We start from the raw sequence: 72089 nt of genomic DNA, 5'->3' as shown, positions 1-72089 counted from the left end.
GATGTGCGGGGCGACACGATTGAGGAGAGCAAAAATCAGAGGTTGTCTGTCACTACTGCAGTCATGGGCACAGTTTTGCTTTCCATTTCTACGTCCTCGAGTGGACCACCCATATACATTCCCACTCATAACGAGGTAAATTTTATATTAGATTTTACAATTATTATGTAGATATTTAAAAATAAAAGTATGCTAAAAGTTTATTTAATTAGGTGGAACCATCCGACAAGTCATACTCGATTACCTACCGAACTTGAAGATATACAGCTTCTATTAGACCAATAGTCGGAAGCACATGTAAGTATTAAATAAAATTGATATTTCCATCATTCGCTAGTCGATTGGTAAATAGTATTTAGTATTTAGTATTATGTATATAACTAATATTTCTATAATGTTTATATAGTTTCAATGGACACCATACGAGGATTTGGTAATTCGGGCAATAATTCCGGATGAGTTCTTACAAAATCGAAACGCTTGGCACGTGAAAGTCGTGTTGATCAACTACGCGACCGTGGAGCCGCACCAGTCAGACAAAATGCTACGATAGTTTGGATGTAGACAACCGATTCCCGTGGAACCTGAGGTGTTTGACGATCAACACAAAGTCGACCTTCGGTAATTGAATACGGATTAGCCGAGATATTGGTCCGAGTACATGGAAATGTGGGAAGATCAGTATGAATGTATACCTACTCTGGAACCAATCATCATTCTGGAGTTAGCGTACGTGCCGGAATACATGCCATGATTTAGGATTCATGGCAAGCCGTATTTATTGACGCCAGAGGAGAGGCAGTGGCAAATACGTGTCCAAAGGGAAAGGTGCGAGCCTCTAAATCCAAGACGACGATGCTGGCCCCTCAACGAGGCCCAGACATTCACCCGGCCCATCATCAGCGGCCATGCAATCACCAGGCCCAGCGAGAGCACCAACACAGTCACCCGACCTGGCAGTTCAACCGATGATACCCACGCAACCGCCTTTTCAGATGATGCAGGTGCGTTTCCTAGCCCTTTTATGTATCCTAACCCTTATATGTATCCTTTTCCGAGTCCTATGGCAGGTTGGAGCCAATGGCCAGGTTCAGCTCCATTCCCTGTTACACCGAGTGGACCGCCAATGTATAGGCTAGCGGCACACGAAGGATCGCAAGAGGGGCCGTCCATAAGCTCTTTTTTTTACCAATCCCCACCACCGTATGGGTTTCAAACACCGTCGCCGTTAGTGATGCAAACACCTCCACATTCACTATTCTTTGAAGGTGGATCATCGTCCCAACTCCGACAACCAGATACCCTACCGAAAGAACCAGAATTCCTGCCGCAGGAGCCACAACTGCCGCCGGAAGCTGGACAAATGAGGAATCTAGCGCGTAACCGTCGACGGCCGCCATGTGGCACTGAATCTGGCGGGCACAAACATTGATTTTTGTATTTAAATTTGTTTATATAAATATTTTGAATATTTTGATATTATTTGATGTAATAAAATAAAAATTTTTTGAGTTATTACTTAAAAACCCTAAACTAATTTATTAAAAATTTATAAATTTATAATTTACAATTAAATGCATAATTTAATTGACAAACCTTAAACCCCTAAACTAAAAACCCTAATCCTAATCCTAACTCTTAAATTAAAACTACTAAACCCTAAACTTAAAAACCATAAACCCTTAAGGTAAAAACCCTAACCCTAAACCCCAAACTTAAAAACCTTAAACCCTTAACCTAAAAACCCTAAAACCTTAAACCTAAAAATCTTAAACCCTAAACCCTAAACCCTAACTCTTAACCTAAAACCCTAAACCCTAAACCTAAAAACCTTAACCCTTAACCTAAAACCCTAAACTCTTAACCTAAAAGCACTAACCCTTAACCTCAAAACTCTAAACCCTTAACCTAAAAATTAGAAACCCTTAACCTAAAAACCCTAACCCTCAACCTAAAACCCTAACCCTAAACCCTAAACCATAAACCATAAACCTAAAAACCCTAACCCTTAACCTAAAAACCCTAAACCTTTAACCTAAAAACCCTAACCCTCAACATAAAAACCTTAACCTTAACCCTAAACCTAAAAACCTTAAACCCTTAACCTAAAAACCCTAACCCTCAACCTAAAAACCCTAAACCCTTAACCTAAAAACCCTTAACTTAAATATAATTTGATAATTTTACTAACCATTAATACAATTATCAGTTAATAATTTTACATTCACGTAATGTTAGATTTGGAAAAATGTTTTGACTGGTACTAACAATTAATAATTTGATATAATTTCATAATTTTACTAACAATTAATACAATTATCAATTAATAATTAAAAAAATATAATTAGCTGCAATTACATTCAACTATTGCGATTAGGGCATGATCGACTTGTATGGCCTGGATTCCTACACCATCCGCACAACTTTTGTTGACTGGCTGTTTCTCGGATATCCATATTGTTGTGTATTCTAGTCGAGCAAGGTCGGCCCTTTGGTTTGTGACGTAATTCTCTATCTGGTAACAACTTAAAAGGAGCAAGAGATACGGGCGGCCACTTACGTTCATCTGGGACCGGTGGGAAAACGTGTCTCCAGACGTTGTACATGTTTTCTAATTTGTATACTTCGTCCGCATATCTCATTAGATCTAGACGGAGATTCTGACAAGCTGCAATAACGTGAGCGCATGGATAACGAAGTACATCAAAACTCTCACAGCCGCAAGTCCTATTTCGCAAGTGTACGCGATATTGCCCGCCAACAACACCTTGGTGTAGTCTGTCAAACAATGTCACGCGAAACCATAAGTTGTCTCAATCATGACACACTGTATGCATGGTGTTTGCTCGCGCCTTGGCCTTGTTAATTTCTTGAACTACCTTACTGCACCATACATGGCCTCCCTACATCTGGCCTACATAACTTGCTGCCAGATTTGGAAATAGTGCCGCCAAAAGAAAATATGTCTCTCGCAGAACCGATGTTTTCGGTAGATGACGCGTTCCTTTAAGAACAGAATTTATGCATTCAGCCAGGTTTGACATCATATGGCCATATCGTAGGCCGCCGTCGTATGCTTGTGCCCACTGTTCGAAACGTATGTTACAAAGGTAGTCCGCCCCTTCTCCGTTAATTAAACGTAAAATTGCCAACATCTAGTGAAAACGGTCTTTATTTATTTCATACCCTGCCAATATAAGTTCATAGCAAATATTACATACCATTTATACCAATAAAACTAATTCAAATTGACAAACGAAATAACATAGATATAGACTAAATACCCATGTTGGTCACTTGTCGTCGTTCGCTCTTAGATGGATATTGCCTGTAGTAGTTGGAAGCAACGTGTCTTAGGCAATATCGATGGTGTGTGCGCTGCCATAAGCTTCCCTCTCGATTAAATACAGCTAGTATACCGGTGCCCCGATCTGAAATAACACAGATATCAGGTTAGGGGCACACATGCCTCCTTAACCTAGAGAGAAAGAAATCCTAGTCATCAGACGACTCCCCCGATGTTATTGCAAATGCAATTGGAAGAATTCTCCCACTGCCATCCTATGCCACTCCAAGCAATAACCGATGAGTATACCTACCAAACATAAAGGTACCATCAATTTGTACCAATGGCTTGCAGTATGGAAATGCGTCTCAGTATTGCTTAAAGGTCCAAAACAGGCTTTTGAACACTCGGCATCCACGTAGCAATCGGCCGTTGTAGTACGCATGTTCTGTTTGAAGGTTTGTGATGGCACCTAGGACGTACCTCTCTAGCACTTGACACCACTGCCGTCATAGGGAGTACATCATCCCTTCTTCCGGGCATTTCATAACGTCTCAAAGTGGATGTAGATTGCCACCCACTAGAACTTGATGCCGTTCCCCAGTACGTATTTCTAGCATCAAACATCGAGCCACCGACGTACATGTCGCATCCACTGACAGAGTGTCCTGCAGGGGATATGCATTCGACACCGCTACCAAATATGGGCTGTTCCGTGTTTTGTAACCCGCTAACTGAGTGTCGACTAGGGGTCGTGTATCATCTCAAACACCGGTCGCAAGTACATCATTTGGCGGTGTAAATTGTACATATAACTCAATATAAGGTGCTCCACTAGCAAGATGAGTCTGCACCATTGCCTCCAAGATACGAGCACCTTTTATGTCGAACGAGTCATATGTCACCGGATCAACAGAAGAACAAAATCGATATGTGATAGATAGAACTTTCATTGGCGTTGTTCCGAAAATTTTACGCCTAATTCTTTTACGAAGTTATGTCAAATCTATGTTCTAGTTAAAAACCAGTCGCACCGTATTCTCCGACAAAAAAATAATACCATTCTCGGTGTGGCAAACCTCACCATCGTAGTAAATAACAGCACTAATACGTTCACTCATATTTGAAACTCTAACCTTCTTAGCCTCTCTAAATTGTTTCTGCTGTGACTTATGCATTCTAAGAATATTTTTTGCCTTATTTATAGCCTCAGCCCAAACATGCTACTGTAGTAAAAGCGCGTCCACGTGGGCGCGATTTCATAAATTCTTCTCATAAAGCATCCTGCTAAAAGCGATTTTATACTATTTGCTCAGAAACGTCAACTCGAAATTATTTCTTTCAGGACCAACTGTAGCGAAACCCCGTCCACGAGGGCGCGATTTCAGAAATTCTTCTCAGATCGCATCCTGCTTGAAGCGTTTTTTTAAACTATTTGCTCAGAAACGTCAACTCGAAATAATTTTTTCAGGACCTACTGTAGCAAAACCACGTCCACGTGGGTACGATTTCACAAATTCTTCTCATAAAGCATCCTAGTAGAAGCGATTTTATACTATTTGCTCAGAAACTTCAACTCGAAATAATTTTTTCAGGACCCAAAAAATTCGGAAAACCATAAAAATCCTAACGTGGGAAAGACGGAGAAATCGCGTCCCCAGGGGTGCTCCACGTTGCAACAAATTGCGTCCAAGTCAGCGCGCTATGCTGACTTGGACACAAATCGCGTTCTGAAGGCCGCGCTTTGTTGCCACGTAAGTAAAGCACGCTGACGTGGATGCGATTTGCTGACACATCCCCTGACTTCGCGCTGACGTGGACGCAATTTAGGGGAAAGGGGCCCATTCCGGTAAATAATAAAATATCGGGCCCATTTTGGTAAATTTAAAAAAAATTAGGCTTTTTTTGGTAAATTGCCTGCGATCTTTTTCATTTTTGCATTTAATTAAAATATGTTAAACAAATTTAAATATTTATTTATAAATTTTATGAATAGTATAAAAAAGTTAAACATATTATTTCAAACTTAAAAAAATTTAAAAACTAATAAGTGATGGTGAAAATTAAAATAGATAGTGTAATTTAAAAATATTTAATATCCATTCATTATATATAAATAGATATTTTTAAATTTTTAAATTTGATAGTCTATTTTTTTATAAGAAAAAAGATTATTTTGAGATTTAAAATGAATTTGGTTGTGTATATTTTTATTTCTAAGATAAAAATATTTTATTTTTAAAAATTGTCATATGGTTTGCTAATTTTAAGATAGAATTTTAAATATATTGAAAATATTTAAAAGTTAAGTAAATAGTTTGACCAGCTTTAAAAATGAATTTAAACATGTTTTTTTTTAAAACATTAAAACTAATAAAAAATAATTTTAAAATTTTAAAAGCATATTAAAATAGTTAAAACATTGTCTGTAAATTTGTAGAGGAATAAAAAAAACGTAATTTAAAATATGTAATTAATATAAATAAAACATAATTAGATTTAAAAAACATATTTTAAAAATTATTTTAAAATATATCTAAATATATTATTAAAAATAAATGAATTTTAAAAATGAATTTTCAAATAATTTTGATTTTTTTAAAATAACATCATTTATAAACATTTATAAATATAAAATTAATTATATTTTAAAATAATTTAAATAGTGCGCTAGACTAATAATATTAAAAATAGATTAAATTTTTTTTAAAATTAATTACATATCAAAACAAAATATAAAAAAAAAACATATGAAGATACATATGAAGACAAGGATGACAATTGTAGGTATTGTTGTATAAATTTATACATACGATAGTAAAAATGTAATTTCATTATTTTAATAGTGTATATTTTTAAAATATTAAATTAAATTTTTATATTTTTAGGGGGCAAAATGCAATTATAATTTTACTAATTTAAAATTTTAAAAATTTTAAAAATTTTAAAGAATTTAAATAAAAAATTTTCCCTTAGGGATCGGGCCCTACCAAGCCCCTAATTTCGCCCTGGATAAATATAATAATTTTATTTATATTATTAATTGTAAATATTTAATTTATGAAAAGAATTCCCTTTCTAACTTTTTTAACCATCATTTATGAACTACTTTTATCTGTTAAGGTATCATATATGTATACATATTTATAATGATTTAATTTCATTTTTTTAAATTTCTTTACCATATTTTATGTATAATATATAAATAAATCTTAATTTTTACCAAAAATAAATAAATTCTAATACAAAATGATTTAATGTATTTTAATTAATATGTTGAGTATGCCTCATATTTCAGTCAAATTTGAGAGAATCTTCTAGTTAAACTCTGTTTATTTGTTTCAGTCGAATTCTGATAAGTCTAAATTATTTTATTATTATTTGACCTACGAATTTAGCTTATAAATAGACTCTTTTACAACCTTAAAAAATACACTAATTAAAATATTAAAACTCATAATACTTTTGGAGAAATTTGTGTTTACAGTTTGAGAGTTCTTTATTTTCGGGTTTCAAGGTATAGTTTTTATCTCTATCTTTTATACTCTTTGTTCTTTTGCCATTATAGCATAATTACATTTGTCTGTAGTTTTTTTATCCTTTTTAGAGGAGTTTTTTTCACATTAAACTTGTATGTTCAATTTCTTAATTTCTTCCACTATTTTACTTTTACTTATTCACTGCTTAAACGAGTTGATCCTCAACATAATACATACAATTAGCCCGTGCAACGAATGAGAATGAAAACTAGTTAAATATTATAATACTAAGTAAAACATTGTATGTTATAAAATTATATATGTATGAAAAATAATAAAATAGACCTTGTGGCGTGACCCACTTAAGGTTCTTTTATGCCTTAAAACGTTGAAATAGAATAGTAAAAATGACAGATAATGAAAAATGTTAAGTCATTTCAATACAACTATTCTAATACAATATATACTTGAAAAATATTAATTAAAATAAAATAACTGCAAATATGAAGCACAAGTGTCCATCTTTTGACATATAATATATAAAAACCGCAAAATATCCTTAACCTAATAAGCTTAGCACTTAGCTTATATCTTTATTCATAAAGATTAATTTTTTTTATATTATGCAGTTTGAGCTTCTTTAAGCAATGTGGGACTTAAATAAATCCATAATATTACAAATTACTAACATTATAGACTTCAATTAAACTAATATTTAAAAATATCTAAAGTTAAAAAAAATAATTCTGAAGAATCCATACATGATGAAATTAAACTTGAATAAATTTAGAGACAACCTACAGCAATGTGAAAATTAAACTTAGAGCATTCAAATTTCGGAGCATCTGCCTTTATCAATAATTCCAAAATTTTGTTTGCCCAAAAAGAATGCTCAAGGTTAAAGACAATGTTTGAGACAAAAGACAAGACAAATTTGATCAATGAATAAACACAAGAAGATTCAATAAACTCCAATAATGTACAAAAATGTATAGAATAACTTTGGGTTTATGCATGTGGAGCTCAAAAAGGTGAACAATCTGAATTTCTTCCCATTTTTGTAAGGTACTTTTACAAAAATAAGTTTGAGGTTTTTAATAAGCTTCACAATGAAGACGATGGATGAAGATTTTTGATTTCACGACGAGATGGTTTCACGTAGTGGATACTCTTTCAAGCATCAAATGATAAATAGTAAATGAATAGAATATTAGGAAGTTGTTTAAGCAATTTGATTTTCTTACGTTTGCGGAGTTTAATTCAATAAGAAATATTCACAAGTGATCCTAATCTATCACATATCCCGTGATAGTTTCCCTCACCTTTGTACTTTGAAGACTTGATACTCTCACCACTAAATTCTCCCCTTATGAATTTAGCAAGTAAAACGACAATGCAAAAGTTTTACTATTAATATGCGCTCATACAGTAAGTTTTCTCACTTAGAATAGATTAAATGTTCAATTCCATGCATACATAAATCTATACAAGTCTCTCAATCATATAGAATTTATTTACGTAAGAAGATCTATCATAGTCCTTATAGAACAACCACTATATAAGTCGAATAAAATATAATAATGAGCAAGATAAACAAGGATTCTTGGCGGCTAAGCCTTTAGTAATTCAATCCAATCCGACTTCCTTCATTCAAGGGATTAGATAGGGGTAATCTTATTCAATCCAGTCATCAATATATGGTTTCCCAAGTGACATGATCTTCCATAATGGGCTACATATCATTCATATAATCAACATAACCCAAATAATTAGTTCGATAAATTGCAACACCTGAAATATGAAAACTATCTCCATACAGATTTGATGGACAGGAAAGTGGGCACTCCCTCTAACACCAAACTGTCAATTTTATATTTTTCAACAAATATTAAAATATACCTTTTAAAAATAAAAATACAATGTTAAACATTAAATTAAAAATCAATATCATTTATGACATTAAAAATATATCCTTTTCCTTTCATTTATAAATTGGATCAACGTATCACTGAATTACTCGTTACATTATCAAGGTCATAAACCATAATATACTAAACACTTTTAGTATAAAGCTTACTACTTATTTTAACCTTTATTATACACAAATTCTCAGTTTTGTGCTTCTAACACTTTTTTTTTTGTTATCACTTTAGCTTTATCATTATGTCTATCTCATTACCACGTTTCACTTTTCCGTTATAAAAAGAAATTATTTGGCGAATCAAATAATGCCATGTATTAAAAAAACTAAATAAATATATAAAAAATCTAAAAATCATAAATTTTTCTACAAATACATGCAATTCCCAAAAAACACAAAAATTGAGTTTTTTATTAAAAAAATATTATTTTTAATTTTTTTTAAATTATAAAAAAATTTATTTAAAAATCATGTCCAGAATGAACCTAAACAAAAAGATATCCACATTCGACTGATTTTGAAATTCCATTTGTCTAGGTTAATTTAAAGTGCATTTTAATAGTTAACTCATAAAAAATCTAAAAACACACAACATTCCTTCAAAAAAAAACACTAAGGGTGTGTTTAGATAAAATATTTAGAGGAGAAATTTTATTTTTACCAAGAGTTTCAAAATTCTAAAATTGAAATTACATGTTTGGCAGATCAATTTCCTTTTTCAAATTCCCCTAAAGAGACAATTTTTAAAATTCCTTTTAACTTCATTTAATTTAAAATATGGCCCCACAATAAAAATAAAATAAAAAACTTAAACTCCAAAAATATTTTTACTTAATTCTAATATATTTTTCAAGATTTTATTTTTTTAAATATTTACAATTTTTTACAAATTCAATGATATCGATATTGAATTTTTTATATTATTTACTTTTAATATCAATAATTTTCTTTTATAATTATTTTTATAATTTAAATAACTTAATTTTTCCTAAAATAATTATTTATCCAAGGCAATTACAGTTGCTAGCTTTGAATTGATGAGTTATAAAATGCTAGCATTTTAAAATCTTCAAAATTTTAAAATTACTCAATTGAGTTTTTTTTAAATTGTTTTTTTAATTAGAAAAAAAATAAAATTATTTTAAATGCATATTAATGATCTTGGACAAATGCAAGTTCATTCCATCAAAATTCACAAGAAAATCTAAAAGTGAGAATTTATTTTGATTTTTTTGAAATTATAAAAAAAATGTTAAAAACAATGTTTAGAATGAACCTAGACAAATAATTATTCACTTTCAACTAAGCATAGACATTCATTTGTCTAGACTCATTTTGAACGTATTTTACAAAAAAAAATATTTTTATTTTTTTGGAATTTGTTTTTATATATATTTATAATTTTTAGTTTTTAAAATTTATATTTTTTTTTATTTTTAAAGAATTTTGACTGTTTTTCTGCTTGGCATTATTTTATTGGCTAAGATAATGTTTTTATAATGATAATGTGAAATGGGATAACAAGATGGAAAAAGATGATAGTATAGGGGCCAAAGTGACCAAAAAGATTCTTAAGTTTCCAAATTGAGAATTTATGTATAGTATGGAACCAAAATGGGTATTAATGTCATGCCCCGAAATATAGGGGGTTAATCGTAATGGTTAAATAAGAAATTGAATAGGCTTGATGGTTAAGTACCACTCTCTTATCCTAGAGGTCCTAGATTTGAGTTACCTTATTCTTATTTCTTTCCTTTTAATTTTTAGCATCCTAGACTAAAAGCGACACTAAAATAAATACGGTCAGGAGTAAAAACTAAGTAAAAATAGGCTTCAGGCCTAACAGTTAAAAAGTTATTATTTCCCCCCAATGACCCAAGTTCAAGCCACTCCTTCCCCTTTTTATTTCATAATTTCATCAAATACGCCCTAAAACACACATATATGACTAAATGTCTAAAATAAACAAGAAATGAGCAATATGCTCAATGGTTAAGGCGTCATCCTCCTTAAAAGGCAAGGTTTGAACCCCCTCTTTTCCACCATTCATTTTAATTTCACCAATTTCGGCAAGGCTAGAGGAAATTTGCAAATTGCAGCCACTTGCTCCTAATTTGGGTAAATTTCATGTGACGTCCCTAGGGTTTACAAACCCTAGGAATTTAACCAATTATTTTTAATTAGAATTTATATCTTGCCCTTCCTCAAAATTCCAATAAAATTAGAATTCCACCATCCTTTTCTCTTCTTTTCCTAATTAGATTTTCATATTATCCCTTTTCAAATCTTGATAGAATTTGCTCTCCATCTTTCTATTTATTCTATTTTTATCTTTCTTTCCCTCTTTTTTACATTATATTTTTCATCTTTCTTGCTATTGATTATTTTTGCTTTCCTGGATTAAAACATCCTCCATTCAATCATTCTTTCCATCAAGTTTATATTTGCCTTCAAAAGCATCCCATTTCTTGCCAAGAAATAGTAAGTACACCTCGTTCCTATGATTCGAGTTAGTAACTTTGTCGTACAAATCTCCAACTTTAATATTTAATTCGTTCAATTGATCTATTTGCAATCTTGACAACTCTTTTGCAAATCTTGTCAATCTTGACATCAATCGCTAATTGTGTACATATGTCGATTGAAGAATTAGATTTAGGCGTGTCAGATTAGAACTGAGCGTAAGGAACGTCAATTGGACTCCCGACGAAAGGTGTGTTCTTTACCAAGTGAATCGAGGCAAACTGTGTCTAGGATTAGGGTCACACGATTTCCTACACGGGTATGTGGACTACACAACCCTCCACACGGCCATGTGCCCTACAAACCCTAGGCTAGTTCGTGAACTACATAGTCGTATCTCTCCTGTAGGTTAATTTTTACATTTTCTACACGACTACAGTCTGTTACATGCCTTGGCCACACAACCGTGTAACCCCTCAACAGAACCTATAGTATCTCACACGGTCGTGTGACATTTGTTTTATAGTTTTGTCTAGAAATTTATGTTATGTTCAATTTAGTCCTTGTATATTCACTGAATTGTTTTTAGAGTTTTTATTTTCTCAATTAAGTCCTTAATATTGTGTTAATTCTGGAATCTATGATTTAATTCCTAATGTGCTATTGTTACATCGCATGATATGTAAATGTTATATGCTTTCTGTTAAAGTAAAACTGATAAACTGTTAATGATAATATTATTACCGCCCCATAGAGAACATGATAAGTATGTCTACTGTTAATGATGAACTGAGTACATGTTAAACATGTCTACTGTTAATGATGAATTGAGTACATGTTAAACATTTCTACTGTTAGTGCTAAATTGAGTATATGCTATACATATCTGCTACTAGTGTTGAATTGTTCTATTATAAAGCATGACATATTGCATTGTATAGGGTGGGATGATATGCACGGAGGAAGAATTGACAGTCTATCTAAAAATTTTCTTTACACTCATAGCTAAGTGGCAGTTTTCATCTACAAAATTTTGTTGTGTATCCATAGCCCAGTGGCAGACTTATCTGCGAATTTTGCTATATACCCACAGATCAGTGGCAGATTTATCTGCAAATTTTACTGTGTACCCATAGCTTAGTGGAAAATTTTATCTACGAATTTTGTTATGTATCCACATATTAATGGCAAATTTTATATGCGAATTTGTTGTGTATCCACAGCCTAGTGATAGATTTATCTGCAAATTTTGTTGTGTATCCACTGTCCAGTGGTAGATTTTATCTGCAAATCTTGCTGTGCATCTACAGCCTAATGGCAATTTATCTAAAAACAAGTGGTGGTTAAACCACAACCTAGTGTATAAGGATGTTTGAGTTCAGGGGAACTCTCCATGAGGTGTGTAACAGAGTTGGGTAGGATCTTTTTTGTTAAAATAAAATTGCATTGCATTCATAAGCATGTGCTTACAAAATTGTGAATTTTGAGATGATATTGTGTTGAGTTGATATGAAATAACGATATTCTAAGATCACGTTTGGTTCGCTGTATTGGATTAGAGATGTATTGGATTAGAGGTATAATGGAATAGAGGTGTAATGGAATAGAGGTGTAATAGCAAATCAACTGTTTGGTTAAATGTAATGGAATAGAGGCGTAATAGTAATCTTGTGTTTGGTTGAATGGAATAGAGGTGTAATAGCATAATGGAAAAAACTAAAATGACTAGAATACCCTTAGCATAAATTTGTTTTGGTAAATGATTATTGTTATTGTTATTTAAATTTTAATAAGATTATTATTATCAATAATAAATAATTTAATCATATTTAAATATAATTATTATTAAATATATTTTAATTAAAATATATAATTTAATAAAATTCTTAATAATTAATATTCTGATATGAATTTACTCAAATAATAATATATGATACTATAAAATATAAATTAACATAATTATTATTAAATATATTATAATTAAAATATATAATTTAATAAAACTCTTAATAATTAATATTCTTATATGAATTTACTCAAATCATAATATATGATACTATAAAAGATAATTTAACATAATTATTATTAAATATATCTTAATTAAAATATATAATTTAATAAAATTCTTAATAATTAATAATCTTATATGAATTTACTCAAATCATAATATATTATACTATAAAAGATAATTTGAAATAATTAATATTAAATATATTTTAATTAAAATATATGATTTAATAAAATTTAAAATAATTATAACTAATAAAATTTAATAAGTGAGTAAGAATTGAACTCTAAAAATAAAAAAAAAAACATAACCATATAGAATTGAACTCTAAAAAAAAAACATAACCATATTGAATTATCATCAACAACTCGATTGAATTTACAACAATTCTGAATTAAATGGAAGTACTGCCTCAATATCTCACTTCAACTAAAAATATAAAGTAAGAATTCAATAAAAGAAATTCAAGCCGATACAATATCTCTTTCACCCTGCTCTCAACTCCAATTGGCCTTCCATGAAACCAATTCTTCACTTCAAACAAAATAGCTCATCAATCTAGCAGGAAAACGAATACTGTCCAAAGTTGCCATTGAAAATAACCTCCAACTTCATGTGTCCATTCCACAAGTTAAGGGAAAAAGCAATCTCTGCCAATTCTGGATTTATATGATGCATTGATAAATCAGGAAAAACAATCTTTCTGACTCCTAATCACACCAAAAGGAGAAGGGGAGAGTAGCTACTTGAAATGGTACATTTTAAAGTTGCAGTAACAAGGAAATAAGATTTGTCACTTTAACTTACAAGGAAATTAACAAGTATGACAGATAATATTCCCAAGTAAACACATATAAAAGTGAACATGCTAGTGTGGCATAGGCAAACACGAAAAACCAGAGAGGAAGTCAATGATTATATACTTACAGTAGATAAAGATTGATTCAATCAATTCAGGAGAGAAAAAGAGTGCAGTGGCTTATGTATTAAGAGTTTTTCAAGCAACCAGATGAACCTGAAATTAGCATTTCTTTCAGGATACAGAGTGAAAAAATGAAGAGATGGTTAAGAAAATGTCAACCACATAGATTTGCATAAGCAAGCCGCAGTGTGCAATCCTCCCAATGGAGGCCTGAGCTCCCCTTTGAAATTTCTTCCCTTGGGTTCTGATTGCAATTTAAAATGACAACAAAATCATCATCAATCACTATCCTAAATATCCTGGGACACAAAAATAAACCTTTGCAATTACCATCAGAGTCAATGTATGTAATTGCGGTACGTTTGTCGACTGGGTTGAATGGAAGAAAGTGAACCTCTTTGATGTTTGCACGAGCCTGAATATGCAAGGTTTCTTTCATTATTTGACATGAACATCTAAAAGAATCAAATGAAAAAGAGAACCTTGAAATTGAACATTTTTTTGTTGTATTACCTCCTTCGGGTCTGCAAGCATGTTAATGATGGCTGCATCAATAGCATCCTGATTTTCCAGTCTGGAGGCTCTTGCTGCTAGCAGAACAACCAAGTCTTTGTCCATATTTTTGCTAAAAACCTTAAGAAAAAGGTGAACATGGCTATTTAACCTTTATCTGAAAATTGAGTCATTGCAAGAACTAGGAGTTTCAAATTTTTGAAGTCCAGCTATTGTACCTCAACAAGGTTCCGATCAACGGTTAGACGATTCAAGGTCAGAGTTCCAGTTTTGTCACTGCATAGAACATCCATTCCAGCCATTTCTTCAATTGCAGTCATCCTTTTAGTAATGGCACCCTAAAAAAACAAACCAAACAATAGATTTGTAAACAACGTAGAATAAGTATTTCAGTTTGTCATTGTGCTGTTTTGGATGTTTTAGCTTATTTTTACTGGAAAATGATGTGCATTGAATAAGAGTTGTACCTGTTGAGACAGTCGATGAGAACCGATTGCAAGAGTAACAGATAATACAGGAATTTTTACATGATATATCTTCAGTTATTTAATTGACTTTTATCACTATCAAGTAGAGCACTTGCCTGATCAATTTTAAGTGGATCGCCTTCAAGAAGGCGAGCATCTGCAGGGATGATATCTCTAAGTTTTATGCTAATTATATCTCCTGGTACTAAAATAGCAGCATCTGTCTCTTGCCACTGACCATCTCTGAGAACCTGCATAAAAGAAAAATGATTATGAAAATTTAGACATTATTGTATTTGCAAAGGCATTAAAGAAACTTGAAGAGAGTTGCAGACCTTTGTTTTAGGAGCCAGACGAGCCATGAGTGCGGCTGCAGCATTTCTAGCATTGTTTTCCTCAATGAAACTGACTATTGAATTGATAATCAGAAGGCATATAATCCCTACAAAGTCCTGCCAATCAGGACCCTCACCCTGAAACAAAACAAACCGCAGAAAGCTATCAGGGTGACCATTCAAGCTTTGAAAAGTATATGGGGAAAGATATATAACTTACTCCACCATTGGCAAGGACAATGGCCATCACTGCTGCAGCTTCCATAACCCATGATAATGGGTTCCACATAAAACTTAGAAACTTCAAAAACTTGTTTTCCTGGAGTATGATAAAAAAGCTAGCATTGTCACAGTGCTTCAAACCAAACCAGATAAACTACAGCTAGCTTAGCTAATAGGCTGCAAGGTCTTACTCTATTGCAATTTTATAACTAGAACTACAGATAAATAATGATGATTTAACTAAAAATTTGAAACTCTCTATATATATATCCGAAATTACGGGTGCTTACGGGCTTCTCCTCGAGCTTATTCTGACCAAAAATATGGACTCGAACTTCAGCATCTTCAGATGTAAGTCCTGCACGGGATGTTCTCAGTAAAATAAATGATCGTAAAACTGAATTTAAATCACCAAAAACGTTAAATAAAATAATCGACATTTCTTTTACCTTCTGAATTTCCATTGAGCAGCAGAAGGAACTTCAACAGGAGGCAAACCTTCATGCTTCCAATCGAAAAAAGCATCTAATGCATTGAAACGAATATCGTTGCCGCTTGCGACGTCTTTAAGAGAATCAAACAACTTTCACCGAATATCATTTCTGGTAAAGTGGCGAAGTTTGGAGTCTTTGTTCCCATTGTTGGAGAGCCAATAAGTTGAGAATCAAGCGGTTACCACCATGAAACATCAACAGGGTCGAGCGGATGAAGAAGAAGAAGCAGTCTGCTAATGAGTGATGAAGAAGAAGCAGATGTGGCGGCAGAAAGGAAGGAAAAAGTTATGGAATCAGAAAAATCAGAAGAAGCAATTAGGAGGGTAAAACAGGGTAGAAAAATGGGGAGAACTTAATACGCAGCAAAACAGAGCTTTTCATCCGGAATAGAAATCGGTGGATTTTGGGGATTAGGTCTGTAATGGATTAGACCTGTAATAACAATACACTGAACCAAACAATGGATTAAAGGAGTATTAAGTGGGGCCCACTGATTAGGGGTGTATTGGCTATGCCAATACACCCAACCAAACATGCTCTAAATTGTTATTCGATTGCGATTATTCTATGCATTGTTATTCAATATGTTTTATCTACTATTTGCACTGATTTTCTTATGATTGAACTCAAACTGAGCTTTATAAGCTCACTCCCTATTATTTCTATATTTACAAATAACCCACCAGGTTAGGACACAGACTCGACATCCGGAGGGTCTCAGCTCGAAATGTTTTTATTTATTTAAAGTACTTTAGGTTTATTATCTGTATTTTTTTGTTATTCAAGAGACTTTATTGCTTTATGATTAAACTGTGGCATGAGACTTAGGTTTTGGTTTTATATAGCATGCATGATATTTAATTTGATTTTAAAATGATGAAATATGGATTTTAATTATTTATGCATGAAATATAGTCTTTATTAAAACTAAGTTAAATATCACTTTTTCATTGTTAGACTATAAACAAATTTTAGGTAATTAATAAATTAGAAATTAACTAAGTTTTCAAAAGTAGTCACGGTTGCAAGGAAAATGTTTACTTAATTAAGTTTTTGTTAACTCGTGAGTTTTTCTGAAAATAGGCTAAGTTTTCTTCTAAGATAAACAAGTGTTTTAAAATGACTGTTTTATAAACTTCGATAGCTTATTGAACCATTTTGGTGGCCGATGTAATTTTTTGAATTCGGATCTAACATCTAGGCCGGGTTTGGGGGTTACAGTTAAGCCTTAATATAAATATTGAATACTTTATTCCCATTTTAAGATTGTTGAATTTATATTAACAAATGTAAAATTTTAACATATGCATAACTAAAATTAGAATTAATAAAAAAAATAGAATCTTTAGAAATGATGGGGTACTTGCTTCGCAAAATAGAAACTATGGTTGCATAGTGCTTGGAACTATGGCTACAGTTTCAACCACGAAACTAAAAGTGCATGAAAGATGAAGATGAAGATGAACATTGAGATTTTTTATGTAGTTCGACCTTAGTCTACGTATGTGGGGTCTTGCCCATAGCAATGATCTACTATCTTTCTCACAGTACAACCAATGATTTAAGTCCTAAAACTGGTCTAACACTCACCAATTTAGCAACCTCACCATTGTACAAAGACTAGATTACTCTCCCACTAAGTTTCCCCATCGAAAGCTTAGGTTTGCAACTCAAGAAACTCTATTGATTGTTTACAAAAATAATGCACACGTAACACATTTCTCACTTGAACATATTTTTGCTCTATCAAACTCTCAATCTCTCGATTACTTTTAACCTAGAAAAAACCAAAGTTTATATACTACTTAAGTTTTTCTTACATCAGAGTTATAATAAAATCACTTTTCTATAAAGTAATGTTAAAAATCAACATAGGATAATAATTCCATAAGAGTCCTGATGTAATCCAATGTCTTCAATTGTAGAAAGTGACTTTACTTGTTCCTCAAGTAACTAGACTTGATCTGAAAGAACCAATCTTCAAGTATTCAATTTCAACTCAATTGATCTTCATGTTTTGGGCTTTAACTCTTCCAACTATTATCAAAATAGATAACTCAATACTTTTATTCTAAAATTGCCAACTCTGAAAATATGCAAGTAAGGCAATAAAATAGTGTTTGAAGTTATGGTCACTGTTTCAACCATAGAAATTTTCCTTGCCTTCAAATGTGTCAACAGAATCAATCAATCAATGCAAAAACAAATTTACAATTATAATAAATATATTTGAAGTTATGGTCACTGTTTCAACCATAGAAATTTTCCTTTGCCTTCAAATGTGTCAACAGAATCAATCAATCAATGCAAAAACAAATTTACAATTATAATAAATATATTTGAATAAATATGACTAGAATCAAACTATTACAATACAAAAACGAACAAATTGATAACCAAAACTTATCCGAACTTAAACAAGAATAAATCTAGCTAGGCTAACATGTGGTGGGACTTAAACCAAAAGAAAATTTGGACTGAGAATCCACAAATGGTATTTATTCATAGTGGGACTCGAACTTGAGCATTCAAAGATATAGGGCCTCAACCTTTGCCAACATTACCAAGTGCTTGTTAGCAACGGGCAACATGACGTATTATAGAGGAACAATGGCAGGGATTTTTTTGAAGGCACATCTACAGATGTAGATACCTTCATTGAAGGAGCAAGATTTCTCGAAGTGTGAGAGTCTTTTGCCCCACCAGTAGAAATAGTCTTTCGTTTTTAGGGGAGAGATTGGGAAGAAGAAGTACATTTTCTCTTTTTCATGAATTCTTTGATAAGATATCCAATATCTATCTCATTGTTAGATAAAGTCTCTTCAAATGAAGTCTTTAGAAAAAAAAACCCAAAGAAACATTAACTTCAACACAAATCCAAAATAAACACATAACAAAAACTTCAAAATCCACAAGAATCCTTTAAACCTAATGCTTCCATGATATCTTGTTCAAGAATAAGATTAGGAATCGTGACATTAACTCATTGCTTTGTTCTAACAAAGGGGATTATATCCTTCTCATCTTCAGAAGATGAGAGACCTACTATTGAAATAGTGAGACTTGTCTAAATAACATTAAAAGCCTCACCTTCCACAATATCTCTACTTTCGCGGATAGGTTCACTGCAACATCCGCAAATCATCATCTAAATTTTCATCATCATTGGCCTTAACAAGCCCCCTTACCACAACTAATGATGAGCCTTAGACAGTTACGGTGAGTGGTATTTTTTCATACTCCGTGTCGAAACCACTTTTTTGAAAAAACAAAAAAAAGTTTAGTTGTCGACTTAAAAATAAAAATTGGGAGTCGCCACCGATCCTTTATTGAGGTGTGATCGGATCACCTTGAAAATAACTTTAGGTCTGCGAATTTTGAGAAAACAGGTTCGGGAGTCAGTTACGCACGAGGAAGGGTTAGTACTCTCGTGACGCTCAAAATTGGTACCGAATTGATTGTTTAATGTCTTAATGTCGAAATTTTGAAAAGATTTTAAAATACGATCCTTTAAAAAAAATTCGAATAAAATGAATTGGATGATAAGACTCACTTATTTCTAGGAGATAAATTGCCACACTCAGTAAGTTAGAGTGCGACAGTTCAATCTTCGAAATTAGGTTCGTTCTTTTTTAAATTTTAAAAATTCATGCGTTTTGAAAAGGATATCTGACTATTTGGGTCAAACGAGAAAATCAAGACCTAGTAAGTTAGGGCTCGATTTCACAAAATTCCTAAATATCGAATATTGCCTTTATTTTCATTTATTAGAAAGGTCCTCATCTCGAGAAAACAACATGTCATATCCAATGTGTTAGGACACAACGTGTCGAATTTCTGAGAATGAGCTTTTTATTTGTGTTTTAATTAAAAGGGATATTCTCGATTATTTAGATTCGACGAGAAAAATTAGAACCCAATACGTTAGGGCTCAATTCTTTCGAAGACTCCAAATACTGAACTTTGCGTTATTTCGAAAGTTTTTGAATAAATTGGTTTTGATACTTAAACCATATTAAACACGACTTTTTGAACGAATAAAGCGCGATGGAATTTCAATGTACAATGCGAAGCGATAATTTACAAACGACATGTATCAATGAATAAATAAGCCATAGACAAATACTAACAAACAAAGCAACGATAATCTTAATCATTCAACATTCAAAAATTAAATGAATTGCTAATCAATTTTAACGATACACTAAAAAAGAAGAAATTATAATCGATAAATTATGCCTATAAAAGTTTTAAAATAGACAGTACACATATTTGTATGAAGTGTATTCAGAATAGAGTAAAATAACACTCCACAATAATATTTCGATGAATTTTGAAGCAAATACTATATAAGAAAAAAAGTATAAATTAATGTACATATAACAATATATAAAAATCGAAAATAGCAAAATATACAAAGTAGATTTTCCCAAAGAAATAAATTATATATGCATGTAAAGGAAAACGTTGGTTTAAAAACATATACATATATATTTAAAAACAACTTTAAGGTAAATAACTATAATTACAGGAAATAAATTGTGTGTGTGTGTGAGGTAAAAATAATTTTAATGAAATTGTATATGTATAATATATATATAGTTTAAAATTAAATAATATATACATTACGTACATATAGAAACGTAATCAAATATACTAATGAAAACAATAATAAATATTAATAAAAATAATAATAGTAAATTAATTAATAGCATAAAATATCAATCAAGACTAAATTGGAATGACAATAGAAATTCTGGGGAGAAATCCAAAAATAAATAAGAGGAAAGGTCCAAATTACAAAGCGCGAGTAACATCGGGGACTGAAATGGGAATATTCCCAACCCTCCTCAAAACGCAGCGTTGCATATGGACCTAGATGAACTTCGCAACAAATTATGCTACCGAAAATTAAAGAAACCTAAAGATCGAATTGAAATATAGTGCAAAATAAGAAGGACTCGGCGCGCAATTACCCCTCTCCCTACCAAACACGCGGATCTAGCCACAGTTGGACCGGGTCATCGGGTATAGCTCTATACGGCACCGTTTGAACATAGATCCATATGGAATCAGACCCAAATATGCGGTATAAATTAAAATATTGAGGAAAATCAAATTGAAACAATACAAAACAAAGGAGGACTTGTCGCGCAAATAGTCTATTGAGACAAAACGCTCGGATCCTGCCCTTGGGTTGGGTCACCGCGTGGGTCAGGCCTATTCGCTGCCGTTTTGAAGCCATGGAAGAAGACTTTAAACGGCACCGTTTAAATAATCTGCATAAACTCTAAAAAAACCTAAATGATATTAATCAATCATTTGACATAAAACCTAAAGAAAAACCTAATCACTCCCCTTTCTCTCTTGCGCCATTTCGGGCCTCTATCCTCCATCCGACTCCGATTGCGACGGAGCAGAAAGAAGATCGGCCACCAGGTATGTTCCTCACTCTTCTCTCTCCCTTTTCTATATTTCTCTTCTTCGTATAAAAAAGAACAAAAGAAAACAGTAAGAAATGCAGAAAAAAAATGGTGAATCACCTTTTCGAATCTGCTTTTGTTTTCTCCGAATATTTTTTTCTTTTGTATTCAATCTGTGTATGTAACCCCAAATTCAGTGTTACAATTGGCTTTTTATAGCCAAAAATAAAAGAAATAACAATAAAAAAGAAAAATACAGAAAAATCCCGAAAAGTTTCTCTTTTCTGCTGTGTTTTCTGTTATTCTTTGCTGCTGTGTGTTTGTTTTAGTTTGCTGCAGGTACGGCCGTACGGAGTCCAGCTGGAGGCTCGTGGTGGCGCTACGTGCGTGAGGAGGCAGACACTCGTGGGAGAAGCGAACATCACGTGTGGAGGCTTGGTTGTGGCGCTGGAGGCTTGCGGCGGTTTAGTTTCTAGAACCCTTTAGGGTTTCTGAAAATGTAAAAAAATGGGTTGTTTGGGCTTGTAACGCGATTGGGCTAAGGATTGTATTTGGGTCTGGTGAATTTTTGTAATTTGGACTGTTTATTGGACTGTTTAATTTTGTTTTTTCATTTGGTTTATTTTACTAACGGGCCGGGCAAATTGGGCCTATTACACTCCGCATACTTATAAATGATCATTTTACCTAATTCATCTTTTTCCCCTACAAGTAATATATTCTCACCTTGAGATCGAACCTCTGCCAGAAGGCTTCACTTGGAAATTGTAAAAAGGAAGCATCTTACTAAGACTAGTACACTAAAGGCAATGTTCCCATATGTTATTTAGTGTTAGTTGCTTCTTGAGTACCACATTACTACTTGCAAAATAGCAATCAAATTGTTATATGTAATCACCTCGCCAAATCAATAACTTTAGCTAAAGGAGAACAAGAAGGAGCTTGCCTACATAGAACACCTCATCAAATACTACATGTTCACAATAACTTAGTCGTGTATTCTTCACCAAGACTTAGCTTTTTGCATGCTCACGGTTTAGCCATCACCAAGTCATGTAAAAACTCATTTGGAATTCTTTAGTAGAATGACAAGACCTTCATTACATCTAAGTACAAATGTATGAGATTTATTGTAAGTCTACCACTAAGCAAGGCTCTACTAAGACTACACTTTATCTAAAAGAAACTTTTGCAAAACTTACTATAAAACCTTCCTCTCCTCTCCAAACACATCAAAACCAGTACAAGCAACTGTCAGCACCACTAAATAAACCACCATAAGCCACTGCCACTCAATCTTTTATTAACATAAACTAATCACGTTGAGATCCTCAAGTTGAATGTTATAAATATAAATTTTAAACCCCAATACTTATAAATAGTGGAGACAATAAACTTCGTCCTATCAGGTGTTGGTCACTTAATTACTTTAAAAAGAAAACTGACCGAAAACAAATATTTTCAAAGGTACACACAACTCTTTAATATCTGCACATCTTTAATATCAAAGGTGAATCCTAGGTAGATGCATTCTTATTCTCTCTTGAAATTATAACAAATTACAATTATTGTCTATTTGTAAGTTCAATGCAAGGAAAAAAATTTCTTCTCGTAGTTTTTATATTCTTTAATAAAGATTATTCTTTTAAGATTTATTGTTAAAGTTTCAAGGCATAATAATATTTTTGGCCTACCAATTTTATAAAAAAAGAAGTTATTTTAGCATTTCATTTTATTTTTCGTTTTTGTTAGCTTTTGAACTTGTATTATTTGTCAAATCACCTAAAATGAATAGAAAAATTAATATTTGTTAACTTTTCCGGCGTGACATACATGTAAATTGTCACATGTATGCCACGTTAGCAATTAATTAATTTTTTTGAAAATTAAAAAAATATTTTTACAATTTTATAATAATTTTTAATTTTTCAAAATAAATTATTTAATTTTTTAAATTTTTTTAAAATTTTAAAAATTAATTAATTACTAACGTGGCATCACGTGTATACCACATCAGCAAAATTAATAAACGCTAAAATTTTCATTCATTTTAAGATGATTTCTTAAATAACACAAATTCATAAATTAAAAAATGATAAATTAAATAAAAAGTTAAAATTGTTATAAAATAAAGAGAGTTGTGAAGAATAAAGAACAAAGAAAATATGAAAGCAATAGAGAATGTACTTTATTGATCAAATGGATGATTACAATGCTTTATCAGAGTCTCTATTTATAGGCATAAGAAGTATAAAAGAAGTAAAGATCTAATTCTAATAACTATTAGAATTTAAAGCACATCAAAACTTCATCTTGATCATGATGGACATCCACTTAATAAGATATTCATAACCCTCCCCCTTGGATGTCCATTGGTAGATAATGTGCCTCGTTAAAATCTTATTAGGAAAAACCCTGTGGGATAAAAAAACCTAATGAAGAAAAAAAATACATAATCTTCTATTACAAGCTGCCTTGTTAAAAACCTTTATCAGGAAAACCCAATGGGATAAAACCTTGGTTAAAGGAAAAGAGTACAACTTGTTTTTAGACTCCCCCTGATGGCAACATTACATTACATCTTTGAGTCAACACATTCCAATCTTGTGTAGTAGTCTTTCAAATGTTGAAGTTGGCAATGACTTAGTAAAAAGATCTACTAAATTATCACTAGAACGAATTTGTTGAACATTTATATCACCTTTTTCTCTCAAGATCATGGGTGGATAATAATTTTCGTGAAATATGTTTCGTTCTATCACCTTTGATGTAACCACCCTTCAATTGAGCTATACATGCTGCATTATCTTTATATAAGATAGTTGATATCTTTTCCTGTAAAGGCAAATTACATATCTCCTGGATATGTTGGGTCAATAACCTTAGCCAAACACACTCTCGAGTTGCCTCATACATTGCAATTATTTCTGCATGATTGAAGAAGTGGCAAGTAATGTTTGCTTTGTTGACGCCATGATATGGTAATACCCCCACATGTAAATAAATATCCTGTTTGAGATCAACCTCTATGTGGATCTAATAAGTATCCAGCATCAACATAGCTAACTAATAGGGATTTTGAATCATTTGAATAAATAACCCCATATCAATGGTCCCTCTAAAATATCTAAATACATGTTTAATTTCATTCTAATGTCTACATGTTGGAGAAGAACTAAATCTTGCTAACAAGTTTACAATGAAAGCTATAACAGGTCTTGTGTTGTTTGCAAGATACATCAATGCCCCTATGGCACTTAGATACGACACTTCAGGACCAAGAAACTCTTCATCATTCTCGCAATGACGAAATTGATCTTTATTCACATCTAACGATCATACAACCATTGAAGTACTTAATGAGTGTGTTTTATCCATGTAAAATTTGTTTAATATCTTTTCCATATAAGTTGATTAATGAACATGAATTCCATCTTTTGAATGCTCGATTTGTAATCCAAGATAAAACTTTGCTTTCCCAAGATCTTTCATCTCAAATTCTTTCTTTAAACAATTTATTGTATTTTGAAACTCTTCAGGAGTTCCAATAATATTTAGATCATCAACATAAACAACAATTATCGCTGATCCAAACATTTTTATAAAGACACATGGACAAATTGGGTCGTTTTTGTAACCTTCTTTTAACAAGTATTCATTAAGAAGATTGCACCACATACGTCTAGATTGTTTTATTCTATATAAACTTTTCTTTAATCTGATCAAGCAATTTACTCAAGAAACTTTATATCTTTTTAGGATTTTAAATCCTTCAGGGATTTTCATATAAATTTCACTATCAAGTGTACCAATAAATAGGATGTAACAACATCCATTAGATGCATGTCAAGTTTTTCACGTACTGCCAGACTAATAAGATATCTAAATGCGATTGCATCCACCACAGGAGAATATGTCTCTTCATAATCAATGTCGGGCCTTTGTGAAAATCCTTGTGCTACAAAGCAAGCTTTATATCTTACAACTTCATCAATTTCATTTCGTTTTCACACAAATACCCATTTATATCCTACTGGCTTTTACACCTTTAGGTCTTTGGACTACAGGTCGAAAAACTTCACGTTTAGAAAGTGAACTCAATTCTGCTTGAATTGCATCTTTCCATTTTGGCCAATCTTTTCAATTTTTACATTCCTTAGTATATTAGGCTCAAGATCCTCATTTTCTTTTATTATTTTAATAGCAATATTATAAGCAAAATTGTTGTCGACAACTACTTTTTTTCTATTTTTTTACTCGTATTGACATAACTTATCGAGACCTCTTTATTTTCATCATTTCCATTTTCACTTTTAGGTACCTGAATCTCTTCTTGAGTTTTATAATTAGTTATGTCATGGGTCTCTTCAGGAATCCCCGCTTCCACTACATGACCATCTTGAATGTTTGCTCATTTACTTTTATGAGGATTTTTATCTTTGGAACCAACCGGTCTTCCACGCTTCATGCATGGATTACTTTCTTTTGCATTAATAGTTTGCCCAATTAGGACATCAATTCGTACTAGAGCATTTTCAGTTGGTATGTGAGATTTAATGAATCTAGCAGTTGATTTGTAAAATGAATTATCTGTTGAACTTATAGTTCACATTGCTTTGTATGAGGATCTTAGACATTGATAATTCATTTCAAGTACTTTATTAATCCGGCTTTTTATTCTCTCCCCCTAATGTTGGGAAAACTGACAACTCTTGTCATAACTAAATATCGAATTAATGGCTCAAAAATATTATAAGGAGACTCATATAAATATAGATTCCCAATCTCTTATAATGACCCATCTTTGTGATTTGTGGTGGAGTAGTTGGAACATATACCGCATATCCAAAAAATTGTAAGATGGGAAATATTTGGCTCTTGACCAAAAATCAATTGTAATGATGAGTATTTATAATTTATTAGCTTGATACGTACAACATGTAAATAAATACAATCTCATAATGAAATAGAAAGTTTTGTTCTCATAAGTAATGATTTAGCTATTAGTTGGAGGCATTTGATAAACAATTCAACTAAGTCATTTTGTGTGTGAACATAAGCTACAGGATGTTCAACTTTTATCCTAATTGACATGCAATAATCATTGAAAACTTGGGATGTAAACTCACCAACATTAACAAGATGAATTGTTTTAGTTGCATAATTTGAAATTAATCATTTAAGCAAGCAATATCGCAAACGACATGTTGCGAGTTGATAACGCATGTGATTATTTTGTAGATGCATTTACCAAAATAATAAAAAATCAAAACCATCCACATGGTGGATGAATGGACCCATATTCATTTCAGAAATGCAAGGCATTAAATCTCAACTTTAGCTAGTGAGTTTCTAAGAACCAATTTTTATTGAGAACAAGAAACAAATGAGAATTCTTTAAATTAAAGAATCTTCTGGTTCTTCAATAGATGTCCATATGAATTCTCAATTAATTTTCACATCATATACAATCCAGGATGGTCTAACTGGTCACGCCTAGTAGTAAACACATTTGTATTAGTAAACTTCTAGTTTACTTTAACATGTATTTCAATTGTACTAAATTGTAACAAATTGATAATTTTATTATCATTCCTTTTAATTTGTATCCACATATAAGTATTATTGTGACATTTACTACTGGAAATGTCTAAATCAATCTAAAGTCTATAATCTCACCAAGTTAATAAATATAATTTCCAAATAATTATATGCAGTATCTGTTTTAGGGAATATGCCAAAATCTTCAAATGCCTAGAAATCTATTAATAGTAAACTTTGAGAGTGGATCTTATTTGCTAGATGTACAACAAGTACATAACCAATGACTTTTCATACATAAGCTTTCTCTCTTGCAAGTTATCATCAATAATATTTTACCATGTAATTTTAATTGAGAACTTATTTTGAATATTGTAGAGTTATACTCACAGTTTTTTTTTAAAAAAAAAACTTGCAACTTTAGGTGCATCCAACCATAATAAGCTTTAGATAGAATTATCATATTCTATTGCTCATAAGTATATCTTTCACAGTCAAATATTTTGCTTCCAACCTCTTAACGGGGATGATGACAAAAGAAGATCACATAGATAGTCACAATCAATTCAATTTAATAACAAGACTAATCAATAACTCAATCCTCCCTTTTTTTTTAATCCTTTCAGAATAGATATTTATCTTCATTTACAATCTCAATATGACATCCATTACAAATATCTTTTAAAACCAATGGATTAACCATCAAAAGATATTAATATATTAGCTCTTCTAGAGCTTTCAACTAATTTTGTACTATCAAATATTGGAATAATATTTGTTTGTTTCAGTACCAAATAAGATAATATTTTCTATTTATAATGATATAATTCATTACTACATTCTCATATCCTTCCTCAAATAATATTAATAGAAACAAAATATTTGGGCAAACACCACATAAATGGCCAATAATATTTCATATCATATTGATAACATAAGTTATCTTTATTCTTTGAAGAGTTATCTTAAAAACTCACATTTTTCTCTTATATATTAGTATGTTCCCACTTTTAGTAGTCCATTATTATATATGTTATTTTCTTTATATTTGCATTCACTTTAGGGAATGCAATAAATCTGGTAGGACAGATTTCTAAACGCTTCTATTGATTTTTTATTTCATAATTACCATAGTAAACATTCGTGGATTTTAAATCAAAATCTATCCATTCATATTGTCATGATTATTCTCCAATTATAATAAACATGATATAATAAATAAAATATAGTAAAATATACCTGAAGATCTTTAACATCAACGTCATCACCTTGACATAATCCATTCTTAAGAACAAAAAGTAAAATAAGTTAATCAAAACAATGGTAACGTATAATGAAAGAAGAATGAAAAATAATAATCAAATATAAAACATTAAATAAAAGAAACTTCTTGTAAAAACTTTGCATCTTGCCATCAAAGATATTGAAAATCATGAAGGATAAATTTGATCGTCGATAAAAGTAACTATCACTTTGAGCAAGATCGTGCTGCTAACGTGTTATAAACTAAATAGAGATGTGGAGAATAAAGAACAAATAAAATATGAAAGCAATAGAGAATGTACTTTATTGATCAAATGGATGATTACAATGCTTCATCAGAGTCTCTATTTATAGGCATAAGAAGTATAAAAGAAGTAGAGATCTAATTTTAATAACTATTAGAATTTAAAGTAAATCAAAACTTTATCTTAATCATTATGAACATCCACTTAATAAGATATTCATATCAAAAATAATTTTTTTATAAAAAATTCTCTGAAAATGTAACGTTATTTACCGTCCTTGTTTTATGTTCGGTGATATCCAAAAACATCACTACTGTAAAAGGTAGACCTATTTTCGATGAATATCTTGCACCAACTCCAAATGATTCCTATGCGAAGATTATACCTATGAATTATAGTATTTAAAAAGTAAAATTTAAGTATATCAAAGAAAAAAAAATTATTTCTCAATGTATCTATCGAAACGAACCTAATAATTAATTTTTTGAATTTTGTAAGTCTATTGAAGGAGTAAATACTAATTACGAGTTTTAAAGTTGCTCTACACTCATAATAAGAATCGAGCCCTCAATCACTAGTTAAAATAAGAAAAACTCTTATCATCTCACCTAACTCTCGTAATTTATTGCATCCAAACTTTTAATTCATCACCTTTGAAACATATTTAAAAGAAACTAATAAGTTTGAAGAGTTGAAATCCAAAAGTTCCTTTCTAGAATAAAGTATAAACAAGTGATTTCCATACTTCTTTATTTCTTAGTCAAACTGAAATTGATTAATCTCTATTAAATTAATTTTTTTTACATATATTTAGTATATGGGTTAGAAATAAATTAATTTAATTAGTAATATTTAGTCAGTTTTATGATTTATTTTTAGTAAAGAGAAGGAAAATTTTTTATTTATTTTTAAGATGTCTTGTTTTTTCTGAGAATCATCACTCATTAGTCTAATTTCAACTTTAAATTTGTACTAATTATTCTTTATTTTATGTCTAACTATTGTAATACATATGTATTAAATAAGTTTTATTCTCATGGTATTACACTAACAACCAAACGCAATAGTATTAAATTATTGAGGGTAAACTCTATAAAGTGGTCTAGTTATTAATGTGTTTCTGTTTTAGTTACTCAAGTTTATTTTTATTTTAGTTACCAACATTATCGAAATTTAATATTTTGATCATTCTTTCGTTAAATCACTAATAAAATGTTGGTGTGGCCATTTTTATTAGCATAATAACAAATTTAACCTTCCAATGTTTACAGATTCTATCAATTTGGTCCTATTTTAAAAAAATCAATAAATTCAGCCCTCAATTTTAAACATTCTATCAATTTAGTCTTGATTCATAAAAAATTAAAAAAAACTTTAAAAATAAAAATAAATTTAAAAGTTTATTTTTGGATAAAACACATAAGATTTTATAAAAATACATACAAAATTATAAATAAATTACAAATAAATGAATATAAAATTTTCTCCTATTTACTTATTAAAGTAATAATTTTATAAATAAAACAATTTAAAGGGAAAAAATCATGAAGAAGACTTAAGCAAATTTTAAAAAAAAATTCAATATTAATGACCACTGTGTATAGGTTGGATAAAAAACTACAGCTTGAGATTGAAAATTGTAAGAATCGATGTCTTTAGGTTGTTCCTAGAACAAGTTTAGTGCGTTTGATGTTGTGCTTGAGGGCGACCATGATTGGGGGTATACAGGTGAAGATGTGATCACGAAGACCTAATAGGTGGAAAGCCATGCCGATAGCTCCACGATTGATTCCTAGTTCGATAGCACGGCAACGAAGGATATGGAAATCTAAGAATTTGGAGTAAGGTTATTGGTGTTGATGATTGTTAGCAAAGGTCGTGCCTAACGCTCGACAAATTTAACTAGGAATAAAAAATAAGGCTAGACGTATAATAAATAAACTATTATTTATAGAATAAAACTAAAAAAGAGAGCTAAAAGTATGAATTCGGTTAAGTTTTGTAGTTTTTTTTAAATAAAAAGTATTTTGTTGATAAAATTATTATTTTAATAAATAAACGTGATGTTAGAAAAAGAAAAAATGCATATTAATTTATTTATAATTTTTATGTATTTTATTAAAAAAGTTTTTTTTAATTTTTGGACAAAATAAGTAAAATTAAAATTGAGGATTAAATTTATTTGTAAATTATATTTATAATATTTATAATGAGAATACAATCTAGTAATTAGTGAACCAAGATTGTAGAAAATAAATGATTTAAAAGTCATATTTACACACATAGCATTCACATTTTATGCCCATATGATTGATGTGCTTTTATCCTTATCCAATGATTTCAACCATACCATATAAAATAATTAATTTATTTGTTACATCAAACCAGGCATAATTAGAAGATGATGACCAAAGTCTCTCAACTTAGTTTATCGAGTACGACACTTGTCGACTATCATATCATGTTGAAAAGATGAATCATAAAACAAAAATTTCATAAGAGTGGAATGGGACCATTTTGTAATTTCCATTATTTGAGATACTAAACCCATTTCAATTTAGGGGTGAAGTTTAATTAGTAGGGGTCTCTCTTCAATTTTTCTGAAAAATCCATCCTTTATTATCACTATTACAATTTTCTTTGTTAACCATTTTTGTTTAAATGAATGTTTATATTTGTTATACACCTAAATTATCTCTTAACCTTTTTTGACTTTATATATTCTTTTGCAGAAAAATCAATTTCATTAAATCATGAATTAATAGAATCTGAAATGAGATTTTGATAGAGAAAACATGAATATTCTTCCATCCAGATTACATCTTTTGAACATTAATTACTGTGTTAGGCTAATTGATTTGATGTTTTTCTAGGCTCTTGATTCAGTGGCAATAATTTAGATATTTATATTAGTTTAACATTTTTAAAAGTTGAAAGTTACAAGATTGAAAGCCAAGTGTCAATGCACGACATCTTGCTACCATAAGTCTCATATTCTTATACGAGTTTAAGTAATAATTTAGATATTTATAATAGTTTAACATTTTTATTAAGCTAAATTAGTTAAATATGTCAAAAAAATATTTTTAAAAATACGTTTGAAAAATTAGGGAAATATGACTATTTTGGAGAGAGTGTACGAAAACACGTCAATTGGCAAGAAAACGTGCCTAGCTAGACGCGTTTTCCTCTTAGTTGGCAGGAAATGCGTCCAGCTGGACACGCTTTTTTTCTCTCTCCTTAGTCAATTTTTTCTTTAAGGTTTTTTAAGGTTTGGATAGTTTTAAAGTTTAGATTTAAGGTTTAAGGATTTTTATGGGTTAGGGTTTTTTACTGTTTTGAGATTTGAGGTAGACACTATGAAAGCTTAAAGGTAGATTTGAGTTTTCAGGGATGCGATAACGCTCGAAGACACGCACATTTCATATGCAACGTCAAGATGTGACCATTACCTTATAAGCTTATCTTATGAAAGTCAAGTTTCAAGGTGACGGTGCTTTATGCAGTCACAGGTTAAAGTGTATGTAAAGGTCCCAGTCAATGGTCATTATGTGGTCACGGGTTGGAGTATAACTCAAAGGCCAGTTGACGGTCGTTATGCAGTCATGAGTTCAAGCTTTTTGGATACCCGAACGTGGTGACTTATAAACACCATACATAAAATTGAGGCCATAATCATAGGTAAAAATGAATGGGCTTTCCTGTGTAATCAACGTAATTTTTTCTACATCTTCATCGAAGGGAGTATCTTTAACCTTCCTTCTTATCTAAAGCCTGAGACATTGTTGGATGCAAGAGGACTCTCAGGGGGAGAGCGAATGTTTCTACTATCACAGACGATCCCTCTTTAAGAGTTCTCTTGCCTCGAACTCAAACTCGAGTTTCAGATAAGATGAAGGTTAAGTACATCGCCTTTGGTGGAGATGGGGAAAAATAATAAGTTGATTATACCAGAAAGCCCCTCATTTTCCCTATGATTATGCCCTCAAACTTATGTATGATATTTATAAGACATCATCTTCAGGTATCCAAGAAGCTTGAACTTGTGACTACATAACAACCATAAACTAGCCCCTAAGTTATACTCCAACCCGTGATTGCATAACGGTCATCGACCGGGACCTCTATTTTGACTTTAACATGTGACCATATAAACCAACGTCACCTCAGAGCCTGACTTCCATAGGATGGATTTCTTAGGTAATGGTCCCATCCTGGCACAACATATGAAATGTATGTGTCTTGGAGTACTATCGCGTCACTGATGACTTAAAAATACCTTAAAACGAGCACACTCTCTACTTCAAACAGAAATAAATATTTTTGAGAAAAAATTAAAACACTAAAATGAGAAGAAAACCAAGAGAGAAATTTTTAGGGATGGTGGTCGGGAGAGATGATATAGTAGGGGAAGAGCCCCCCTTTTAGAGATTGAAAGGAAAAAAAACGAGGGAGGGAGGGATATGTTAAAAACGCATCTTCTGAGATGTGTTTTCATCGAATAATAATGTATGCTTTAGTTTTTATTTAAAGCTTACACGAGATTCTTGGGTACAAGCCATCTGTCCAAGCATTGGACAAATGGAGGAAAGAAAGCACGCCCAGTTGGAAGCATTTTTTGCTGACATGTCGGGGACAACACACCAGGTTGGAAGCATTTTTGTTGACATGTTAGGGAAAATGTGCCCAGTTGGACGCGTTTTCTTCATAATTATTAGAAAACGCGTTCATCTGGGCGCGCTTTTCCTAATATGTTAGTAGAAAACGTTCCTGCTAGACGCATTTTCTCTCCTCCATTTGTCCAAAGCCTACGCAGATGGCCTGCACCCGAGAATCTCGGGTAAGTTTTTAAACACAACTGAAGCATACATTATTATTCAATGAAAACGTGTATCAAAAGGCGTGTTTTTAATGTATTCGTCCCTACCTCGTTTTTTCCTATTAAACTACCCAACATTCCCACCAAAGTATTCAATACTAAGACACAACAAATTGTGTTTGTTAAAGAGTTGCATTTCAAGTTTCACCTTTTATTTATTTAAACAACCATCTGAAGTTTGTTTTGTTCTTCTCGATTTTGGATAAATTGCACCAATTTTTCTAAATATTTAATTCATTTTAAATTGAGAATATGGTTATTGTAGGAGAGGAGATGAGTCGACAAGTCAAAGTCGTAATTTATTACGACGATCAAATTTGCAATACAGACGTCAAAGTCGTATTTGCAGGAGCCCAATCAACGAACTTGGCTTTCAATCGTAGCATACAATTGTGTGAGCTACGGATAAAAATTAGGAGGAAAGTGGGGGGGTTCAAGCCAAAGAAGAATTTCAAGCTTGAAATGTAGATACTTGGCCTCACTAAACCCTTTTAAGTATAAGATCTTTAACATGAAAAGCGAGATGAAACTCAAGGTGGTGTTGGATTCGTATTGCTTAAGTGGAAATGAAATACTTGAGTTATATGTCAAGTTTATCAAGGTCGATGGAGTTGGTCCTTCTTCGACCAATTTCCAGGTCATGAGAAAATTTAATAAGAAGTGGAAAGTCCTATGACACGATTGTACGATGGGTTCATTGCTTTGTTACAAAGCTCCTGTTACAATGTCTTAGAATCATCAATAGGAAGACATTCTTCGATTTTAGGTACTGATTTCAACTTTGGTGGCCATTCCGCCCATCTGTTAGGATATCTCGATAACCCAAACTTTGACACCCAGGTATGGCATTCAGTCAGTACGTTCAATTTCAACTTCGGTGGTCCAATGTCTTGGGCCAGAAACACTTATAATGCTATGCCATCAACCTACACTGGTTGGCAATTCGATGGAGATCTTAACCATAACGTATGGTATAGAAGAACTGATGATTTACTCATTATGTTCAGAGTCGGTGAAGGGGCATTCAACTCTACACATGCTTCTGAGTTGTTGAAGAAGATGAGAACGAAGATGCAATTAAGGAAGAAGATGCAGGTGCGAATGAAGGGGCAGCGGATGTTGTTGGCGAATCTGAATTTAACCCCGATCTGATTTGGCAGTTCGAGCTAGATGGTTCAGAAATAGCAATTTTTCTATACGAGAACATGTTTCAAATGAGCCAAAATCTTGTACTTTTTACGACGACGGTTTAGACAATGCTCCCGAAACTGAGGATGGGTTAGAGTTTCTGGATCTCCTACATAAAACACCTGGCCATGCAAGTTCTTTATTAAATGTCGAGGAACTACAAGTTGGTGTGGAGTATTCCTCAAAAGATTTTTTTTCTTGCTGCAATGAAGTGGTTTGGTATTAAGAATGGCATGAACTACTATGTCAACAAATCATGTTAGGAGAAATTTGAGACCAAGTGCGCAATTCGTGATGGTAGGTGCCAATGGAAAATCATGACATCTTTTCAAAAGAAGAAAGGGTTGTGAATAAATATATATATATCGCTCCTCATACTTGTGTTGTCGTAGGTGCGTCATGCGATAACCCAATATTTTTATCTAGCTTGTCAATGGTTTCCCTATCCGATTTTAACTCTTCCTATTGTAGGTGTAACACAAGATCATTTGAAGCTAGACTCTGACATGATAGCTGACATAATATTACCTTTGGTTAAGCGAGTCCTAGGATTCCCATGTCAGTTTTGATTACCAATATCCGTAATTAGTACGATTAAATGCCATCATACTACAAGACATAGGTCGCAAAATAGAAGACTATGGAGAAGATGCATGACAGGTGGGATAAGTCCTATAATGATTTGTAACAATGATGTCAGATACTGGATCGGTATGTACTAGGTTTCGTAACCGATCTGGAAATGTAGCCAGTGTACTTTTGCAATCGTTGGTCCTTAAAAAAAGAGTTTTCTTTCGATTCTTTTGGACATTCAACCAATGTAGAGAAACTTTTCGATACTACAAGTCATTGGTATAAATTGATGACACCTGGTTGTATGGGAGGTATGAACATCAATTATTGATGGTCGTTGCCTAGGATGACAATTAGAGAATTCTATTGATGGCATTTGCAATAACACTGGGAGAAGAGGCAGATTATTGAGATTTCTTCCCGAGTTAATTGCACCGTCATGTTGTTCCGCATCCCAATATATACGTCATCTCCGATAGTGGACCTGACCACAATTGAATGACATGGTAGCCTTTGGGATTACACACACCATAGGTATTGTATGAGATATGTCGGTGCTAACTACATGGCAAAATACCATTCAGATAGTTAGCGGCAACAAGTCATTGACATGGATTTGTTGTTGTCACTATTTCCACAATCATACTATAACATATATAGTATTTGCATTCATGTGTATACTATTTACTTTGAATTTTCGATAGGGTACGAGCTTGTCCAACATCGTTTCCATTAAATGTTGGATAACTTGCGTGCCATCAACAACGCCGGTGCGGCGTACCTCGTTAACATGCCTTTCGATTAGTGGACACAATCGTATGACGAGGATCTACGATATTTTAGTTGAAACAAAATTAAAAAGAATGGAACAGAAGAGACTGACTTGAACACAAGTTCACAAGGGAGGAAAGAAAGCTTTTAACCATTAGGTTAAGCTTATTTCTTATTTAGTTTTAACTCCCAACCGTATATATTTTAATGTAATTTTTATCCTAGGTTGTTGAAAATTAAAAAAGAAAAGAAATGAGAGAAGGGTAGCTTGAACCTAGGACTTCTAAAATAAAGAAGTAACATTTAACCATCAAGCCTAATTTATTTCTTAATTAATCATTTCAATTAACCTCCTATATTTTGAGGAATGACAGGCATAATGTCAAATTTAGCCCTTAGTGTTTACATTTATTGTCAATTTGACCCTTTTTTTTAGCTAAATTTGGCCCTCAACCTTTTGAAAAAAAAGAGTCAAAATGATGTTTTTTTAATGAGAATACTAACTAAAATGTTAAATTTTTAAACACAACCACCTGCATGGCAATCCACGTGTACTCCATGCTATTTTTTAAACTTTTTATGAACTTTTTATATTTTTAAAATTTTTATTTTGATGTATTTTATTTTTTATTCTTTAATTATTTATTGACATGACATATAAAACAAATGGTGTTATGCTAACATGATGTGCACATGGACTACTATACAAGTTGCCATGCCAACAAAATTAAAAATTAACGTTTTAGTCAATATTTTTATTTAAAAAAAGTGATTTGACTCTTTTTTAAAAGGTTAACGGTCAAATTTAACTAAAAAAAAAGTATAATGGCCAAATTGACACAAAACGTAAATGTTGATGACTAAATTTATCATTATGCCATAAGAAAAATAATTAATGGCATTGATCTTGATTATCGAGAAGATAATAAGACATTAATTGTTAGGCATTCATTGATACGATAACTAATTTATCATTGAATATTGAAATTATCTTTGTATTGTTGATTAATCCCACAAATTAAAGCTGAGATCTTACTTTCGGTCATGCTTTCAATATGTTGATTTTTTAAAATTTTATTTTTATGATTTCTATTCCTTAGTTTAAATTTTAGTTTTTAATATTAAAATATTTTTCTCTTATTTTCATTTAAAAAATAAAATTATTATCTATTCCTATAAATTCAACCCTACTCATTATTATATATAAAATTTTATTTTTAAATAAAAATTATTTGTATTGGTTTCGGCACCCACCAATCACAGAAGCCTTTCATATTTATTTCTCCCCGGCAGCTTAACAAATATGCTGTTCTTCCCTGCCAACACAACTCTTCCGAGAGGTTTTATCTTCATGCAGATATAACGACCCCAACCACCGTCATCAGTGCTTAAGTCAAGGCTTTGTTATCTTCCCAATTGTGCTGCCCAATTTCACAGCTAATTATTAACTTAGAATATTAACCAACGCCAAAGAGATATTAAAAGAAAAAAAAAACCATAATTACAAGGCCAAAGAAGCTTGGGGCGAGTTTATAAAGGAAGCCGCTTGGATGTTTAGTATCTAGATTCGAGATTTATCACGAATATTTATATGTATGGGTTTTTAAAATATCAGTTTGATATTATTGTTATGGTTGAGAAGTATTTTAAAAAATTCAATTTGAAAAAAGTGTTTTTAGAAAATGCAATGAAAAAGTATAGTTTGTTAATTTAAAGTGTTTGGCCTTATTGAAAAAAATTGTGATGAGAAGTAAAATATTCATTTTAGATATGATATTAGAAATTTAAAATAAAATAAATTAGATAATATTTAAATAATTTAATATAATTATACATAAAATATATGTTTTAAATAGTTTTTAATAATTAGTAAATTATTTTAAATTTTTAAATATAATAATAAATGATATTTAAATAATTTAATATAATGATACATAAAATATAAATTAATACAAAATTTTAAATGCATTTTAAATAGTTAATATTTATACTTCAAAATGCAAATGCCAAAAACCAAAAGCACCTAAATTCTAATTTTTAGGTTTGGGTGAAAAGACATTATTTCACCGCACTTTCAACCCCAAAAGCTAAGTGTTTGACATTGCTTTTGGGGTGAAAAAGTGTTTTTCCACTCCGAATGCACCCTAAGTTTCATCATATGTTGTTGTTATGGGTGAGTTTTAATTCAATTAATCAATTCTAGTTTGGATTGTTTAAGCTCTTAACCTATTTGAGTTGTAATTATTTGTGATTGTTTGGACATGTAGTTGTGTTTGTATTTTGATTGTACGTATATACTTTCAAAAATTAATGGATTACACCTTAGATTTAATAAAAAAATTATAAATTAAATGTAAATAAATTTTAAACTAATAATTAAATGATGTTTAATAAAAAGAAGTTTGTTCATTTGACTTACTTTTGGTGTGAAGACAAAGCCCCCAAAGAAGTCTTTGGTTTTGATATCCCAAAGCACATCATTGACTTAGTCTAGTTGAAAACAAAGATGAAAGAATCATCTTCAATGGGGCAAATGAGGGTCATTACATGCATTCAAATTTGTTTTATTTTTTGTCTCTTGTTCTTTTGGGTATAGTTTGGGGTTTGGGACCACAAAGTTCAATCCTTCAAGCAAAATAAGGCCATTGAATTTCTACTATTTAGAATTGGAAAATCCAACACTCCAAGACATTGTATTTTTTTTTTACTTAAATCAGAATGAACTTTTGAATGGAAGACCGACCATTGAGTCCTTTTACCAACTTTGGCTATAATTGAATCACTGAAATTTGTATGATAGATGCTATGTGAATTCCACTTTTCACACCTTTGAATTTCTTTTAATGTTTTCCTTTTTTACCAATTAAACTATCATTACATAGCTAATCCAATATATTAATTCAAATGGTGCGTATGTTCTTGAAAATTAAAAAATTAGGTATGTAACATCTTTCTCAAATGATTTTGAGAGATGAGTACTGGAAGTGAAAGATGGGTTGAAAATAATTATTTATTATGCTTCATCTAATTAACGATGGCTTTAATTTAAACCAAGGTAAGAATTAATGAAACATGATACACATGAAATTAAATTATGTTTGCAGATCACATGACTAAATGTGCTAATACAGGCAGTTCTCTGATACGTTTATTTAGAGTCCTATCGGCCACGGTCATGAGCTTATTGGGAAGAAATTATGATTTATCTATTGTAATCGCTTAATGTTATTTTTTTTCCTATCCAAATAAAAATAAAAAAAAAAAGATTTTAATCAAGCATTTATCATGAAAAGTCTAATGGAGAGAAAGAAAAATAATAATTGCATTCTAATTTTATCATTAGTAAACTGTGTTGATAATCAACTTTAATGACAAAACCTACTCTACATATTCTTGAAAATGAAATTATTAAGAAAAGAAAAAGAAACATTGAAACTACAATACAGCGGACTACTAGCATTGCCACTACTTACCAAAACCAAAATCAACTTTGTATATGAACATGCCTTCAATTGGTAGTATTTAGCAAAGAAACCTACGTAAATTGGTTTAAAAAACAACATATAAACTATCAAAAAATAGAGAAAATGGAGATTAAAAAATAATTTTTGATACAGTACAATTAAAGAATTAGTATTCACCTACTCACCTATCCACATCACACGCACACACTTGCTAAAATTAGAGAATTAGTGAACTGGCTTAATATACATTAATTGGAGCAAAAATTGAACTATAATGATGAAATTTTTTTATAGTTATTACTATTTTTACACAATAAGGCTAAGTAAATTTATTTAAAAAATAAATAAAAGCTATCATTTCGTTCATTGAAAATATTGAAATGATATCATTATCACATTTAGTATACGAAATATGGATGTTTATAATTGAACACGGTTCTCTTTGTATTTTTATTAATGTTCTAAATTATAAATCGTACCCAAAAAAAAATATAGTTATGATTAATGATTACATCTATTAAGCAAGTATTTGAAATATGATGGGATTTATTCAAAAATAATAATCAAATTTGTTGTGTGGTAAGAAAAATAAATAAATAATGAATCAAACTTCTTCTTTCTTTCTTTTTTTAATTTCCATACTGGTTGAGGTTACGCCTAAGAAAAACAACAAACATAGAAACGAGACAAACACCATTAAAAAGTACCAATAGACACTCGATGGCAGCAAGCTTCCAGTTGGAGCAAAAACCAAAGGAAGTAGTAGGGCACCAAAACACCCTCCCACCACCGATCTAAACCAAGCTTTTCAAAATGAAAACCCAACCACAAACCCCAAGATTCAGATCTGTGCGTTGGAACAAGCTTGAGACGAACCACCCCACGGTTCAAAGGCTCATGGCTAACAAAAACAAGAAACACCAAGTTCAAAAAATTCAAAGCAGCCTACAAGAAAGGAATCGTGCCACGAGAACACCACCAAAAATTTGTTCTATGGAGTCAGAAATGGTAATAATTTTTTTAGGGTGAGAGTGTAATTTTAACATTATATTAATTTATGATTTTATAAACATTAAAGGGACAAAATAGATCATTTTTCAGTTTTGGGGGCAAAGGCCACTAAATCCCCTGCCCTGGCACCACCCTCCACCAACAACACCCTGAACACCAAAAGGAGCAAGATTCACAAAGAAAAAGAGGAGGATGGAGAAACAGTCATTTCAAGCTTTAGAGGATTCCACTCTAACACGAGAGAAATCAAAAACAACTCTATCATGAGAGAGGAGACTGGCAATGAGAAACAACCACTGACACAAAGGCCAACTGTGTCGTAATTAACTAGGTGAGACTTGATATTTCAAAGGATGGATTTTAAGGATTTTAGAGAGAGGAGACAAAAAATAAGAGGAGAGAGATTTTATTAGCTAATTGCCATCAACTTGCCCACACTACTTTCTCACTAGACTTGAAATTTGATAATTTTAAGTATGATATATGTTGGAAATGTAAAGTATTTAACGGTTAATGAAGATTCGTTTAATAGTAAGAAAGAGAGCTCAAGAACTCTGTGATTTTAAGTTTGTTACGCCTGACTCAGTGGCCTAGACGACCAGCTCCACGAGCAGTAAGAGTAACTTTCACGAGCAATACATGTGAACCTCTCTAAGAAGAAACCTTTCAGCTTGCAACTTGTTTGACAATCGAACCTACTTATTAAACTCCATAACAGGATTTAACTATCACGTACCATTTGAGATGACCCAAGGTATTATTGGAACAATCAATTTAGAAAATAATGTTTTTAGGCATGGTGAAAGTTTAATTTTTTTTTCTTAAAATCGAACCTTCGATATTTATAAAAATAAACCTTTAACTAAAATTATACATGTGCTTTGTACGATGCAGAATAAAGTCGATCCTGACTTTCTACCAAATGACCTTCTCCGTTATTCTTAAACCTTAAATTGCTTTGAGTGTGAGCTCAAACAACATGAACCAAGTGTACAGAATGAAAGCTTTTCTTAACTTCTAGTGGGAAAGTTAATTCTCTCTATAATCAGAAACTATGAGCCTTTCTAAAAATAAATTTCCACTATTTTTTGATGGATTAGCGATGCTCAAAAAAGTATGTAAATAATTTAGCTCATAGTTCCTATTTATAGAAAAACAATACAAGAGTTCTGTTAGAATAAGGTCTAATTAAATAATAATGTTTTAATATAAAATACAAATTTTGCTCTAAGTAGAATACATAGGAGCAACGACAACTCCAAGGGGAGTAGGGTTTACCACCCTTCATACTTCAACTAGACATATTTAGGCATTTTGTGTATTGAGTATCATTATATGTGTTATCTGAACTTTTATCCAACACTTATAATTTATGCAACTCAGTAACTATTTTATATTTCCCAAAATATTATTTATTTAATCAATTAATTTAATCAATTAATTTAACTAAATTAATTTCTCAACCCAATTCTAATTCCGCTAGATTCATGACAACTTTATTGTATTAGAACCTATGAAGAAATATATTTAATTATCTTATTCAACAAATCCATGATGACTAATTACTATGATTCTTAATTCGAACTTCAATTATTTAATTACAATTAATTAAATTATTATTCCAAGATATTAAATCAATTCCTAAGTTATCTTTTGTACTTAATGAGAAAACGTATTCATTGCTACGGTTCCTGATGAAATGGGTAACAAAGCAACTTGTCATCTACTACCACTAAATCGTTGCCTCCCTAGGTCAAATAGGTTCTCACTATTGCACCAGGAATCGTTGCACCGAGTACTAAAGTATGGGTGTTTTGTGTCCATTAAGCAAAGACGAGTTGTAATTGTATAGTGGTATTTGAAAACATATCTTGCGGACGCCTTAAAGCACTCATGGTATCATAGTGATACATGTGATTTATTTCTCTTACTTCATTGTTTTCATTCATTCCATATTATTGGTTCTGCATGCAATTTGCTTATGATTATCTCGAGTTAGTAGAAGGACCAATTGGACATATATAATTAAGGGTCAATAATTTGTAATTAAGTTTTGGCTCTTCATCTATTAATTACAACATTATTTAATCATGGAGCCATTCCACTAAAGTGTCATGATTGAACTTTCCCTTATTATATATCATATATACCCTTATGAAAGCCACTACCTTATAGCACAACCCAATGCTTACAAGGTTTAAGGGATCGTGAACAACCTGAGTTGTACATATAAAGCTATCTCAAAGAATGATGGCATATGAGGTAATTGCTTAGAGGCATTTTTGTAAAGATAAGATCTCTTCTTTGAACTATTTGGCCTCCAAATTTTTCTATGAATATTAATCATCACGCTATTAGATAGTTTCCTCTAGTTGCTTAAGTTGAGCAACAGTATCTTCATGCCTTTTTTTTATACTTTTTAGCCTGTTTGGGGAACTTTTATTTCTCCTCCTTAAGGGCATGATTAGATTTTTACAACCTAACACGAGCTTTTACAAATAGCACCTTAGCTCGGGCCTCTATGTTTGATGCTTTAGCTTCAATGGCACACCTTTTCAATTATTCAACCTCTTACTCAAACTCAGTTGCAGCTTGGTTGAGGGAATTAACCTCATTTGCAAATTCTATGAGAGTAGCCCCAAGTTGCTATGAAGTAAACTTCGCAAAGTTATACCATTCCTCATGAGTAGTATTTAGAGCCTTCCTCACTACTGTAAAGCAAGGATGGGTTACTCCATAAGTTGTAGGAACCTTACTAGGTAGGGACATGCTAATCCTCGTATAAACCAAGGCCCTAAGACCAAATAAAAATACATTCTAAAATTGCTGAAAATAATAACAACTACAGCATGGACAAAGAATAAAAGCAAACCTATGCAAGTGGGAACAGTCGAGATCCCGTACACCACAAGAGATGTAGACATATTATAAGTAGGGCAATAAACCATTATTGTAGTAAATGATGTTCCAAAAGCACCCCCTATGGTAACCTTACAAACATAAGCACTGAGGGGCTTCATAGAACTCCCTACAACAAGAGGAAAGGGTGGTCCTTAAGCATAAGTACTTATTTGAGGGTGTAGAGGAGGCCCTCAAAACTAGCAACTCTTTGCAAGCATATCGTTGAGGCCTTAGGATGAGGTTTCTTTAATTTAAAGCTTGAAGAAGCTGTTTCCTTTTTTTTGGTGGGTCCCATCATAGACGCTCCCTAGAATTACATCCTCAAGGTTTCCTTCTATGGCTCCCAAAGTGTTTGCTAAAGCACCTATAAATAAGGAAACACTCACACACCCTCAATAACATGCTAAAAATCGTAGGAATGAACTAAAACCAAAGTGAATAATAATTATAACTAAGAGAGTCCTTTGGATGGGCCCTCGTAAAATTCGAGAGCCACTCCATTCATTTGAGAATGTGCCTTTGAATAGTTTACACGTCCATTATACTTAAAGGAACAACATCCAAGGGATCCTCCTTGATAACATGTTTATTTTGCATATTTTACATGTTCAAATCAATTAATTCTTGATAAATTGATGATTTTATATTTAAATTTTCTCAAGAATGAAATTCGGATGCTTTAATTAAAAAAACAAGCAGAAAATGACTAAATTGGAGTACAAGCACTAAAAGAGGGGACCAAATCAAAAATTTGGAGACATTTAAGGGTTGACCAGATTTTTGGCTTTGTAAAAGCCATATTTAGAAAAAAAATCTAATACGAATGTGATTTTATGTAATTGGTTTTTAGGTACAAGAGTTGAAATAGGCATTAAAGCAAAATCTTGGAGTAAAAATGACAAGGGAAATTAAAAGAAAATAAATTAGAAAAATCTGAAAAATAAGTTCAAAACTAGATGAAGAGGTTAAGGGTGAAGACATGGACATTTATAGACCATTCGACTATGTGACGTCTTCAAAAAACCACTAGGCACAACCTTTCAATTACCAATCAAAATGCACCAACTAGCAACATCAAAAGTCCAACAATAGAGAAATCATTGGCACTGTTTCCCAATGATGCATCGTAACTCATGGCCATAAGTAAATGTATCAAAATGTGTGACATATGATGAAACAGTGGCCAGACGTGTTTTCTATGTACGTAGACTTGCCTTTCCAACTTCAAAGCCCTCTACAATAATTGTAAATATCCGCCTTCAGGAAATGCACCTTCTTAGCCTCTTGAAAGAAAGTCATTCTCAACCCTTCAGAAATGCCTCCATTCAAAGCAAATCTTCCTTAATTCCTCATAGGCTTACTCTTTTGACTCATCAAAAACACCCTTTGATCATTTACCTAATAATTTATTTATTACACCTCCTAGGACCACAAAGACCTAGATATGTCTTGAGAAAAGTCACTATATAACCTACCTCTTAATTGAAGGCAATTGTTACACCTCGTTAGGACAGGTTGGGCGGCAAACCCCACGAGAAGACCTCCAAAAGCAGTATGTGCAAACACCTTGTAAAAACCCTTAGGCTTGCAACTTGCTTGACAACTAGACCTACTCATTAATCGTTACACTAGGGCTCAGCTACTACATCCTATTCGAGATGACCAAAGGCACATCATAACACTATTTTATTTAGGCCTATGACATTAGATCACTAGGCCACTTGCTCTTGAGTCACCAATTGCCACCCAACACATGGTACCCCAAGATTGGAGGCAACAAATATATAAGGCTTGATACCTTATCTTGGGGGTGTCGCGTATCGACTGGCTATTGGTGAGTCATGGACAAGTTATTTGATATTATAGGCCAAAGTAGAATGGCTCTATGATACGTCATCTTGAATGGGATGTGGTAGTTGAGTGGTGTGTGCCAATTAATAAATGGTTCGGTTGTTAGATAAGTTGCAAGCCGAAAGGTTCCTACGAGGAGTTCCTCCAAAGTTTCACACATATTGTTTATGGAAGTCTACTTGTGGAGATAGTCAGCCAAGCCATCCTATCAGGGTGTAACCATCAAAAGGTGATAGATATCTAAGACTCAAGGCCTCAGCTCAAAGTCAAGTAACTCCATATCTCCTCTACTACTACTCTACTCCTAACTCCACATTCTCTTCCCTGTTTCCCTATTTCCTACTACTAGATGACTCTATGTCCTATCTCAATACGGTGAACCATCTATCTTTGTCACCTATTCTTCTTTGTATCAACAAAGATCGAACCTTACTTTAAATAAGTTTTTTTAATATATATTTTAATTTTCGTTAGTAGTTCGTAAAAATCAATTATGAGTTGTCATTTTTTTCTTCAATTTAATTGACTAAAATTCTTAGCAAATAAAAGGTAAGAAACAAACATTAGAAAACAAATATTACAAGACAAAGTTTGGAACTTTCCACCCCTACGTATCAGCATAATCATGAAAATAGGTTAACATTATTAATTTTCTCAGATTTATGAAAAATATAATTTAACTATTTAAATGAAAAAGAAAAGTTTGGAATTGCATATTGCTATCTTTGGCACTACTCACTAATTACTGAAAATTTTAAAAATTTTAAAAACTCCAATCTAATTAGAGGTGCTCATGGGGCCCGGCCCGACGGTCCGCCCGAAATATAAGAGGGTTCGGGTAAAAATATAGGCCTAAAATATGGGTTTGAGCAAAAAACGAGGCCCGTTTAGAAAACAGGCCAGGCCTCAGGAACCACTTTTTTGGCCCGGGCTCGGCCCGGCCAGGCCCAAATATAATAAATATTTTTATTTTTTTATTTTAAAATATTTATTAATTTTAAAATATTTTTAAAATACTTTTTTTAATTTTTTTATTTTAAAATAAATTTTTGGTGTTTATTAAAAAAATGGGTCGGGCCGGGCCGGGCTTACGAATTTTTTCCCGAGCCGGGCCTGGACAAAATTTCAAGCCCATATTTTGGGCCGGGCCGAGCCTGGGGCCTAGGACCCGGGCTAAAATTTTTTTCTTGGCCCGGCCCGGCCCATGAACACCTCTAAATCTAATACATAAAAACCACCTTAAATTAAAATTGACTTAAAAGTTTGTTTTTATAGTATTAGCAATAGATCAAAATTTACCCAGAATTTTATTAAAAGAAACTGGGAAAATCTTGAAAATGAAGGAGGAAAAAGAAGATATGAAAAAACAGCATTGGTCTGAGTAAAAAAAAAAAGTCAAAAAAAGTTTTTTTCTTTATTGTTTCCTCTCCTCCCTTTTATTTTATTTTCTTTGTAAAAACTTTCTTCTCTTTCTCACTGTAATTTTCTTATGTACGCTCGTTCTCTCTCTCTCTATATATTGTTTTCATCGTATTCTTCTTAACTTCACCATCATTAAATTAAGTTTTCTTCTTTTATTTATATTCCGTGTATAAAATTCGTGTCTTTGTTAGTAAACGACAGAACCCAGCATCTCTTATAACCTTCCTCTCTTCTCAGATCCAACCCTTTTATCTGTCTCCCCACCTGGTAAGCTTTTCTCTTTTCTTTGAGGGGGGGATTTTAAATCACTTTGTTTTTGGTTTTTTATGGGCAGTTGTTTTGATCTCAAAGTTTTGATTTTCTTTCCTGCTGCTTTCTGGGTTTTCTTTATTGTAGTCAGCAAAGTCAAAGTCCTTTTATTTTGTTCCTGATTTGTGTTTTTGCATATTTCTAGAGATGCTGTGAGCTGGGTTTAGTTTATTCTTTGTTGCTTTGTTTGGAATTTGTATAATCATGGGTTTACTTGTTTTTTCTTGCTATTTTACAGTTTGGTGAGACTTGGCGTTAATGGAGTGGAGCTTCAACATGAATCATAATCGGTACCTCGAATGCTTTGCTGGGACTTGGCTAGTTTATATCTCTAGGTTTAGACTGCTATGATTCAATAAGTAGTTAAGGGTCCTATCAGTTAAACTGATTTAGTTTTGTTTAAAATTAGGAGCTTTTTATTAGATTTCTAGATTGTTTTGATAAGAAAAAGGAAACAGTTTTTGTTGTTCTACATAGTTGAGAGCTTGTTGGCTTTGTTTTATGGAAAGTTTCAATCAACAGTGAAGTATAAAATTCGTGGTTATCAACACAAATGGGTGGGCTTTGCTCGAGGAGATCCACTGTAGATAATGCTCCCGTTGGAGGCTTTCCCCATGTTAATGGCCATTTTGCTCGAGGGTCGAGATTGGTTTTTCAGACCCGGCAACTGCCCGCGAAGATAAGCACCAATTCAGCTCCTCCTGCTGAGGACAGTGCAGATAATGCAGGGATGGAGTCAAGAGAACCTTTTTCATTTCCGGAGATCAGTACGGTTCCTTATTGTATGAATCCAGCTGGTATTGATGACGGAATTCCTCGTTTGTCGAGGGTGCTATCTAATAAATCTAGATCAACCAAGTCTAAGCAGGCTGCTGTTGCAAAGGTAAGTTCAAATTCTAATGCGTTCCCTACAATTTTTTCCCACTTTTCCTTTTTGTCTATAGGTGTTCATGTTATGTTGGAGTAGACTGTTTCCTTGAATTATAACTAACCTTAAAACACTGAAACCGATGGGTCATATTGTGTAACTCCATGGAAATTTGTGTTTCATGATAGAAATCAAGCTTTTTGACAAATGCCTTATGGAGCTACTGGGAAATACTTATTTTATATAGGCTCTTCCCCATTAATTCTTCTTTAAAATGCAATTTACGATAATTAGGATGAGCACTTTGCTGATTTTTCACTATTATTGGTGTTAATGAATTATAGTTCTGAACTATTCACTAGAATTATCCAAATTTGTTCCTGACAAGCTTTTCCTATGCCATTGAATGGTTCTGAGTATGAGTCCAGTCATACTCATATTAGCTTTTATTATTTTTCATCTTCAATATGTACAAAATGGATGGAAGTTTTCATGCTTAATCATAGATGTATCTAAGCTCTTTTTCTTGCTAGGATTCAAAATATTGTTTGTTAGGAATGGAAGGGGCCGCGAACCATGTGGAGAACCATGATAGAGATTTTTTTTATATGGATAAATTTGCTGATTTTTCTGTAGTTGATGTATGTAGACAGACAAGTCAGGTTGTTAATTGTTGTTCTAATATTTTAATGCTTTAGATTCTAGCATTATATAATTGCTGGTTGTTAGAGCAAAGAGGAATGCTTCTGGTTCTACTATTATGAATTACAAACTTTATTTGATGAGTATGATTCACCATACGCGCGTCATAACTATTCGATAGATCAATTGGTTGCTTTTTTCTGCAGGTTACTGAGGTTGGCTCTCTTTTAGGTAGAGCCGGTACTGCTGGGTTTGGAAAGGCAGTGGATGTTCTGGACACCCTTGGTAGTAGCATGACAAATTTGAATCTTGGCAGTGGCTTTACCTCAGGGGTAACAACAAAAGGGAATAAAATATCAATTCTATCTTTTGAAGTTGCAAATACAATTGTTAAAGGTGCCAATCTGATGCAATCGCTTTCTATGGAGAATATTAGACATTTAAAAGAGATGGTCCTTAAGTCAGAAGGAGTACAAAATTTGATATCAAGAGATATGGATGAACTCCTGAGAATTGCAGCTGCTGATAAGAGGTGGATAATGCAGAAATGCCATATTGCTTCAAAAATGATTCTATTTTATATAATTTGTTATAATATTCTAAAATGGTGGTTATGTTCAAAAATTTAATTTGAGAGGCTTTTTTCCCCCCGACTTCAACAGGGAAGAGTTAAAAATTTTTTCCGGAGAGGTGGTACGATTTGGAAATCGTTGTAAAGATCCTCAGTGGCACAATTTGGATCGTTATTTTGAAAAGTAATTTCACTGCTTGCACTCTTTAAGTGTTATTTATGAATTCGAGTCAGATCCCAATATTCGTTCCTGCACTATCTTTTATGATTTCAGGTTGGGTTCAGAACTTACATTTGAAAAGCAATTGAAGGAAGAAGCAGAGACGATAATGCAACAGTTGATGACTTACGTCCATTATACAGCTGTAAGTTCTAGGTCTTACTGTCATAACTAGAGAGCTGCTCTCAAAAGTTGCACTCTAAGATTATATTGTTTAAACCAAAACGATTCCTATATTTTCGGTCTTGTACTAAGTTCTGAAACTGTTTCTTTCTCCCATTCTGTTTTGAGACACTGAATATAAGCTGATAGGTAGATATCATAATTGAAAGGCTTATTATGATTAACATGGTACAATTCAGAATTCCTGTTACTGAAATTATCTATTTGGAGTTTGTTATAAGTTACGTTGTTTACATTTGTTTCTTTGCAGGAATTATATCATGAGTTGCATGCCTTGGACAGATTTGAACAAGATTATCGACGTAAGCTTCAGGAAGAGGATAATTCAAATACTGCTCAAAGGGGTAACCTACTGTTTGTATCTCTATTGTAACTTTCTTGCTTAAACTTCTTGGTTAACAGGGTGTTTCTAATTTGTGTTTCTAGATTAAAATGGTGAATCATACTGAACACCCCAAAAAAGCAAAACCTGCTGATATGTAGAAGTAATAACTAGTTCTTATGTGTTTCTAGTCAAAACCCTCTGCGGCCAATTCCATTTTGGTTATAAGGAACTTGTAAGCTTTATCATGGCCCTTCTTAGGCATGTTAGTGCTCATTCTGATGACATTTTGTTTGCAAAGTTGCTGTGAAGTTTTCTGTGTATCCCATTGTTGTTTCCTTTGAATTTATATGTAATATAGTTGATGTCATCTAAGCCCTTCCTATTGAGTGTTTTGATTTTGTCATGTAGGAGACAGCCTTGCAATATTGAGAGCAGAGTTAAAGAGTCAAAATAAGCATGTGAAAAATTTGAAGAAAAAATCTCTTTGGTCTAGAATTTTGGAAGAGGTACTAGTAAAGCTCTATGAAATTTTCTTTTTTGTTAAATCATTTTTCATATACTTATGATGAACTCCTAAAAAAAAATGTGGTGTTCTTTTTATCTTTTGCGGTGAACTCCAAGTCTAAACGTATGCGAGCTTTTGTACGTAATGTTACAAGTGTCTTTTGCTGCTTGATTTTGAAGTTAGTTGATATATATCAGTGGAAGTTTTATGCCTTGTATTCATAGGTCATGGAGAAGCTTGTAGATATCGTTCATTTCTTGCACTTGGAGATTCATGAGGCATTCGGCGCTGCTGGTAAGAATTTAAATCATCAAACTCAAATCATTTGGAAATGGAATTATTTTATCAAGGAAGTTATGAAGATAAAATTAAAATATTTATGCTACATTTTGTAGGAGTATTATTTTTTATGCATGTTTTAGTATATAAGTTAGCAATAAACTAATTCAATTGGTAATACTTAACCATTCCCATGACTTATTTTAGCAAAGAGAAGGAAAAATATTTGCTTATTTTGAAGAGGTCTTATTTTTTACAAGAGTTTTTATTCATCTTTCTAATTTCAAGTTTAAAATTGTACTAACTATTCTTTATGTTATGTCTAACTATTGTATACATATGTAATAAGTAAGTTTTTTCCTCATGTTATTACCCTAGTAACCAAACAAGGCATTAGAGCTTTAATATTTTACAGCTTCTCTTGCTTGATTGAAAACTGACTTTCCTCTTAAATTGAGGATTGAGGATTAATAAAATGGTCAAACTTGATTCCATTGAAATCTAAATCATTGCATTAGGTCATTTCCTTCTTGTTTTGTAAGGAAAATTGTCAGCTTTTTTTTATCTCATCTATTAAGATGATAATATTTAAATTTATGGCTTGTGCTCATGCTTAAACCTACAATCCACTTGGAAACAGAGAATTAGCTTTGATTTATTTATTGAGTGGTGTTGGTTTTTACCTGTTACCTTGCAGATGGTGATAAACCCGTTAAAGGTTCTGTCAGCAGTCATAAAAAGTTGGGGACGGCTGGTCTTGCGTTGCATTATGCAAATATCATAACCCAAATTGATACTCTTGTAAGTTTTATCATGTTCTTCCTAACTGTATTTTGTTTATGTCTTTGCTTGATCTCCTTTAATTAGTGGTGGTATTTTTCCGGAAGACTTAGAAAGGATGATAGAATTGATTCCTTGGCGAGTGGACATATTGTCTTAGACATTAAGGATTGAGGACGCTTTGTATTACAATCTCAGTGATACACCACAAGAGCATTCATACATTTTTTCTCATCTTTTTTACTTCCATAATGTAGAAGTAGCTATAGGAATGGTAATATGATAAAATGGTGACACACTGGGAATTGTCATGGGCGATTTCCTTTTTGATTTCTTCCTCTTAAAGCATAAGAATTTCCAAAATTTTGAGATAGATATATATGCATCTGTTCAGTAACGTGTGGATTTTGATAAGTTCAAAACTGAATGTTCTACTCAGGTTTCTCGATCAAATTCTGTGCCCCCAAATACAAGGGATTCTTTATACCAAGGGCTGCCTCCTACTATAAAGTCTGCTCTACGGTCTAGACTGCAATCATTTCAGCTAAAGGAAGAGGTTTGATGTTTGAAAATATTGATGTTTGAGATATTACTTACCATTTGCTGGATTTTGAAGATGTTGCTAGCCTGAAACCCATTGTTAAAACTATTTACTTGTAATACACGCTGACCAACACAATCTCAAATTTTCTTTGCAGCTAACTGTCCCACAGATAAAAGCTGAAATGGAGAAAACATTGCAGTGGCTTGTTCCCATTGCCACTAATACAACCAAGTAAATAGCTATTTCTCACAATATCTTGTTTTGTTATTGACATATTTTGAAAGGCATGGTCTGGATTCCATCCCTGAAGTCATTGCCTGCTGGTTATTATTGTTCTTTTAAGTTTATTTCTAACTAATCCTTGTTTCCCTTGTCCCAAATTTTTCCAACCAGAGCGCATCATGGGTTTGGATGGGTTGGAGAATGGGCAAACACCGGGTAACTTCTGAATTTTGATGCTTTTTCATTCCTTGGTGTTTAACACTTTTTGTTACTCAGCTTTTGTTTTAAAATTTTCAGGTCTGAGATGAATCGTAAACCTGCTGGCCAGACTAACTTGCTCAGGATCGAGACACTACATCATGCGGACAAGGAGAAAACTGAAGTTTATATTCTTGATCTGGTAGTGTGGCTTCACCACCTTGTTACCCAAGTAAGGGCTGGGAATGGTGGAATCAGATCTCCTGTTAAGTCTCCAATTAGGTCTCCAAACCAGAAGACAGTTCAACTATCAACTCAGAAGCAGTCCCCATCATCGATGTTGACTGTTGAAGATCAAGAGATGCTTCGGGATGTGAGTAAGAGGAAAAAGGCACCTGGAATAAGTAAGAGCCAGGAATTTGACACTGCAAAAACTAAGTTAATCAAGCACCATAGGTTGAGTAAAAGCACTAGCCACTCTCCAACAAGTGAATCTAAGAAAGATCCCTTCCTTATTCGGAGGCTGTCCTCAGTTCCTTTCATTGACTTTGATATCAACCGGATCAAGGCATTGGATGTCATCGATCGAGTGGACACGCTTCGAAGTTTGTAACTAAATGTTGAATTGAGATTCATAGGCCTTTTACTTTGCTTGTGTAAAGTGTCCATCTGCTGCATTTTTCGGTGTTGGGTGCTAAATTGGTTTGCAGTTGGCAATATTTTTGGTGAGTTTACAAAGCAGATGCTGAGTGATCATGATACAAGCTGTTATTTTTCTTACATGTGAAAAGTGTAAGGGTAATGAATGTATTTAGTCAAGGGGGAATTTAAACTGATTTTCTAGCCTATAGTTCTCTCTTTAGTTCTATATGTACAGAATATTTCATCATTTCATAATAATTATAAATCTCTGCTCTGCCTTTTTGGTCTCCCTGTTGATAACATTCGTTGCTTTTTCATGCCATAAATAAACTCAAACTTGAACGCTCGGTAAACTTGTTAGATATGCAGATTCACATATCTTGCAACATGGTTTAAGCTGGAAACAGATAATGAAACTGAAGCATCAGCTTTTACACAGAAAGCAGTTGAATGCTTCATATTCTCTGAATAAACCAACAATATAAACTTGTTCGGAAACTATTGATTACAGCAACCTGTTTCTTCTATCGCTATGCAGTGTCATGTGTCCTCTGTGCAGAAGAATAATAATGAGATTCAAGCTCCTTGAGGCTTGCTGCAGCCTCTTCTCCGATCCTGGCCAACATTCGATCTGTTCTCTCTGCTTGTTGGTTAAACTCAGTAGTTCTTTGCTCAACATGATCATTAAGTGATGCAAATCCTGAAAAGATTGCCGTCTGCTTCAACTCAGACACTAACTTAAGCAAAGAATCAGCTGCCTGGACCTGCAGTCAGTATATTGGTAATGAAGAACGGTGACAATGAAAAAAGACTATAATGAAGATTCTTTAATCCGAGCTGTGGACTTTGTGAAAATGGTTGTACCGTGGATTTATATCATCTATCATGTCAGATATTGGAACCCAAAATGTATCATTGTCTATGAACATTTAACAAATGTTGGTAAACAAAAAAGGGTTACTCACCATTCTGGCTGCACGCATCTCCATCATGAAAGATTCTTGTGAATTTCGAACTGGTGGATCATTTACCTACAATGAGGTGCAGCCACGTGAATATTACATTAAAGATAAATCTATCACCAATGAAATGACTCAAACAATTCCATAAGGTTCCAAATCTATAGAAGAACTCCTCATGGAAGCCTATTTCTGCCTCTAAAATTTCTTCCTTGATGCACCCCACTGATATACAGTAAGTTTATCCAATATGCTTAAATCAGTTCAATATGCGGTTAGGGCTTAAAGAAAATAACATTTTAGGTTTTTATTGCAACAGAACGTCAAGGAGAGTACATATGTCTAAAATATAGAACCAGAAAATTACATCCGAACAGAAAATGAGAAATTAAGAAAAGAATCATTCGCAACCTTATAATTTGAAAGCCACTTTAAAAACATAAATTACCAAAATATCAACTCTAATACAGACTACAAAGAGTTGTATAAAAGACATACACGGAAGCTCGAAAGCATTATAAGCATCTAGGCGCAGCTCCCCTTAAATGTTGTTCAAAAATGAAAAGGAAAGGACCATTTAAAGGAATCGGGAACTTGGAATGGACTACAGAGAAAGCTGATTTTAGCAAACTAGGAATTTACCAAGATAACCTCAATTATAAACTCAATTAAATAACTAAACTATCAAAACACTGATACAATAGCTACAATAGATTCTCGCATTAGACAAAAGGATTTCCAAAGAGAATAATGCTTCCTCAACTGAGCTACCAACAAGCCACAAAGTAGTTCCTAGACAAATTCAACAACTAACCAACTGTTCTAATTCAGTTGAACTTTCACAAGAAAGTCACAGTCTAACAAGCCAGGTTACAAGGAACACATCAGTTCACCATAGTAGACAGAATCTGTATAGATTTGACATAAAAATAAGCGACAGTTTCCACAAATGATTAATCAAGATCTTAATGCATCAAACAAAATGATGTGCTTTTAAATGATCAGCACTAGTGTTTCCCTCCTTAACCCTCACTCGCCATGACCACATTCACTGCATTAGTAGTTGAAATTGTTATCACCTACTTTTAAAAGAAAAGGAAGATGGAGCAGCCAGCAAATTATATTCCCATAGGAAGGAGTTAAATAATGACCAATTTAATACCATAGAAAAAAATAATAATAGGATTATAAAAAACCTTAACACTCAGTAGAACATGCACAAGGAACAACTTCATTCCAAGGAAAAAAAATATTATAAAACCATATCTAATGACAAAATCTTTTATCCAACAGATGTTCTATAAGTGATACTTTCACCAAATTCAGGTTCAATACCCAAGGTAACCTATTTTACACTAGCTTCCCCCCAGAAACCTAAATTATTTTCTTCGGGTGTTACATAAATTCATTTCAAAATCTACAAAAATCATCCATATTCAACTATAACACATTGTACAACCAAAAAAAGGGATACATCTTCACAAAATGGAATTTTGTAAATGAGTAAAAGTAAAAGTAGAAGCTTTCCAACATTGTACAGGGCAAATACAGTGAAAGGTTATCCTAAAAGTGAAAAGATTCCAATTTCCCACCTCTAACTTTTAAATTCAAAATCAGAAACGAAATGAAAAACCCATTTAGGGGAGTTTAAGAATCTTGACATAAGACTCTTTAAACTCGAAGAAATTGTAGTAATTGCTTTGAAGTAAAGAGAGATTTACCCGGGCAACGTTAACAAGCTGGGTGAAGTTGTCGACGATGTTGGCGATGTCGGTTTCCACTCGCTGCATCATAGTTTTCTGCTTCTGTGCCGCCGCTGCTGCAGCCGCCGCCGTCGGCCCAGTTCCCGCTCCCGTTCCTTTGTTCATTGCTGTAAAGCGCGCACACACACACACACAACAGAAGAGAGCGAGATTAAAGAAGAAGAGGATGGGTGATGGGAAACAAATAAAAAATGAAAAAAAGAGAAGGGAAATTAAGGAAATTATATTGGGATTAGACCTGTCCATTGGGCCGGGCCGGGCCCGGAAAAAATTTTTGGCCCGCTTCCTAGGCCTGGGCCCAGCCCGGCCTAAAATATGGGCTTGAAATTTTGTCCAGGTCCGGCCCAGGAAAAATATCATAAGCCTGAGTTCGATCCGGCCTATTTTTTAATAAACATTAAAAAATTATTTTAAAAATAAAAAATAAAAATATTTTAAAAGTATTTTAAAATTAAAAAATAAAAATAAAAAATATATATTTATTATATTCGGACCGGGCTGGGCCTGGGCCAAAAAAGTGGTGCCTGAGGCCCGGCCCGTTTTTTAAACAGGCCTCGTTTTTTGCTAAAGCCCATATTTCGTTCCTATATTTTTACCCGAACCCTCCCATATTTCGGGCAGGCCGTCGGGCCGAGCCGGGCCACCCGACCCATGGACAGGTCTAATTGGGATGTAGTACTAGTGGAAAAGAGAAGGCCACAGCCCAACTATTAAATGCCAAACCCAATTACAAAAAATTGCTTCGCAGTCTTTACCAAAAACACCACCCATTTGAGTTTTGGGTCATCTAAAATAAAAGGCTAATTGATTATTTAAGTAAAAATTATTAAAATTCTAAAATTCATAAAAATATATATATAAATAATTATATTCAAATATCAAGAGTTGTAACTTTTATTTTAGAATATTGAGAGAAGCGAGAAGATAAGACTTAATATGTATTAAATTAAAATAAAAAATAGTTTAAATTGTGAGTAATAAATACGTAAATGCTTCATGCTAAGACTATTAAATGTAGTTCAATTGTTTATTATGGTATTATAAATTTTCTTGAGTTGACTTGTAACACCAACTTAATAAACGGCATTATCAATATATACAAACTAGGTTGGTGAAACAATTTGTGTAATAACATTGAAATGTATACAAATATCAAAATAAAACTTTAGTTGAAGTGATGAAGAATTTTTTTTTAAGATATCAATGGAATGAGTTTAAATCTCAATATATCCAAATTTTATACCAGTTTATTTAAAATGTAAAAAGGAAAAAGTACCATTGTAACTGTGTAACTTATTTCAAGTACGCAAGGGTAGTTTAATAATTTTCCAATCAAATTGGTGTCCGGTAGACTCGGGATACTAACTCAATCATAAATTTAAATAATAATATAAATTTTAATTTTAAACTCACATTTTTAATTTTTTTATCAAAATTATAGATGAGAAACTAATTTTATTTTTTAATATTATGCTTGGCCTATAATAATAAAACTAAATTTAATTATTATTAACTACAAATATAATTTTATTTGGATTAAGGTGATATTCAAGTTTAAAATATTTTAATATTATTTATTTTTAAGTATTTTGAAAGAAAAGTTGACTTATTCAATTATATATTTCATAATGAATATGTGTAGTTACAATCTGGATGTTGATTTTTTTTTATAACACTATTTAATGGGTCAATTCTTGACCTATTTTAAAGGTTTTTTTCTCCCTAATGAATGGTCACTATAATTTAAAGCTAATTTGATTGAAGAGCAGTTTCTTTTTTCCAACAAGTGAAATGGACTATACTGAACTGCTCATTAATCTCCAATTGGCTGCTACTAGTCCAAAATATAAAATCTAAAAGATGTCATGCTCACCTTCACAACAAAATGTTAAAAAAGCTATTTAATGTTGGATTGAGGCCTCCTAACCAAAAAAATAAAGGGGAAAAAACTTTTTTTTTATTTATTGGAACATGTACATATTACTTAATTTTTTATTTTTATTTTAAATATTTTTCAAAAAGGTAATTTTTGAGTACTTTTGTTTATTTTTTATATTATGCATGTCCGTTTTACAGATTATATTCGGGGTTCGTGGCTGCTCCTTTCAATAATGTTGTCTCTAAGGTTCAAACTTACATTCTCTCCTTTAGACTGCACATACAACATATATTATCTATCTCGTAATATGTTTTTATTCAAATTTTGTACTTTTAATATTTATTTTTTAATTTAATTTTTTTAAAAAACAACCTATTTTATTACTCATTGAATTAGTTACTTTTTGGTGCAAAACATTTGAATGGTTGATGGGGGTAAGTTGAAGTAAATTTAGAGAGAAAAAATAAAAAATAAGATAAGGCTGGTCAAAATTATATTTGCTTATGTATAAGTAAATAATTTATCAAGCATTTAGCAGTGCATAATAATAATATCATTTTTAAAGTTTCAAAGTTTGCTGTAAATGAAATTTGATCTTATTTACAAAGAATTTCATGTTTATTTATATAAATACAATTATCCAAATAAATGTTTATTTGGATACTCACATTTTTTAACAATAGAAGTCTAAGAAGCTAAGAAACATAACTCAATACTTATAGCCCTTCACATATAATTGTTAAATCACTTATAACATTTTACATGTAATGGGAAAAATTAAGTGAAGAGAAGATGAGAATGGATAAAATGGTGACTTATGGGCTAGCCATGATAATTGAGGAGAGTTGAGTTTCTTAAAGTGATAGATTCTATATATTTGAGATTTATAAGCAATATTCTGTATGTGTATTTATGAAATTGAAAATTTTATAATAATGATATAAGTAATAAGATAAAGTAGACTTTTGAGTCATAAAATAAGATCATTATTTTTTAGATATTTTATAAATAATATTCCATAACAGAGATATGGAATAATAAAGTACTAATAAATATATTTTTAATTAAAATACCTTTTAATAAATTTATAATCTTTTGTTTTGTAATTAAATAAGCTTTTTATTTTATTTATGAGAATTTTTAAATTTCATTAAGTGGGGTGAGGAAGTTGACAAATGTGTTATAAAAATATAATAAAATATTAAAAAAAGACGCGTGACAAGTTTTTAAAATTATTTATAAAATAATAAAAAATTATATTATTAGTATATTAAATACTAACCCTTTATTTATTTGATATGAGATAAAATGTAGGAATGTTAATTGAGGAAAAAACAAAAGATTGAGACAACTCAGCATGAGTAAGTGATGTGAAGGCATATATGCCAAAATAGTTCATTCCCTTTCTTTTAAGGTGCAAATTGCAATTAGGTTTATATTTGCCCTTTGCCTTTATATCTATCTCATCATCTTGATGAAATATCTTAGGGATTCTCATTACTTACATCAATCCTCATAAATGGTAAAAGAGATCTTTTATATAATGGCAAAGATCTTGCTTATAATCTTCTTTCAAACTATCTTTGCTAGCAATATTTTTAAAAAAAATCAGATTAAAGGTCAAATTTATCAGTTTTATATGATCAATTATTATATTTTATGTTCTATTTATGTAGGTAATGCATGTGAAGTTTTAAGTAAATTAAAAATGTTTAAGTGTTTGTTTTAGGTGAATAAATTTCAACCGTTAAATATATTAAGAAATATCGGATTGATTTGAAAATTTATGCTCATAACAAGTACAATTGTATCGATAAGTTTAACATCGAATTGTTAAAATACTAATTATATAAGAAATATTTAAATGTGTAAAACTATTTTAGTTTCCCCTCATAAAATTACTTGTTATCGATTTACTTTAGTTTTTAATTGATTCAATTAGTTTCATATTCATTTAATTAATATTGAATTTGGTCAGAATCTTTATAATAAACATTAGTTATGGATTTAATCACTGTATTTTAATTTGGTTAATTTTAGTACATATACTTTTTAACCTTTAATATTTTAATTTTATTAAATATAAAACTTAATGAATTTAAATTTTAAAATCCTAAAGATGATACACCTTCAATTTTCATAGGAAAATTTGGTCATATGTTTTATAGTTTATATTTAAAAAGTTGTATTGTTCCTCCCAATAATTCTGCAAATAACATACACATCTTTAATAGATTATATATATATTGTGGGATTTGTAAGGGGCCTACTAGTGCACCAATAAATAATTATCAAATAATGACTTTATTGAAGAAACAAATGCTTGTTTTCATCTATTAAGTGATGTTAAATTAAGTAGAAAATGGATTCTTGATTATCTTCTAGGCATCAAAATAGTGAGCTAAAGCATTTCAAATGGAGATAATGATACAATGAATGAAATTAATGACTTATTATTCGATTTCATATGCATGAATAAGAAGCACGTCGCTTTATTAAAATTCATTCAACTACATAACTAATATAAATCCATATATATTACCAAAATTATATAAATCCAATTTTTTCATTAAATTATGTACACACTTTTCATTTTTCGTGTTTTATGTATATTATTGATACACTTCCAACAGTTCATCAAATTATTGGTTTTCTTTTTCTCAACGATATACATAGGGGAAGAAGTCACCTATACACAATTTCATTTAAATCTTGTTTTTTTATATTATTTTTGTTTGCTAGATTGTAATTATCATTACAAATTGACATTGCGAAAAACTGTGCAAACAAAATAAAGATATTTTTTTTTAATTAGCTTTCCATAGATGGACCAAATATTTCCTAATAAAACAACACACAAATAGGTCTAAAGATTTTTTTTGGTTAAATTTTCAAACCAAATAAGACAACCATTTAACCACTTTAGTGACAATATGTAATTGGCACTACCGAGTGTCACTAAGCAACTCTCAAACATATTTTATTAATTACCATAATATGTATTTTTAATATATATTACATCATTCACATAAGAAAAACCTATTGTAAATAGGTTAGTGAAATAAACAATAAAGTAAAATAACAAAAATTAGAAATAAAACTATCTTCCAGGGTACAACAATGAGATAAGCATGGCTGTAGTGATCAATGAAATTTTTGCAAGAAAAATGAAAGAACTTTTGATTGAGCTATTAAAAAACCATTTTTTGGGGCATAGAAAGAACCCAATTGATCCAAGCATTTTGTGTTGCCCACATTGTGTAAGTGCACACCCAACTCCAACAAGTTTGGGGAATTAAGCATATGTCATACTTGTTATCTAAACAGCATTAGCTTAATCATTCAATAATCATTAAGTTGATTCATATATATAAACATATGTCATACTTGTTATCTAAACAATGTGGAATTAAGCTTTTCATTTTACTCAACATAATTCACAAGTGGCTTACTTTGAGTATCAATTTCTCATTCATCACTCAACCATTTTGAGCATATGATATACCGTTGCAAAGGTTTGATGGGGGTAGAATATAAAACCATAATTTTATGATTCAATCTCCACTACCTTTACCAATTGAGAATACACCTCAAAACTTCCAAAAATCTATTTTTTCCAACCAGACCAATTAATTTGTTTAAATTAAGACATCTATATTGTGTGAAGGAATTTGGAATGACTGTATCAGTGACGAATAACGGTTCTAAATTCATGAAATGAGAACCTAATGCGAAATAGTCCCAATATTGTTGGACATATCAATTTTATAATAAAACAGTACTTTGAGAATATTAATATTCTCGCCTTCGCTAGGGTCTAAATTTATTTATATTAGTTTTATAAAATTAATGTTTTCTTTCTTTTATTTTTATTATTAAAATAATTCTGTAAAAATAAATTATTTATGAAATATAAAATTGTTATGCATATACTTAAATAATGATATTTTTATTTTTAGGGTTAATATATAATTTGTCTTGGAATTTAGTTGGTACCTATTCTTTTTTGACCTAGTTAGTATCTGAACTTATATTCTGTCACCCAAGTTGGTACATTTGTACTAACACTGTTAGTTTGTGCTGATATGACGCTGATAGGCAATCTGGTGGTAACACATGAAAGCCTATCAGTATGCCATGTGGCAAACATAAATTGAAATAAATTAAAACATCTTTAAAAATATATAATTAATAAATAAAAGTATAATTTTTGTTCACATCTAGAATGAACCTGCACAAATATTTGTCTAAATATATATGAATCTAGACATCCATTTGTCTAGATTCATTCTAGAGGTATTTTTAGTAAGTTTGTACATGTTTTAAATTTTTTTTATAAAATATTAGTTATAAGGTTATTATTATTTTAAAATATATTAAATATAAATTTATAAAAGTATAAAAATAAATACAATTAACAATATATAAAAATGTATACTATTTTGAAAAATATATAATATATAAATTAATAAAAATATAGATTTATAAAATATATAAATATATAAAAGATCTAAAAAATTATAAAATTACAAATATATATAAGAACTAAAAAGCATTTCTGTAATGAATCTGGACATATTGATGTCGGGTTCATTTGAATATGGATAACCACCAGTCTTGGTTCATTCTTGATGTAATTTTTTATATTTTTATATTTTATATTTAAAAAATATTTTGTATATTTTTAATCTCAAAATAATAATATTAATAACGTGATATTTTATAAAAAAAATTAACATATAAACTTATTAAAAATACATCTAGAATGAATCAAGACAAACGGTTGTCTAGATTCAAATGTATATGGACAACCAATTGTCCAAGTTCATTATTCATGTGAAAAAAATATACTTTTATTTATTAATTTATATATTTTTTAAAGTTTTGTTAGTTTTAATTTGTGTTTGTCACGTGTCATACTGAGAGGTCACGTGTTACTACCGAATTGGTTAACAATGTCACATCATCACAAACTAACGGTGTTAATGTGGAGGTACCAACTTGAGTGACAGAATACAAAATTTAAGTACTAATTAGGTCTAAATAAAATTTAGGGGTAAACTACATATTAACATTAGTGCAAATAAAATTTATACTAACAAATATAAATTATTATCAACACTTTTTATTTATTGATAAACATAAAAAATATAAGAAATATATGAAAGAAAAATAAAATATTTCTTATAACTATTTTTATGAGCCAATAAAATTTATTTATTTATTTTAGTTTAAATATGAAAAAAAATGCAAAAAAAAGACTAAAGAAAGAAAGAGGAATGGGAATTAGGAAGAATAAAAAATATTATTAAAATATAAAATATAAAATATAATTTAGTTCAATATTTATACAAATATTTTTATTGAAATATTAATTTAATTTATAGTATATATTTTTTTATTTTATGTATTTACTGGTATACAAGAAGAAAAGGAAAAATGTTTTTTTTTTTAAAATATCACAATTAAATAGTATTTTTATTAAGTATAAATCTAAAAATTATTTCAATTATTTTATATATAAGAGAAGTATGAAAAACGTATAAGTGTTACAAATTTGACATTTAATAATGAAAAAGTTAGTGAAATGGATGGCAGAAGAACCCATATTGAAACGATACTAATGATTTAAGGATTTAATGACAATATTTTGAAGTTTAGGATCAATTTAGAATTTGACCCATAATTTAAGTATGTTTGATGCAATTAACCCTATTATTGGTCATGTTTATAAATCTAATTTTGAATTAATTTGACATCTCTTAATCAATAATATTATTTTTTTAATAAACATTTCGCAAATTAAGTTGTTTCCATTGAAAAATTCTTAAACATTTTTAATTTAGTTAAAAAATTTTGGCTCATAATTTTTTTTTCGAAATTTAATATTTGTTTGTCGTATCAAACTTATTATTATATTACCTTAATTTTTAATTAATTAATTATTATAAGTGAGTGTTTTCAATTATTAATTATTTATTAGTTGAAAAAATTGAACATCTTGTACATTATTGTTGTCATAATTTTTTATAGTTTGTTTTCACTTTAGAATAAATTTGTAAATGTGATTTTAAATAACCTTATATTCCAATCGAATAAATTAAATATAATAATCTAATATATAAGATAATATACTAAGTACTATTACATTATGGTAATTTACATCCGTAAACTAAATTCTCTTTTTTTAGAGTTTAATAACATTTAATTTTATAGTTAGTTTAGCATTTGAAATTTTTGATTTAACATTTAATTATTTAGTATTACTATCAAAAATATTTTTAAGAAATAAAATATTTATTTTAGAAATGATGTTATAAAGTTAAAAGTGCATTTAAATGACGTTTAAATTCGTTAATATTATGCCATTTCAATAGAAAAATATACATATATAAGTAATTTATTGTAGTTCATTACTAATAATTTGATATATAAAATATCTATTTTTAAGCAATTAATATTAATTGTTAGTAAAATTAAATTTGAATATATAAATTATATTTTAAATATTAAATTACAGTCATATAACCATTACAAATTCAAACACATAATGTTACATATTCGAAATAGTTTTTAATAAGGAAATAATCGTATATCCCATATAAATATTATATAAAATATATTAGATTATAAATAAGAGTTGAAAACGTCATTTGATTCTAGAAATTATTTCTTTTTCCAAACGCAAAAACTAAACATTTTTCAAAAACACTTTAACTTAAAAGATTGTCTCCTTCACATCACTTATTATCCTAAAAGTACTTTTAAAAGTCAATGTTAAGCAAAGCCATAATCTATCTATATTATATATAATGGCAGATTGAAATGATGGCACGAGTCAATTTCACATTAATTTAATTATGAAATTATTAAAATATTCTTACTTTAAATAATAATTAATAATATTATTATAAGGAGATTTTCATCTTTATATACATTTATATAATCTTTAAATAAGATATTATTTGAGAATCAAATGCAAAATCTATAAATTGTTTCTAATAATTATTTTTAATATAAAGTATTTATATTTGGTGAGCAGTGGCGGAGCCACTAAGACATTTAGGGACTATGGCCTCCCCTAAAATGGAAAACTTTTAATTTAGGCTTTTATAATTTATAAAGTTTTAAATTGATAAAAAATTGATTTAACATTTTAAAAAATTATAAAGATATAAATTATTAAAATAATGAAATTATATTTTTATTATCGTGAAAATATATATATTGAGAGTGGTTCAAAATTGGTATTATTGTGTCATTGATGACCGGGTCATTGTTCAAAATTGGTGGATAAGTGGAAGTCTAGCTTTTGACTATTCTGAAAAATAAGTCAGAAATGAGTTGATTGTTGTGGGAGTTGGTACATAACCTTTTTTGTCGGCTCATCATTTTGGGTGTGTTTTTTCTTGGGCATGTGAGTTCCGTTTTCACATTTAAGAATCTTGGGGAAATGATAATACAAAACACCTTTATCTACATCGTGGGAATTTGCTTAATTAATGATCTAACTTTGATTTGTGATCATCAATACTAGATAAAGCAGCATTTATCCTTCAATTCTATAATCAAAGTCATCTTTCTTTCCGATTGCTTTTTCCTTGAAAGCTTTTAAAACATATTTATTTTTATGACACATGAACTTATATTAATTACATGTTGTGTGAATTAAAGAACCAAAGGGAATATCTTCTATTTGTTGGACTAGGGATCAAAGAATTTTGTTAATTTCTTTTCAATGAAAACAACATCATCACTCCATTTGATTTTAATTTAGTTAGTATCGTTGCTATTACAGTAATTTGGAGGTCGTCGATTTGAACGCACTTAAGTAAGTAATATCTTTTAATTTAGATAGTATGGGGTTTAAAGGTTTATAAATAGTTTAGGTATCATATAAAAAAGACTTAATACATGTTTTGGCTCCTCTACTATGTTTAGGGGAGAGAATTATTCGATTATAACATATATATTATATTTAGACTTGATCATGGGTAAAGTCATTCGCCCAGGCTCGAAGGACCGCCCAAAAAGTGAGAGAATTTGAAAAAATTATAGGTCCTAAAAATGGGTTTGGATTAAAAAATAAGTCTTGTTTAGAAAATGAGCCTGGCCTCGGGCAAGATTTTTTGGCCCGAGAACTAAAATAAAATATCGTGGAAACAAAAATAAACACTCTGGGAACTTAAATAAAATATCGTGGCTTACTGCAAGTGTGTCAGGTTAGTTGTAATATTTCTTGTGTTATAATGGAACACTAGAGTATTCCAATGATCGAGCCCAAGAGAGTCAGTGATTTAATGATTTCCATTCAAGAATGCATGCAAGAAAGGAGTCTAACTAGCTACTCACTAATTTTTATATTATGGTAGAGCATAAATTGAAGTTGAATTAAACTAATTAATTTCTACAACAGAGAAGGACTAAATTGTAAATAAAGAAAAATATAAAACTACCAAATACAATAACAAACATTGGTTGGTTGATTAATAAACTGGTTTGGTTTATCTCTCGACCTTACCCAACTAACTCGGGACTAATGAATTAGTGCCCAATAAGGTTACCCTTTGGTCTCACTTATCTTAACTTTCCAATAGGAGCATCAATCCTAAGTGTTGAACTTTATTTGATTTAGTCCAATTTTGCAATTTAGTCCCCAAACCCAAAAACTAACCAAACAACATTTCCATTAACCAACCACCTTAGGTTTAGCTGCCCATTACCATATTAAAGCTAACAAACATGAAAGAACCAACTATGGAAGCCATTAACATAAACTTGAACAAAAAGACAAAAGTTTTGATTTTTAACTTAATAAACTTAAATGAAAAGCCACTAACAGAAAGATAAAGAAATAAGAACACTAAAGATGACAGCTTTAACAAATGAAAAGAAAAAAAATTTGAAATAACATTAAACTAAAGGTTAAAATGTGATTAAAAGCAAGTTTAAAGTATTAAACATGTAAATAAACCTAGCTACAGTAATAACTAAACTAACTAACTACCATTAATACTAAGAAGAACAAGAAAATGTGTAGGAAAAGTAAACCTTAAGCTATGAAAAACAAAACTACCCTAAACCTAAACTGAAATATGAAGGAAACCCTAAAACTAATGAGTTTTCTAACCTAAACTACAAAATCCCTTTCTTTAGCTAATTTTTGGCTTTTTAAAGTTGATTGCAACCCAAGTTTTAGTGACCAAAATGCTCTTGGAAAATGTATTTTGATTTGTGTTGGACAAAAACTACCCCGGTAGTCATTTTTCTCCACGTCAGGTAGCAGTGTCGTGATACCTAAGCTTGGGTATCGCGATACCCATGGCAGTCTAGAAATGGGGGTTCCTTTAAGGGTTGGATATCACGATACCCATGCTTGGATATTGCGATATCACTATGAAGGGCCTCGATCCTCTTCAATTCAGCACTGTCTAGGGTATCACGACTTTCAAGCTTCGATATCGTGAAACCCTTCTTCCAGGTGACGTTTTCGCTCATGTTTAGGTCTTCGATGACTCCCTACAACACTTAACCAACCATTAGGTCCTCAATGACGCATTTGGCCATTTCGGGCCTTAAAATTGTTAAAAACATAATTTTCATTTATTAAAGTTAAATAGAAAAACTAAGTAAAAACATAATAAAAACATATAAATTCTTCGGAAACAAGCTTGTTAAGTGTAATGAGGAGTGTGATTTGACACGTCAAATTATGGCAGATCAAACTCCCAAAACCCTTGAACAATGAATTAATTTGACAATTGGTGAAAGGGGCATGCACTATGTACCAAGTCCTTTTATGGTACAACTCAAAATTGATGCATTGCAAAATCATAGCTTTGAAAGCAAATTGTCTTAGTTAAAAAAACTACAGATTACTCCATCACAATAAGACATGAAGACATGAAGAGGTAGCTTATGAAAATCAAATTTTACACATAAGACATAAAGATATGATGTATCCATGTACAAAAGAAATCAACTTATTCATTTACAATAAGTTTCTAAAATTTTCGATATATACAGGGAAACATTAAGGTCACATAGGGTTTAGTGGCTTGTAATGTTCTGAGGCTTAGGTTTGTGCAGATTTAACAAAAGGTAAGCTCAAAATGGTTCAAGCACTATGAACAATATAACACACGTCTATATTCCCAATTCCCCCCAAATGTGATAGTTTGATCTCACCCTCTTATTTCTCATTCTCACACCTTCCTTATCTTTCCAATAATGTGGAAGAGATGGGTCGATTTTAGCTCGTTTTTATGCACTATGATTTTAAGACATTAATGTTATGCTTTTTTTCCCTATTTTGAATAAATTTTTCATTCATTTGTTCTTTTCTCTCACGACGCTTTTGGTCCTCACTATATTTTCCTTCTTTCATATTTTTCTTTTTTTATGAACAATTTTTAGGAAGAATCAATTACGAGCTAAATCAACCTCTCTTCACTAGTCACTCAAGTAAATTTTATAAGAAACCTTCGCAATGTTCCTACCTAACCCTCGATGTCCATGGCCTGACGTCCATTCGGTAGTGCAATACAAAGTTTAGGGGCTGTGAAGGGTTGAGTTTTGAACTCAATTTAAGCTCAAGGTTTCAAACATAAAGGATCATCAAGAAATGGCAATTAAGGCTCAAATTTGGGAACTAGGGATAATGTATCATCTAAGGTTAGTCCTTTAGGCTCTAGGCTACACAAACAATGCCTTAGGTCATCCATTAGCATTTTAACGAATACCAAACCAGAACATGTTTCTACTTATCTTAATGAATAATGTCAATTTCTAAAACATGCATGTATACACCTATCTTCATTCTTATTGATCATTTGGATAAAACAAACAAAATTTCAACTACCTTTATATTATTATACAATGTAACTAATTGAACTAAAAAAAATTATTCACAAAACATAGAATTCATCAAGCATCGATTAAATTTATAATTTTAAAGAACTTAATCCACAATATCATACCAAAATTCACTAATGTCAATCAATTCATGTTCAAGTACCATGCAACAAGAACAAAAATCAAATAAATAAAAGAAAAATATTTTTAGAATTTTTGAAAAATAGCGTAAAAGTCGAAAAAGTGCAAAACACACATAAAAAGAAAGCAAAATAAAATAATGTGCACCCCCACTCTTAAATTACACATTGTCCTCAATGTGTAACCCAATACTAAAGATTAGAAGGTTACCGAATTTCTCTAATAGCATGATCGTTCATGATGGTATTGGCAGGTTGTTCATCTTCATTTTAACACTCGAAGTTGTAATGTAATCTTCGAGAACTTTGAGTGGGTGACCTGCACAGAATAACAAACAACACACAAAAGAAAATAAATGCAAATAACAAAAAAAAACCAAAAGCAATAGTCCAAACTAAGTAGGGAGTTTAGGGCTTGAAACTAAGTCAAATTGAGGTTTTAGGGTGAGTCTAGTTAGGGTAAAAGGAGGAAGAGATTCCTTAGATAAGGAGGCAAACATAATGTACATCGAAAAGAGTCCACCAAGGAAGTCGCATAACCCATATTGCTTAAGCAAATACGAAATAGGTTATAATAGGATACAGTCTTAAATTGTAAGTCGACAAAGAGGTAGCTGAAAGATTGGGTAGGCTAATAAGAGTATTCGTGGGAGGAAATGCCTGCTCAAGGCTTAATGACCAATAAAGTCCGTCAGAGAATAGTGGAAAAAGCAAAGATCTTTTAGGACTATGAAAAATGATAAAGATCTTGTTGATCTACCAAAGGTAGGAACCTTTATAAAATACCTGAGTAGGAGGTTGTACTTCGAAACACCACATGAATAATTAAGCCTCTTTAAGGAATGGGATGAAAGAGAGGGTACTATGGGGTTGCCTTGTAGGCACTAGTTCTCTAGGGAAAAGAGGATATTAGGAAGAGATCATATTCTAGTAAGAACTTGCAGTTTCGTAAATTATTGGGTAAGCACTAAGTGTCGCCAGTAAAGAGTAATGAATACGAGTATCAAGGACGTGGAATAAAGATAAATAAGGTGAGACCCATGAGAGAACATGGCCAGGGTTATGTTCGCCAATAAACGATTCAAAGTGCATAAGGCATTGGCCTCGCCAACTAAATTCGCAAATCCTCCTATGAAATTCAAAGAGTTTAATTTTGAGCCAGAAACCTAAATTTTCTTAAAGTTTATGCAATCTTACATAATTTTTATATGCAGATCTCACTAAGTTCTTTCGAACTTATAAAATTACTACTTGACTGCAGGTTAGATAAAGACTCAAAAATCAAGAAGGACCAAGCCAGACTCCACTGGAATTAGGTGATGCATGGTAGTTGTACATGTATATAGAGGGCCACCCATAAAGGCCACTCATCAAGGTTGGAATTGATTGAATGTAAACAGAGTCGAATTGTAAATTGTAAATAATTGTTAGATCATTCAAAATGTTAGATTGTAAGAACTAGAACTAATATGATGTGTGTATAGATTTCAGGGAGTAATTTGAAGGCATAAGTCATCCAAGGATGTATTCAGGTTAGAATAGATATGTGTTAAATTATTCGAATTGTTGTGGCATTCAATACCTGAACTTGGCGATTGGGTCGGGTAAAGGGTGTTACAAACCAATAACATCCCTTTAAAAATTAGATCAAATCCACATGTTTTAGAGGGCTTAAACACACAATATCACCCAATTTAGTTAATTTGAGGTTTGGAAAGTTTATTGCGGTTTAGACACCGTATCAATGAAAAAAAAAAGGAATGCTATCTCCATCATTTAACTCAGAACATCCCTTATAAAAGTTAGATCAAGGTCGTTGGTTTGAACGTGCTTAAGTACATAATATTCTCCAATTTAATTTATTTGGAAATTGAAGATTCATAAGTAATTTAAGCATTGTATCATAGAAAAAAAAAAGGAATACCATCTTTGTCATGAAACAAAGAACATATAAAAGTTTCATTTATGGTCCATTGATGTTATTTCAATCCCCTTAAAAAATTTGAAAGATTATTTTTCTTTAAAAAATGATTCCTCTTAATAGAGCTTGATGTCATCTAGAATAGATTGAGTTCTCGTAATTTTCGCATTTAAAACTGTAAGTATATTCTTCAATATATAGGCACTTTGATCTTCATGAATCAAGCCAGTGTGATGAGAATAGGTCTTTAGGGTTTCCTCCAAATTAATCCACTTAATATAGAATAAAATAATACAAAGACATTTAAATATTAAACCATTTGATCGCCTATCTCTTTAAATATGTAAAGGTTACCACGCTAGGTTTCATTCGAGTTTCCTTGATAAAATGTCTTCTTCACTTATACCACAATATTGCTGCACAAGATCACTTAAATAATTGCACAAAAATAAAAAGATGCCAAAAAAAAATCTTTACCCTTAGTTGGTAAAGTGAGTTGCAACCGATTGTTATGATTTGTTTTAGCAACAAATACCTTTCTTGCAATGTAACTGAGAATATCCCTTATAAAAATTAGATCAAAGACAGGTGTGCGAGAGTGCTTAAACACATAATATCCTCTAATTTAGTTAATTTAAGGTTTGAAAAGTTTATGGGCAATTTAGGCATCATATCAAAGGAAAAGAGAACGGAGTATCATCTCTGTCATTTAACCAACATCCTTTATAAAAGTTAGATCAAGATCAAAGTCGTGGGTTTGAATGTGCTTAAGTACATAATATTCTCCAATTTAATAAATTCAAAATTTGAAGAGTCATAAGTAATTTAAGCATTGTATTAAGAAAAACAAAAAGGGAATACCATCTTTGTCATGAAACAAAAGAACATATAAAAGTTAGATCAAATTATTTTCATTTATGGTCCATTGATGTTATTCATTCCCCTCACAGAATTTAAAAGAATTTTTTTCTTTCTTTAAAAAAACAACGATTCCTCTTAATAGAGATCAATGTCATCTAGAAGAAATCGATCTTTCTCAAAATTTTATATAGCTAACCGTTGACTGAGTTATCAAAGGGACCTTTAAATTTAGAGAAAAAAATATACAAGATGTTTTTATCTAAAACAAGTCATTGGTTTTATTTAAAATCAAGTTCGAAATTTAATATTTTTATCTAAACTCCGTCAATTATTAAAGCTACCTTTGAGTTTGGAGGAAAAACCACTAGCTTAATTTCCTTAAAAAAAATTTATGTTTCATCGTTATCCGGTATAAATTTAATCACTATTCATAGATACGAATTTCGTAATTTAATGACATTTTAAATATCTGGTTTTTTTTTAACATTATTAGAGATAAAAGAGAGAAAATAGTGGACATGATCTCATCCTCAAAAACCACAACTAAATTACCTAGAGATAAGTTAAACATGTTAGTAGGTTTAAGTCACAAAGAGTTGGTCCTAACATTAAAGTCAACTAACAAATTTGGGAACTCTAAAAGGCATAAAAACAGTTGTTAAAAACTTGGAATCATATAAAATGGATGAAAGGTTATGTACCAAATTGGATATATATCTTAAGAAGCAAGGAAAGGGGCTCTAAATTCTGTAACTCTTTTAGTTATTCCGTGGTCACAATTG

The 72089-nt window shown here is 31.3% G+C and overlaps 3 protein-coding genes and 1 long non-coding RNA gene across 4 annotated transcripts; 1 reads left to right on the top strand and 3 right to left on the bottom strand.

The window, feature by feature from the left end:
• Positions 1-14218: 14218 nt before the first annotated feature.
• Positions 14219-15421, bottom strand: LOC121214511 (ATPase 10, plasma membrane-type). The gene is made up of 6 exons (XM_041088281.1): positions 15395-15421; positions 15176-15310; positions 15060-15128; positions 14811-14930; positions 14593-14712; positions 14219-14494 (listed from the first exon to the last, which is right to left on the bottom strand). Exons 1-6 carry the CDS (start codon positions 15419-15421, stop codon positions 14234-14236), a joined length of 732 nt encoding a protein of 243 aa, XP_040944215.1. The 3' UTR covers positions 14219-14233.
• Positions 15422-15468: 47 nt separating this feature from the next.
• Positions 15469-15995, bottom strand: LOC121214598 (uncharacterized). The gene is made up of 3 exons (XR_005910168.1): positions 15907-15995; positions 15615-15713; positions 15469-15532 (listed from the first exon to the last, which is right to left on the bottom strand). It is a non-coding gene; the product is annotated as an uncharacterized lncRNA (long non-coding RNA).
• Positions 15996-46677: 30682 nt separating this feature from the next.
• On the top strand, positions 46678-53217 carry LOC107910489 (protein PSK SIMULATOR 1). The gene is made up of 14 exons (XM_041088395.1): positions 46678-46909; positions 47190-47241; positions 47474-47834; positions 48668-48993; positions 49124-49216; positions 49307-49397; positions 49686-49779; positions 50169-50266; positions 50490-50559; positions 51242-51345; positions 51764-51880; positions 52023-52099; positions 52262-52306; positions 52388-53217. Exons 3-14 carry the CDS (start codon positions 47505-47507, stop codon positions 52899-52901), a joined length of 1959 nt encoding a protein of 652 aa, XP_040944329.1. The 5' UTR covers positions 46678-46909; positions 47190-47241; positions 47474-47504; the 3' UTR covers positions 52902-53217.
• A 6-nt stretch (positions 53218-53223) lies between these two features.
• On the bottom strand, positions 53224-55852 carry LOC107910490 (mediator of RNA polymerase II transcription subunit 22b). Its single transcript, XM_016838344.2, has 3 exons — positions 55611-55852; positions 53896-53961; positions 53224-53694 (listed from the first exon to the last, which is right to left on the bottom strand). The coding sequence occupies exons 1-3, from the start codon at positions 55755-55757 to the stop codon at positions 53461-53463; spliced, it is 447 nt and encodes a 148-aa protein (XP_016693833.1). The 5' UTR covers positions 55758-55852; the 3' UTR covers positions 53224-53460.
• Between the last annotated feature and the right edge of the window lie 16237 nt (positions 55853-72089).

Source organism: Gossypium hirsutum, chromosome D02 (assembly GCF_007990345.1).
Source record: "Gossypium hirsutum isolate 1008001.06 chromosome D02, Gossypium_hirsutum_v2.1, whole genome shotgun sequence".
Classification (NCBI taxonomy): Eukaryota; Viridiplantae; Streptophyta; class Magnoliopsida; order Malvales; family Malvaceae; genus Gossypium; species Gossypium hirsutum.
This window is presented reverse-complemented; position numbering and strand designations above follow the sequence as displayed.

Coding starts and splice junctions, on each gene's coding strand:
- LOC121214511 (XM_041088281.1), bottom strand. CDS start 15,421: ATGGCTCGTCTGGCTCCTAAAACAAAG. Junction 15,311..15,394: donor GTCTGGCTCCTAAAACAAAG/GTCTGCAACTCT, acceptor TCTTTTATGCAG/GTTCTCAGAGATGGTCAGTG. Junction 15,129..15,175: donor ATCCACTTAAAATTGATCAG/GCAAGTGCTCTA, acceptor AAATAACTGAAG/ATATATCATGTAAAAATTCC.
- LOC107910489 (XM_041088395.1), top strand. CDS start 47,505: ATGGGTGGGCTTTGCTCGAGGAGATCCACTGTAGATAATGCTCCCGTT. Junction 50,560..51,241: donor TGAGGCATTCGGCGCTGCTG/GTAAGAATTTAA, acceptor GTTACCTTGCAG/ATGGTGATAAACCCGTTAAA. Junction 52,100..52,261: donor ATTGCCACTAATACAACCAA/GTAAATAGCTAT, acceptor TTTTCCAACCAG/AGCGCATCATGGGTTTGGAT.
- LOC107910490 (XM_016838344.2), bottom strand. CDS start 55,757: ATGAACAAAGGAACGGGAGCGGGAACTGGGCCGACGGCGGCGGCTGCA. Junction 53,962..55,610: donor AGCTTGTTAACGTTGCCCGG/GTAAATCTCTCT, acceptor ACCTCATTGTAG/GTAAATGATCCACCAGTTCG. Junction 53,695..53,895: donor AGATGCGTGCAGCCAGAATG/GTGAGTAACCCT, acceptor TACTGACTGCAG/GTCCAGGCAGCTGATTCTTT.